Source organism: Emydura macquarii, unplaced genomic scaffold (genome assembly GCF_026122565.2).
Source record: "Emydura macquarii macquarii isolate MOO-44397 ecotype Brisbane River unplaced genomic scaffold, CSIRO-AGI_Emac_v2 contig_1477, whole genome shotgun sequence".
NCBI classification, from domain to species: domain Eukaryota; kingdom Metazoa; phylum Chordata; order Testudines; family Chelidae; genus Emydura; species Emydura macquarii.
In genome coordinates this window covers 18,967,185-19,039,273 of record NW_027131614.1, presented here as the reverse complement: position 1 = coordinate 19,039,273, position 72,089 = coordinate 18,967,185, and the positions used below count along the sequence as shown (strand labels likewise).

Below are 72,089 nucleotides of genomic sequence, written 5' to 3'. Positions count from 1 at the left end.
GAATTGTATACCATAAGAAGAAAAAGGATTATTGGAAGGTATAAGCATCTAACATATGCCTGACATTGAAATATTAAAAATAATTGCATAAAAGGGGAAAATTCCAATTAATAGCCTGGATGAATACAGAAATGAATACAATATAAAAAGCTTCCCATAAAAGGATCAAATAAATGTATTATATACTGTTGCCATCTACTGGATATAGATGGACATAGCAGAGAAACAAAGCAAAACTGAGAGCCCATTGGCAAGTGTCCAGTAGGAAATATGAGGATTCTCCTCTTCCAATAAACACTGAAACAGGGTATAAAACCTGAGGCCATCATGTGGAACCTCACTGTTTGCAGAACCCACCAAAGAAGCTGCAGAACCCAGAAGTGCTACCAGATACATGGACCAGTCATGTGGACAAATTGTCCCATGGGCTACCAGGAGTCAGAGGAAGTGGTGAGACTTCATTTCAGAGATTGTCTCTCTCTTTGTGTTCTTTGATATAAGTATTGAATGTTACCTTCTTGAGTCTACACTCTTCCTAGTAAGCCCTCAAGGAACTGGGATTCTAACTAAGACATGCTCTTAGCATGTTTCTCCTTCTTTAATCCAAATAACTAAGAGAACCTCAAACAAACAAACAACTGTTAAGCAACTGCTTTTGATGCAATAATCTAGTCTACTGCAAACCAAGCATTGGATATATCAGGACCACATTAAGATCAAGTAATTCTCCAACATGTAATGTTGCTCTTTAAGTGTGATAAATGTATTAGAGATACTAAAGAATTGGTAACTGATGATTATATACTAATATGATTCTTGGTGGCTTAATACACTTAATGATTAGTTAAGAATAACTAAAAATATACTTCTCTGATTTGAGAAGTACTGTCCAACGTAAGAGTTGACCTGAGAAGAACCTAGCATAAAAATTAGTAAGCTAATGACCTCTGGACTCAATAAAAAGGGGTTATTATTAAATTCAAGTAAGATATTAGCCATTATTATCAAATTGGAAAAATCTAGCTTGTTAGCTTTCAGCTTTAAGAACTAACCCATATCTCAGCAAATTAATAAATGTGACCCCATTCACATTTACATAACCTACATTAACAGTATTAACAAATGTAATGTCCTTTCAAGAATTAACTATTATCCAGATGTCATATTACAAGTTCATCTGGAATAAAGCAAACCCAATATTTAACTTGTTTCCAGTGGAGGAAAGGGAGCATTTATTTCCTACCTACTCAGAAGCAATCTTTGCTTTTCTATAAGGCACCATATTCAATCTAGGTTGTGTTTCCTTCTCACTGAAAACAAACACATAACGTCTCCAGATTAGAGTATCTATATATAATAGTAAAATACATGCCTTACTGTTTTATCTACACCAACAGTCCTTACTCATTGTGATTTTAGAAGTAATTCAACCAATCACCACCCTTACTCTAAAGCTAATTTGCATGCAATAGTTTAATTGGTTGTAAGAGCTAGTGCTATGAGGGAGACTGCACAGCTGGATTACTTGGCCCAACTGCTATAGTTCTTTAGAGGTTGATTCACTACCATACAACTCAACACAACTTCCCCCAGCACAACACCCATATACAAAGCAACAGAACCCAAACACATATAGCTCCTCTCCACAGCAAACCTCCTTATTTGCCACACACACAAATCAACACAAATCTCCCAGCACAACATACACACTTGCTCACCTTTACTCTTACCTACCATAAAATTTTAAACTTGAGGGGCAAAGCTGTGATCCATCTTAGACTCTGGAATTCACTCAGCTCAGTCCAAAATAGCTTGAAACTGTTGACTGTTAGTGCATATCGCAAGATCCGTTTCTCAGATCTTTGAGATAAAAAGCAAAGGAGATGCTGTTTGAGGTATTAGTTTGCTGAAGATTATTGGATGATAGCTGGTTCTGAAAGTGGAGGAGGCTGATTGGATATTTTATTGTATAATTTTGTAGGTGATTTTAAGGGATGGTGGTGGAGACAGAGCTTTTTGGGTGGGTATTTTTTGTATGGTTTATAAATGGAAACAAACAGCAGCTAATAACACTGGAGAGGTGCAGGCAAAATAAGTTCTCCTGAATACAATGGCCCCTGACCTTCTGGATGCAAACTCGGGTTGCTAGCCCAACCCCCTCCTGTGCCACTGGGACCACACTGCTATATTTAGGCACTAGCTCCTGCAGAGCTGAGCTGAGAATTACACCTCCCAGCTGCTGTGTCGACATACCCTTAAAGGACCAGCATGCTGTATTACAAGAATAACTCGGTATGTGTTTAATTGTGAGATTCCAAAAATTCACTATGTCATACACATTATCAGATTACATGTGTGCAGATTACATGTGAAGTTTGTGGTTGTTGAGAGGAACCCAAAGGAATGTGAAGAGCGCAGGGCAAAATTTGAAAAATTAACTTTTTAAAATGTTCCTTCTGCAAAAATTAATAAACATGATTCAGCATGAGAAATTTCAAGGGAATTAGTATCTTGTTGGGGAAGTGTCTTTTGGGTTTTTAGCTCAAGATCATCCTGGGAAACTAACTTTAATCTTAATTAGGGAGCAGCTACCACTCCATAAAAATGTATATCCTCTTTCTTGTTCTAGTATTTTTTAAATTTAATGATATACTCCCCCTCTTTCAAAACTTCTGATAATGCATTATTAAAAACCTTACACAATCTTGGCAATCAATATTGTCCGTAGTGACTCCATAGATAAGATGGTGTTGAAATATGCTGGACTAAAATCCCTCTGTATCACATACTAATAATTTAGTGTAATCTCCAAATTCAGCACAATAACTCTTCACAGGAAGAGTGATTTTCTGTGTAATTTCTTTAAAATATGTTTTACTAAATTGAAATTATTAAAATGACATAGAAAACGTAATCACGCTATGAACAGTATTGTGCTAAATCTGAAGATTTAATTAAATCCTTATCACTAGAATGTGAAATAAATGTATTTAATTTGACTTTAAATGCAAATTTTAATGCAACTTAATGATGGAGTCACTACCGATGTCTCCGAAGTAACTGGAAAGAAAAAATGAACCTTGATTGCCTAAAGTGTGGCATATTTTAGATTCCTTTCATAATTAATTTTAAGAAATCCAGACAAAGGAAATACGTATCATTATGTGAAAATACTGGAGAAAGAGATAGGCTATTAGTTTCTTATGAAGGAGTAGTAGCCACTCCATAATTAGGAGTGAAGCTAGCTTCCTGTTGTGGGCTAAGGAAAAGAGTTTCTAATCTAACTACATCCTGACTGTCCAGCAGCCTGAGGAGAGAGTGACCTCTACTGGCAGGCTGGAAGCAAAACGGTTTATAATAATTACACATAAAAATATATTAAAAGAACATCTTTAAGGTTGCAGAATCAAGCACACTATACTGCACACTAGTCAAACCCTGCTTTGAAGATAGAATTATTAATTTTCTCATGGGATTTTGTATACTACTAATCACAAAACAGTGACTTTATTTTCACCATACCCCCTATTATCCCCATTTTACAGATGGAAATCGAGGCACAGAGAGATTAAGGTTAAAAGTTTACCTTAATTTCAAGACCCCAATTTGAGACACCTAGGACCTAATTTTTCAGAGTACTTAGCATTATCTAGCACTGCATATGCTCAAAACACATCTTACACTGAATTGCAACTCTGACTGCTCAGCAATTCTGCAAATCAGGCTACGGAGCTCAAGTCAAGATTCTAGAAAATGAGGAACACACACTTAGTGACACAAGCAACCTTAATTCTGATACATCTTGATTTGAGTGCTTGACTTTGCACCTTTAGAAGTGTCCTTTTAACAATGTTTTGCATGCGCCAAAGACTTAGGCTCTCTGTAGCACCGGGGGTCATGTACTTGGGTTCTCATCATCCAGGTTGGGGCAGTTTGCATCACTAGCCTGAGGACAGAAACTCGGGCTTCTGGCTAACTTCCTCTGCAGTCTGCCCTTTCCGAGATTCCACGAAAACAAAAAGAAAGACAAGGGGAAAAAAAAAGGAACAAATAACCTGCCTCAAATAAGCCATTGGCCTCTCTGTGTGGTTCCAACATTTAGAATCAACATGCTTAAAAGAGGTACAGGAGGTCTTACTAGACAGCAGAAAGCCATCCACATGCCACACCTACCTGCTAAAAAGGTCCAGGTTCCAGGTTTGGTATGCATCCTGGCAAATCTCTTCAGTCTTGGCATCTCTCCTTCATATTCTGGATTACACCCTGACTCTTAAAAGGTGGAGGATCCCAAGTCTTGAAAGAGGAGACGCGGTGCGACCAGAAGGGAGATCGATGGGCATGTCATGAGCTGTGTCAGCTAAGGATACCAGGTTTGCCTTGGCCACATGGGAGTGATGAGGATTACATGGGCTCTGCCCCTTTTTATCTTTAATAGGAGCTTTTGCAGGAGAGGAAACGGAGGGAAGGCATAGAGGAATTCGTTGTCCCAGGGGAGGAGAAAAGCATGTTGAATCCTGCTCTGGAACAGTATTTCTTGCAATTCCTGTTTTGGTGAGTGTCAAACAGGTCTAGTGGTGTTCCCCAGCATGCAAACACATTCTGAAGTATTGCCAGAAGCATCTCCCACTCGAGGTCATGTGAGAGTTTGCGGCTTAAACTGTCCACTACTGAGTTCTGCATGCTTGGGAGGTAAACTGCAGCTAGGGTGATATTGTGAGCGAGGCACCAGTTCCATAGCTTCATTGCTTCCGAGCACAGAGAGAGCAACCTGTGCCCCTAGCCCCACCCACTAGCTGATATAATACTTGTAAGTGATGTTGTCCATAAGGATCTTTACGTGAAACCCTGTTATGTGCGGTAGGAAATGAGCACAGACATTCCTGACTAATCTCAATTTGAGGAGATTGATATGTAGGAATATCGCTGAAGGTGATAATTTTCCTTGTATTTTCAGGTTGTTTAGATGTGCCCCATCCCACAAGGGATGCGTTGGTAGTGAGAAGTGCCAAAGGCGGCATCTGAAGAAAAGGAGTCCCTTTGTCAATGTTGGCCGGGTTTCTCCAGCAGTTCAGGGAGTCTTTGACCTGGGAGGGCCATGACAAAAGTTTTTGTAGATTGTCTCTGTTCGGCTTGTAACACCATGCCAAACCATACCTGCAGGCACTGCATATGAAGCCTGGCATGTGGGATCACTGTAGTGTTGACTGCCATATGCCCCAGAATTTGGAGACAGACTCTGGCTGACACTTGGGGGCCACATTGAGCCATGTCTGTAAGCGATACCAAGGCTAGGAACCTGTCCTGAGGAAGGAAGGCCTTGGTCTTTAGTGCATCCAGTTCGGCACCTATGAACTCCAGACACTGGACTGGTGTAAGGGTCGACTTCTGGGAAATGATTTGCAGGCCTAACTCCGTGAACAAGCATATTGTGTCCTGGGTGGCTCGATGAGCCTCTTGTAGTTACCTGGCCATAAGGAGGCAATCATCTAGGTCGGAATAGATCATAATCCCTTGATAGCGTAGGTGAGTGGCTACTACCAAGAGAACTTTGGAGAACACTTTCGGGGCTGATGATAGTCTGAAGGGTAGGATTCTGTACTGGTAATGACCATTTCCTAAGGTGAACCTTAGGAAGCATCTATGAGCCCGTAATATTGAGTTGTGAAAAAAGGTGTCCTGTAGGTCGAGGGCCGAAAACCACTGACCTGGTTAACCATCTTGAATTTCTGAGCTTTAATAAACTTGTTGAGAGCTCTGAAGTCTAGGATGGGTCTCCAACCTCCTTTCCTTTTGGGTATTAGGAAATAGCCAGAGAAGAACCCTTTGCCTCAAAGATGTTGAGGTATTGGTTTTATGGCCCCTAACTGCAGCAGGCAATTGATCTCCTGCCTCAGCAGACTCTCGTGCGAAGGGTCCCTGAAGAGGGACTGGGAAGGGTGTTGTGGAAGGGGAAGGTAGGTGAAGTGGATGGAGTAACTCAGATTGATGATTTCCAAAACCTATTGGTATGTGGCTACGTGCTCCCAGGCACTGCAGAATGCTACCAAGCAGTGGCCAAATGGGGTAGATGGCAGGTGGCAGTGGTTTCATAGCACCTCAACCTGCCCATCAAGAGTGTTTCTGGGTGGGTGGTTGGGTAGAGGGCTGGGCCCCAAAGGCTTGCGTCTAGAGAATTTATTTCTCTTTCTATGTGGCTCATAACTGCGCTGAGGCGTAATTGAGATAAGTTGGTCTCTGCTGGTACTGACCACTAAATCGTCTCTTTTGTCCCAGAGTATAGATGCCCAGAGACCTGAGAGTTGCCCTGGAATCTTTCAAAGAATGGAGCGAAGCATCAGCCTTCTCCACAAAGAGACTCACACCTTTGAAGGGAAGGTCTTCAACTGTGGTCTGCACCTCCTTTGGGAATCCTGAGAGATGGAGTCATGACACTTGCCTCATCACTGCAGCCATGGAGATGGTCCTGGCAGCTGTAACAGCTGCATCAAGGGCTGATTATAGGGCCATCCCTGCCACCAACTGTCCCTCTTGGAGGGTGGATTTAAAGATCCTTATGGACAACATAACTGGGGAATTTCCCCAGAAAGTTATTGTAGACAAGGCTTTGGTGGGGAAATACAGAACTATAAGGAGAACAGAACAATGTTCTTGGCTGGTAAATGAAAGGAACTAATTTTCATATGGTTGTTTGTAAAGCATTTACCATAGAACCAGGCCAGCTGTCATACCTGCTTGTCTCAAGCCACTCCTCAAAGACTGAAGATCAAATGTTTTTAACAAGATAAGCTACATTACAGTAAATTCACTAGTGCACTATTAACATTCTCAGAGTGATCTGTTAGGCAGTAACTTCTTTTTTTCTTAATTATCACTATCGGTATCACTGATAATTAATTAACAATGTAATAATGCTATGCACTGTGTCAAATAGATAATTTTTAATTTGTTACTCTGTCTGAACAGTCTTATTTTACTAGTGAAGCACCTGTTTATCATAAGTCTACAAATGCACTTTAACAAGTTGGTTTCCTTAAAACTGCTTCCTACTGCATTGTGGAATATAGTTAATTCAAGTAATCCAGCACTTTTACCCCCTGATCCTCTTGGATGGCTATTGTGGCTGAACTGTCTTTTTTAATCTTTATATTAAGTATTTAGTGTGCTCAGTTACTCTAATTTCTACTTCCCCAGAAAGCAGCAGAAACCAGTATCCTCATAAAAGAAACAACCAGGACCTGATTAAAGAAACACTATACACTGTTGTAAATGAGGTGTCTACAGACTTAAAACTATACATGACAAAGAGTAGAGGTAGTTCTCTAAGTGCTTAAATGCCTACATGTAAAATCTCCCAGAGCAATTCCAGACATGACGATGTGGTCAGCTTCCCTGTGCATTGTCTTGGTTTTGAGAATCAATGTAAATCCACAAACAGTGCCTTCTCCCCCTATGGTCAACTTATCCACACCCTAACATGCCTAGTTTAAACTATCTGAAACAAGAGACCAGCTAGTCCACAGCCTACCTTTTCCTACATGGCAAGGCTGAATGTTGCTAGAATTCACAAGGCTAGCAAATTGTAGAAATTCCTTTAAACAAATATTACTTGATCTATCTTCAAACTACTAAATGCGAAACTGAACATATTCCATTCCAGAAGGCCTGATCCAAATTCCAGTGAAATTGCTTTGAGTCTTACCATTGGCTTGAATGGGGTTGGATCAGGCCCTGTATAAAAACTTTTGTCCTTTTGTATTTTATTTCTCGTGTGGATGGATTCAAATGGAGAATCATATTTTAACAGTGACTTTGAGCATTGAATCAGTATAACATGCTTTCTTCTTTGCTTTTCAGGCTTAGTATTCTAAAACGTACCATTCTGTATTTTGCCATAATTCACTGCCACTTGTTCACATTTTAAAGTCCTACGCCATATATGTAGGCAAATCCCTTTGTCCCTCCTCTAAATCCTGCATTCTTCGTCCATTGTAATCTGATCAATTGACCTTTAACAATGTCAGCAGAAACATCAGTAACTTAAACTAAAAAAAAGAAAACTAAAATCAGTATCCCTGTTTCTTACAAGTAAGGCAGCTAGACAGAGATGCATTTCTATAACTGTAACAGTCCATATATACTGAGACTTCTATCTGTGCTGCATATGTTAAAGTTCAGTTATTGATCATGTGTTTCTAACTGCATTTGTTTAACATACATGGATATGTACACTTATAAGCCCTAACAATGCTGTGTGTATGTGTAGGCATATTTATATCAAAAGCAAAGCCAATCTTACAGTGGCTAAAAACTGAATGATTTCTCAGGGCTACTAATTGCTAGATATAATGAAATGCTGTAGCTAGAGTCAACCACTTTTAGGTTTCCATTGGAATTTACCACCTATTCTGTGTTATTTCCCTATTTTCCAGGAGGTGGAGACAAAACAGAATAGGTTTGGCATGACCGCTCTCCTTATAATGTTGTTTTTCAACACAGAAAAATGCAGATCAGATTACCCATGACCCCCAAATGCTCTATCAAACCAAATACACCAAAGTTAAACAACTGACTCTGTGAAATGTGTACAATCAAATAATGACATTTTTTCCCCACTGCAAATGCATCACTCTCTGGAAAATCATCCCGCCACGTCCCTGACCGGGGCCATGAAGATCTTTGACGGCAGTGGATTCCCAACAATTCCTCTGCCTAGGTGTGGAGAGGATTAATGGACCCAACATAAGGTGTCTACAACTTTTGCATGCTGTGGGAGCTGAGCCCTGAGCAGAGACTTGAACAAAAGAGATGGAGGCTGGGATTAAAGGAAGATGGTTTGGGGTGTGGTGTATCTCCCCTGCCTGTAAGGGTACATCTGCATGGCAAACAAACAAACAAAAAGACCCCCTGTGGCAGCGAGTTTCAGAGCCTGGGTCAACTGACTTGAGCTCATGGGGTTTGTGCTCTGGGTCTAAAAATAGTAGTGTAGACCTTTAGGCTCAGGCTGGAGCTCAGGGTCAGAGACCCTCCACTCGCAGGGTTTCAGAGCCCAAGCTCCAGTCTGATCCCAAACATTTACACCACTATTTTTAGCCCCAAAGTACAAGTCTGAGTCAGTTGACCCTTAATAGGAGCATTAGTAGGAGCATTGCCAGCAGATCGAGGGAAATGATTATTCCTCTCTATTCGGCATTTGTGAGGCTGCATTTGGAGTATTGTGTCCAGTTTTGGGTCCCCCACTACAGGAAGGATGCGGACAAATTGGGCAGAGTCCAGTGGAAGGCAACAAAAATGATTAGGGGGCTGGAGCACATGACTTATGAGGACAGATTGAGGGAACTGGGCTTGTTTAATCTGTAGAAGAGAAGTGTGAGGGGAGATGTGATAGCAGCCTTCAACTACCTAAAGGGGCGTTCCAGGCAGGATGGAGCTAGGCTGTTATCAATGGTAGTAGATGACAGAACAAAGAGCAATGGTCTCAAGTTGCAGTGGGGGAGATCTAGGTTGGATATTAGGAAAAACTTTTTCACTAGGAAGATGGTGAAGCACTGGAATCTAAGGCGGTGGTGGAATCTCCTTCCTTAGAGGTTTTTAAGGTGCGGCTTGACAAAGCCCTGGCTGGGACGATTTATTTGGGATTGGTCCTGCTTTGACCAGGTGGTTGGATTAGATCCCAAATGAGGTCCCTTCCAACTCTAATATTCTATGATCCTGGCTGTGAGACTCACTCCTTCTCTTCTCCCTGACTTGGGGAAGCAGAGCTCTTTCTATCTGTGGCTCTCCCTCTTGTTTCAATCTTCTTTAACTGTTGAACGAGGGTGAGACAGGACATGAGCAGAGCTAGAGTATGTATCTACCTAAAGAAGGGGCAGGGCAACTCTCAAAGCTATAGCAAAGGGTGTGAAGCAGCTCTGCTCCTTCCCCCATTGAAATCTCCAGCACAGGACTGGTTGCACAGGCTAGATGCTGGAGTCAGGATTTGGCCCTCAGGAAGCAAACTAATCTACCAAAATCCCAGTACTTCAGCTGGTTATGGTCTTCACTTGTCTTCTCCAACTGCAAAAACACTTTTAAAGGATTCATTTGTAGTAAGCCTTTGGGAAGCACTGGGCTAGATAAGTCAGTGTTTTGCTTTGAGCATACATTCAGGATAAGCGTTGCCACACAGACTGAGTTATCTGTATCTTAAGGCACATCTGCGAGTAGATTGTTTCTCCTCCTTTCTTTTCTATTTGCACAAGGATCTAATCTAACACAATCACTGAATACAGGGTTTTCACTGACCCCATCATTCTGACTACTGCTATGACAGCATTTTACCTCCAGGACTTTGGACATTAGAAACCAGTACAGGAGAATGCTTTCCCCTGAAAGCTGCCTCTTTCCTCTGCATCACACAATTATCATTGGCCTGGAGAGCAAGATCTCTTGGATGGGATGTTCAAATGATTGATTCCTTTATTCATTTCCCAAGGGCTCGGACCGAAAGCACATCCATACTCTATTAATATAAAGCACTGTACTGTAGCCCGGAGGCACTACAGGAGGGCTCAGTGCCACTCAGGGCTGGAAGAGCAAGCAGCCACTTTTGTGCTCTCGCAGTTCTGGAATTGCCTGCACTGGCCTGGTTCCCTGGAGTATTTCAGAATAGCCTCATTTCTAAAAGGGGACATTTACCCTAACCACCTTCGTAAAGTTCTTTGGGCTGCTCAGATGAAAGTATCTAAACAGTACAAAAAACCTGAAAGGCTGACGGGGGAGAGGCTAGATGGACTTAAAAAGTAATGGAGAAATACCAAGTACAGGTGAGCAATCCTGCAGGTTGGTTTAGAAAGTGTACTTTAAATATATGAAGAGAATTCTTGTGTTTTATGACAGAGAATAGAAAAGGAATAGAACTGTACAATTCCGTGACCACTAATTGTAAGCAGAGCTTTTCCAGGAATATTCTGTTTCTTGCGACTTCTAGTTTGTTCCCAAGTGCACTGTCAGCTTTTACTTTTAATGTCAGTGAATACTAATTTTTGGTGAGGGCACGTTTGGATGCTTCTCTTCTCTCAGCTGTGGCAACTCTTCTCCTTGTCAGCTCAGACCTATGGGCAGAATGGAGCACAAACAATTATTACATAGCATTTATTTGAATGACAGTAGTGCCTAGGTGCCCAAGTCATGGATGAGAGCCCCCATTGTTTGAGATTATGCACATACACATTTAATGAAAAGAATCCCTGCCCCACGGGCCTTGCAGTCTCAGGCCAAGGGTTTCAGAAGTGATTGATATCCAATCTGAGACACCTTAGGGCATGATTTTCAGAGGGTGGGTATTCCGCAATTTCTATACATGAGGGCCATTTTGAAAAGCTTAGCCAAAGTATAATACAAGAGACAACAAATGGATACAAACTAGGAGGTGATTATGATTAGCACAATAGGCAATGGTCATAATACTAGTGAAACTAGTACTTTTCAGCTTTGCATTTCCCACAAATTAAACCAAAACAACGAACCCCCCTCACTTTCTCAAAAGTGAGTAATAGGTAATATAAGCTAACCAGAAATATCATTTGCTCATTTTTAAACCAGTTGGGTGCTATGTTTTTTTTTCATAATTAGCCATTGGAGAAATATTATTACTCAGAAGTGAGCCATGCTGTTCACATCCATGGTTTCCTCCATATCTAAGTGTGGAAGGTCAATGAACCGCTTTCCATTGAGTATGCCTCCTTTGTTGATTAGGATATTAACATCTCCGATTTCTTGTCTAACCTGAAGGAAAAACAAAGCTGTTGTGGGATTTACATGCCGCCTTCTGTGTTGATGGAAGCAGTACATTCTACCTACATTATTGTTATTTATATAGTTGTAATACTCAAATTGTACAAGGTACTTTCTAAATATAGAGACACAGTGGGGGCTAGCTGCACCTTTGTCTCCTCTCAGGTGTCAGGCCTTGTGCCTTTACTTCTCCTGGGATGGAATTCTGCTATTCTCCTACTTTTCAATTGGGCCTTGTGCTAGGTGTACCTCTGTCAAAGTTCCCACAGCGTGTGTGAACCAAACTAGCTCAGGTGCAAACACACAGAGGCTAGTTGCAGTCGCCGGGAGGTGGAGGGAAAGGGGGACAAATCCGTTGCCTCCCCTTACTGTGGAAACTGGAATGTTGCCATCAGGGATCTTGCTTCCTGATCCACACAGTGGTGGGGCAGAGAGAGAGAGAGAGAGAGAGAGGAAAGGTTTCCTCACATACACAGAGTGCAGAGGAGAAAATAGACACCCTGAGAAGGCATGTTCTAAAGGGTGTGTGTGAGAGAATCCTTTTCTCACTTGACACTGTGTAACCAGAGCTCAGGAGTTTCTGTTCGGGTCTGACCAGCTTTTCAGGGAGAAGGCCTGCTCTGCGCACTCAAACAATTCCATGGCATATATGCTACACCACCCCAGTGGGAGGGAACTCTCAATGTACAGCCTTGGTGGCTGGCACATTCTGGAAGGCGGGCTCCCTACTCTTCTCCATCCCTAGAAAATGAATGGGAGGAGGAAGTGGCAAGTTCAGATCCAAGCTTCCCTCCTTATTCCCTTCGAAGCTAGGCCTGAATAACTTTATGGATCTGGGCCATAGTGATTTGCTTCTTGTATGGATCAGCAGCAAATGGCTATGCTGGTTCGTGGATTGGTGGGGGGAGCAGAGTTAGAGGTGGAGGGTAGCAAAGGATCCACACGCTCCCATTCACCTGTTAGGGGTAGGAAGTAGAGCTGGGGAAAAAAAATTGCCAAAACTATTTTTGGCCAAAAAATGCAAATTGGGGTCAACTGAAACATTTTGTAAATTTGAGTCAATTTCAGTAAATGTTTTCAATCAAAAGAAAAAAAAAAATGGAAATGTTGAAACATCCAAACCAAAATGTTTCGATTTTTCTGACTAAATTCACAAGGGACGGACCATCGGTGTCTAAATTCAACATTTATGGTCTGTTCACAAGCAGAGGACAAGGTGATCTCTCTATTATACATTATAGTCTAGTGAGTAGGATACTTAGCTGTAGAGAACCAAGTTTGGATTCCTGCTCTGGAGCAGGGACTTGAACCTACAACGTCCCCTCCTCAGGTGAGTGTCCTAATCAAAAGGTTGTTATGAGGTTGTATTGCTCCCAACTTAAAGGCACAGTGATCCCAAACATTGATCATGTAAGCTCATCAACCACGTATAACCATCCTTGAGATCATAAGTAGTTTTGAGGATGGGAGAGAGGAAAAAGAGGACCTTCTGGCCCCGAAAATTTTTACTTCCATTACCTACCCAATCTAATCCTTTGGAATTCGCAAGGTGCATTACTGGGATTGGTTAATATCTTCTGAAGAATCATATATTGGCCACCAGCAGAAGCAGAAAATGGAACAGAACATGAGAATCTATATTTCCAGTAATCCAATCTGCATTTCAATGTATTCTCCAGAGGGTTAGGTTTTCACATGGATTTAGTTAGATTAGTATTTGCGTAGCAGCCCAGGGTGCTTTTCAGGTTATTTGAAACTGGACAATATGTCAGGATTTTAAATCTTTGATGTGAGATTTAATAGACTGACTATTAATGAGTTGCCTCAGCACTCCAAAAGGGAGCTGCATCTAACGTAAGTGATTTCAAAGGAGACCTAGGCAGAAAACATATTCTGCCATCTGTGCAAACAGAAACAATGAGAGTCCTGTAGCACTTTAAAGACTAACAAATTTAATTTCTGCAGGCATAAGCTTTTGTGGTCTTTAACCCACTTCGTCAGACGTAAGGAATAGAAATCAGATAGGACATATATATACACACACACACACATCCAAGGGTAAGGAACAACAATGGAGAAGGTAGATATAAGCAAAGTCCATTCAGTTAGAGTAGTTGAGGTCTATTCACAACCATTGATTAGGAGGTGAGAATGTGTGAACAGTGACAATTATTTCTTGTAATGAGATAACCATTCCAAGTCCCTATTTAGACCCAGTTTGATTGTGTCAAGTTTGCAGATGAATTCCAACTCAGCAGTTTCTCTTTGAAGTCTGTTTTTGAAGTTTTTTTTTTGTAGTAATGTTGGCAACTTTCAAGTCAGCTACAGAGTGTCTTGGGAGATTGAAGTGCTCGCCAACTGGTTTATGGATGTTACCATTTTTTATGTCTTATTCGTGTCCATTTATTCTTTTGCGTAGTGACAGTCCGGTCTGGCTAATGTACATGGCAGAGGGGCATTGCTGGCACATATTACATTAGTAGATGTGCAGGTGAATGAGCTCCTTATGGTGTAGCTGATGTGGTTAGGACCTGTGATGGTGTCACTAGAGTCGATGTGCAGGCAGAGCTGGCAACGGGGTTTGTTGCAGAGATAGGTCCCTGGGTTAGTGCTCTTCTTGTATTGTTTACAGTTGCTGGTGAGTATTTGCTTCAGGTTGGGGGGCTGTCTGTAAGCAAGGATAGGTCTGCCTCCCACAGCTTGAGCGAGTGAGGGATCATCTGCTAGGATAGGTTGTAGATCCTTAATGATGTGTTGGAGAGATTTTAGCTGGGGGCTGTAGGTGATGGCCAGTGGTGTTCTGTTGTTTTCTTTGTTTGGTTTGTCCTATAGTAGGTGACTTCTGGGTACCCGTCTGGCTTTGTCAATTTGTTTCTTCACCTCTCCAGGTGGGTATTGTAGTTTTAAGAATGTTTTATGGAGATCCTGTAGGAGTTTGTCTCTGTCTGAGGGATTGGAGAAAATCCGGTTGTATCTTAAGGCTTGGCTGTAGATAATGGATCGTGTAATGTGTCCAGGGTGGAAGCTGGAGGCATGAAGATATGTATTGCGGTCAGTTGGTTTTTGGAATAGGGTGGTACTAATGTGACCATCCTTTATTTGTATTGTAGTGTCCAGGAAGTGGATTTCTTGTGTGGACTGGTCCAGGCTGAGGTTGATGGAGGGGTGGAAATTATTGAAATCCTGGTGGAATTCTTTGAGAGACTCTTTCCCGTGGGTCCAGATGATGAAAATGTCATCAATGTAGCGTAGGTAAAGGAGAGGTGTTTGGGGACGAGTTTTGAGGAAGCGTTGTTCTAGGTCAGCCATAAATATGTTGGCATACTGTGGGGCCATGTGGGTGCCCATAGCTGTGCCACTGACTTGAAGGTATAGATTGGCTCCAAATCTGAAGTAATTGTGGGTCAGGACAAAGTCACAAAGTTCAGCTATCAGGTGTGACATATCATCAGGGAAAATGTTCCTGATGGCTTATAGTCCATCTTTGTATGGAATGTTGGTGTAGAGAGCTTCTACATCCATAGTGGCTAGGATGGTGTTTTCTGGGAGATCACCAATGGATTGTAGTTTTCTCAGGAAGTCAGTGGTATCATGAAGATAGCTAGGAGTGCTGGTGGCATAGGGCCTGAAGAGAGAGTCCATATAGCCTGACAGTCCTGCTGTGCAAACAGAGTCTATTATGCATGTATGAGAACACGTTTCTATCTGCTGGTCTGAGATGCATCTTTTGACAATGGATGCTAAAGAGTGAGTGACCCATGCATCATGGCACGTATACGGAGGATTTGTTACAAATGTGATTTGCTGGGTGTGGTGGCAGCACAAGTAACTGCTTCTAGATTATTATTTTAGTTACACAAGAAAATAGAATTCCAGGGTGGGGTGGTAGGTGATAACTAGAGGTGTGTTGTCAGCTGGGGTTTATGGAACCCATATGGGGCATCATCAAACAATTACAACCAATAGTTGATGGAGACCACATCCTGAAAAGAATCTTTTTGAACCCCCTCTTCTGGCCTTCAAACAACCCCCTCACCTCGCCAAGCTCCTCATCACAAGCAAACTCCCCATGGATCAGGACACACCAACTAAAAGTGGCACCAGATACTGCCAGAACAACAGATGTAAAACCTGCACACGTCTCCACTGCTACGATGATCAATAGCCCTCAACTCACCTGTCAGGAACCAAGGGTCCTACACATGCTTATCACAACGAGTGGTGTGCCTCATCCAGTGCATGAAATGCCCCAACAACAGCTATGTGGGTGTAACCTGATAATCATTGCACTCTCGAATGAACTCACACAGGAAAAGGGTAAAAAACAAAAACACCACATCACCTGTGGGCAAACACTTTACACAGAGCAATCACTTCGTAGCTGATCTTTCACTCCTCGTCCTCAAAGGAAACCTGCAAAACACCTTCACAAAGCAGGGGTGGGAACATAAATTCGTAGCTCTGCAAGAAACCATGGAGTCAACAGGGACACTGTTTTTTTGTGGCTCATTACAACAATTCATTACACACCACACTGCTTGCTACCCATAATTGTGCATTTCAAACCTTATTCATAACAATCTAACCCTCAGTTGCGCACTTCGTTTTCAAGTGTCCGCCTACAACATGCATAACGCCTTATGCTTAACAATCTATCCCAGCTTGTATTTTGCTGAGACACACTGATTTCCTTCCCCAGACCTGAAAAAGAGTTCTGAGGAGCTCATAAGCTTGTGCCTTCTACCACCAGAAGTTGATCCAGTACTCACCTAGCTTGTCTATCCCATTATCATCAGTATATAACTATAAACTATAACGATATTTTTTCTCTAAGCTGCTGCAGACATTGTTGTCATAATATACTACAGAAGATGAAGCCATTAAACCATATTAAATTCAGCTGCATTAAAGAGAATAGAACCATTTTTAAATTAACTTTGTTTCAAGTAATTTCAAATTCCAAGACAGAAATCCTAAAAGTTATGCTTTATTAGTTTTAAATGTGGTTTCATTTATTTATATTTTTCTGACAAACCTAAAAAAGCATCTCTCCTCTGCTGTGGGTGCCTTGGATAGATCTCTGAAAACACAGTCAGTACAAAGCTATAAATCCAGCAGCCTAAATTTATCCACATAGCCAAGATAAATCCACCAAAAGTTAAGATTAAGAGGCTATAATGCACTACTGGCACATCATAGCTGGCTATGGGAAGATCATCCCAGCATAGAGGATCCTGGTGACATAAAGCCAGTGTAATACTTCTATTTCACTTTCCTCCTCACTGCCAGTGCAGAGGGTCTTACTTATAAATGTTATGTCCCATTTATTCTCGAGCAGCCCTTGGGGCTGTTAGCACCAAATGCACTTAGTAAGGCTTCTGTACATGATGATCTGGGATCTGAAGCACAGCTAGCCCTGGACCTAGAGGGGGATTGTAAAGGCCACTGTAGGCTGGTGGCACAGTCCAGCCAGCAGCATCACGACCCTTCCTTGGGCCCAGGCTCCGAGGAAGGCCACAGCACCTTTCGCCAAAGGGAATAAGCTCCCTTTTATGAGTCTGTAGCCCTGGCCCCCAGGTGGGGCGGGCTTCCCTGGCAATCTATAGCCTGTTGGCCCTCATGTAGGGCAGGGCTGGTAAGGAGTCTGCAGCTCCCTGGCCTTCCAACAGGCGGGGTGGGCAAGTAGTCTATTGCCTCCAGCCCTCAGACAGGGCGTGGCAGGCAACGGAGTCTTTAGTCCCCGGATAGCAAGCGGGAATGGAAAGTTCCAAGGTCCTATGGTCACTGGCCCTCAAACAGGGTGGGGTGGTGGTGAGTAGTCTGGTGCCCCTGGCCCCCAGGCAGGGCGGGGTAGATGAGCAGTCTGTTGCCCCCAGTCCACAAGTAGGCAGGTAAGGTATAGTCTACAACCTCCGGCTCTCGAGTTGGGCAGGGCTGGCAAAGGAGTCAATAGCCACCGGCCCTCAAGCAGCAGGGCATGTAAGCAGGTTGCAGCCCCCAGCCCTCAATCCAGGCAGAGCTGATGCAGCAATCAATAGCCCCCGGCCCTCAAGCAGTCGGGGCAGATATAGTGGTCTATAGACCCCGGCCTTACAGTCAGGTGGGGCTGGCAAAGCTCGGGGTCCTCTGGCCAGCAGTGTAGAGGACGCCAAGCACTCCCGGGGTGTTTAGGGAAGGGGGAGGGGGACGCAGGCCCACCCAACTCCACTGTGTCCCAGCCCAGGGCCCTATCAGTGGCAAAGTGTTTTGCCACTGAGTCAGCGGGGATCCAGCCGCAACATGCTGACTGACTCAGTCACACTCATCTACTCTCTGGTCCGCTGTCCCTGCGTTACTTCCTCCTACCCAATCCCAGGGTACCTGCATTCAAGTATCTCCCTCCAGGTCACTGGGGTAGACAGCAAGCAGGAGTCCTGCGAGTCCCTCACTGTCAACTGGTGGCAGGTCTGGAAACTCCTCCGGGTCGTCCACTGAGGGTATTTCCTCCACTTCACAGGGCCCCAGGGGTTCCTCTAGTCCAAGGGGTTCAGTCCACTCTGGCGGGTCCTCCACGTCAGACAGCTCCTCCAGGTCAGGGCCAGTCTCAGGGGGTTTCTCCCACCTAGTGGGCTCAGGTAGCTGCTCCCAGGTTCCCGCGGCCCTCTCCAGTCATTAGGGTCCAGCAGCCCTCTCCAGTCACTCGGGCCCAGCAATTCGGGCAGGCTTTGGAGGCTCTGGTTGGTGGGGTGGCTGCGCCAAACAGCCGCAGGGCCTGGATCCGGCCTAGATGGCAGCCTCTGGGAAGACGTCTGCCCCCAGTGGCAGCTTCCCCCTCACTGAGCTGCTGGGCCTGCCTTTTATACTTCCCTCCCTGGCCCTGGCTATGCCCCTCTGCTTCTGGGTGGCTTGGCCTGCAGGGCCTGGTTCTGTCCAGTGGGGGCGTTGTGACCCTTCCTCTGGCCCAGGCTCCGAGGAAGGCCACAGCGCCTTGTTACAGCTACCTTTGCACCAACCCTTTCTCAGGTGGGCTGTGCACTCCCCAGCTGAAGTTGAGGATGTGGGTCTATGTTTGTCTTGTTTAAAAATAATTTAATAGTTTAACTCTTACCACACATATACAGATAGCCAGTGGGAAGAAGAAATATCCAGGTCATTCTTTCCCTTTGTTATAAAACAGAACTGCTCAAAATGGAAGGCATGAGAAACTGGGGACAAAATCCTCTTTCAACTATGAGAAACAGGAGTAGATCGTCCCACCTAGTCAGTCAGGAATGAGGATCCCCCACACACTCCATAAAGAATTGGTCACAGTGTAACCAGACAGATTATTTTACACTAAGTAAGTAAGTAAGTAAGTAAGGACTGTCACTCACATTCGAGTATGACTACTAAGGACTTGAGGATCAAAGCAATTATGGGTTTTCTCCTGATACTCTTCTCCCTTTTAAATTGGTGCAGCGTATTAATCCTCCCTTTCCCTTCATGTTCTCCCTGCCTACTTACCTCAAGCCCTCATGAAGATTTTAGCATCATCTTTCACAGTGAAAATTGATGTTTACATCTTTCAGGTTTGTTGAAATGGTAAATCTGAGTATTTCCAGCTCTACATTTTGCCTTTTTCAGATTATGTGATCCTGAAGGCCTTGAGCTGAGAGGACTCGAAACAATTCTGTCTGCTAGACTCTGATCCTTGTAAGTACATCTTTAATCTCATAGTATATTTTTCTGGTGTATCATTATGTACATTTCATTTTAAAAATTAAAATATAGAAATAAAAAGGGTCTGATGTGATCAGTATTTAACTTTGTAATTAAAGTCAGCTAACTCTACAACCCACCGGAGTGCAGTGCTGTTCAGCTTAGCAGAGATGAACACGTAGGTTAATGGGTTGTTAATTCTGTAAACGGTGAAATATTGTGCATAGGAGAGGCAACCACAAAATGGGTCAGTTTTGGCCCATTTCAAAACTAGAAACTCTAGCTTTCCCAGAATGAAGGTGATAATTTTTCTCTGCTGATGTTAGTGCTTTTGACCCATAACTGAGGACACTCAGTTACCTTTCTGACATTGGCATAGGACTGCACTTGGTCCCTTATTGAAAAATTTACATGAAGGATAAAGGGTAAGTCAAATTCAGGATAGGTTATTATTGGTGGCTGTACCAGGTAGTTTAAAACTCTTTGATGTTGCTCATTCCTGATAACTGGCTGTTTGGAAGCAGATTCCTTCCTTTGCCCTTTGGCTTTCCTCTTTTTCTGGGTCCACTTTTGGTCGTGTTGTGTGTCAGATTCCAATGAAATCAGTGTCGAAAGAGAGAAGACAGGAGTACCAAGAATCAAGCACTAAGCCAGCAAAGAGAAGAACAGCCTCTTACAATGGTTTTGCTATTTGAGAAAAGTCTTGAATGTACCTTAGATAATAGGTAGGAAGCCTAGCAGCTCGCAAAATTCCCCTCTGGTGCTTGATGTTTTCTCTGGAAGAGCACGAACAGCCATGGTGTCAGAGAGATCCATTTTACAACTGTCAGCAGACACCACCATTCCCAAGTGACATAGCTCTCTTTTAAAGAGATCTTTAAAGCTTGCAGTTTAATTCCATATTTCTGTAACTGTTGCAACACTCTCCTTACATTCTGCACATGTTCTTCAAAGGTACCACGGTACACAAGGACATCTACCAGATATAGAATACACACCTCATCCCTCAATTCTGCAAGGCACTTTTCTATATACCGTTGGAAGGCAGCAGGTGCATTTGTTAACCAAACGGGAGTCCAAACCATTCATATAGACTCCATGGAGTTATGAAGCTGAGAAGTGATGGCTTTGTTCAGCCATGAAACATTGAGGGTAGGCTCTCCTTTGATCTAAGGCAGAGAACCAAGATTTACTACCTAATCCATTCAGAATATCTTGGATTCAAGGGATGGCTAGTCTGTCCGGCCTGTTTTTTCTAGTCAATTCCTGATAGTCTTTGCATAGTCTTTGACTACCTTCCCTTTTCTGCACACTTATCACTGGTGATGAATAGGATGACTTCGATTTTGTGAGAGATCTTGCAGATAGCTCTTCACCTCTTTATACAGAGGATGAGTCTCTGAGATGTAAGTCTTCTGTACAGGTTGCTGGTCATATAATTTGGTATGCATCTGCAGGCTCAGGATCTGTCACAGGTCTCCATCTCTGGAGAGAGTTTTGGATTCCTCTTTCAGCATCTGCTGGGACATTTTCCTTGGTATCTCTGACAAACGGTTCAGGTTCATCACTGCTGCTTGAGGCAGATCTAAATCATCCTGTGTCTAGAGGCTGTTCTCCTCTTTGCTGGATTGTGCTTGATTCTTGGTTCTCCTGTCTCTCTCTTTAGACACCGATGCCATCTCTGAAAGGATTTTCTATGCAAAGAACCCACTGAAGTTTCTGATTTAATCTGCTATACATTTCCCGGCACAATTTGTCCCTTCAAAATGATGTCATTTTTGATGGGTTACTCATAGGAAATACGTATCTGGAAAGATGATCTTTTAGGTATTTCGACTAATGTTTCTTTTATGTCTAAATCCTCAGACCATTGAACAGCAGCATCTGGCTCACACATTGCTGTTAAGCTTTCAATATCCAAGCCCATATGAGATAGTTACATGTTATGTTAGTAGTTTTTCCTTTGGATAATTACACCCCTTCTCCCCACTTTAAGCATGCACATGTTGTCTGTATTGGAGTTTCTTATGACATTCACAAGAACACCACTTTTGCCATACCAACATGAGGAAATACTCATTACGTATTGTTAATAAAACTCGGTTCTGGTGCCTCATCAGGTGAATTGCAGCGATGACGTCCGATTGTCCCCTCAATAACATTGTAGCCAATGATCAAGTTCTCTAATTTGCCAGCACAGAAACAGTCAAGATGTCATCATCTTTGCTTATTTGAAACTGGACTTCAATCCACCCTTTGTAGGGCATTTCGGTTCTAATATCAAGCCCACCTTCTAGTTCTAGTAACTCTTCAAGCTTTCTATGGTGTGACCTTATCTTCCACCCACTAACTCGAGGCTATGCACACCTGTGTGCCAGTGTCCAATAAGGCTTGAGCTTTTAGTTTAGTGAGGAAACACTGAATGGCACATCTCTTTTCATCTTAGACCTTGTCTACACTACAGGTTACTCCAGTATAACTTGCGTTGCTCCGGGGTGTGAATAATCCAGATCCCTAAGCGACGTAAATTATACTGACTAAGGCTGCTCCTGCCAACATAGCTACCGCTGTTTATGGAGGCAGGCGTGATTAAGCAGATGGGAGAGCTCTCTCCTGTCAGCTTAGAGCATCTCTACCACAAGCGCTACCCTTGCCTAGTTGCACCGCTGTAAGTGCTGTAGTGTAGATGCAGCCTTAGCTACTTTGGTTTGCTGCTTGGGTATTAGCTGGCAAACTTAGGCTGCTTCTGATAAATCAGATGCAATGTCAGTGTTGTCTCTGCTCTCTTGTGATTTTCCTGCCTAGGAATATTCTTTACTCCCACTTCTGAAACACTGATCACAAGTGCCAGATGGCCTGCATCTGCCAGATGGCCTGCAGTGAGCACATTCTCTTCTCTGGGGTGGCATGTCTGCTTATACCGTTAACAGTGCTTTTGTCATGTGCCTGGACAGTTTGTTTTAAGATGTTAATTTTGGCTTTCACACCCTGGCTTTTATTTCCCTGCCTTCATTCATCCATGAATGATATTTGAGACTTCTTTTTCCTTGGGAAGAGGTGTAGCTTCACCCTCCTGACCTATGCTCTATGTAGAGCAATTGGACAGAATTACACACTATTGCCTTAGCGTCTGCTTCATTCCTCAACTTCTGTTGTTTCTCTCCCTGGTCCTTTAGGGCACGTCTACAGTACAAAGTTGAATTGACATAGGTGGGCATAAGCTGCCTTAACTATGGAGCTATACACATTGCAATGCTCCTCATCTGCTACACCGGACTGAATAAACCAGCTGCACAAAAGGCATGGAACTTTTGTGACGCAGTTAGAGTGACCGTCTCAGAGTAGACTCTGCATTGCTTACATCACTCTAAGTGGCTTCCAACAGGTGTCCCACAATGCCCACCGTGAGCACTCTGATCTCCGGTTTCAACTCTGCTGCCTTGCAGCCAGCTACAGGGGTGAACTCCCCTCTCCCTTTAAAGCCCTGGGAAGTTTTGAAATTGCTCTTCCTGTTTGCTCAGCATGGAGCGCAATTGCCCAGCTGACCATGCTGGCTCCATGCAGAAAGGCGCTCCTGCCTGGAGTATACGGGAAGTGGTGGGTCTCCTGAGTTTGGGAGGAGACTCGGCTGTGCAGTCACAGCTCCACTCCAGCCACAGGAACTTTGGTATCTACGACCAGATTGCTCAGGGCATGGTGGAGAAAGGCTTTGACAGAGAAACACTGCAGTGCTGCATAAAAATCAAGGAGCTGAGGCAGGCGCATCAGAAGACAAGGGAGGCAAATAGCTGCTCTGTTGCACAGCTGCAGACATGCCACTTCTAAAAGGAGCTGCACACCATCCTCGCGGTGCCCCCGCCTCCACTACTAGGAGCCCTGTGGATACTTTGGTGGGGCTGGAGTCACTGGCCACTGGAGTGAACCTACAGGGCATGTGCTGAATGAGGAAGTGGAGGCAGGAATGAGGAAATGGAGGGGACTGGGGAAGCAACAGGGACATCCATTGGCGTGGCAAGCCAGGATCTCTTTTTGACTCCAGAGCAGCCTAGCTGGACTCAGCAGTCCAGCTCTGGTGAGCCTGACGTAGGGCAGGGACCCTCTGATAAGTACTCATTCTGCTTCAATACTGCAGGGACACATTTACTCATGTACTGCTTTTTTATACACGCTATAAGTGGTAGTGAAATAGAAAATGTTTCTACAGTGGTTATCTGCTTCTCATGCTCCTGCACAGCTTGGCAGAGGGGGCCCTGTGGAAAAGTTTGTTTATTCACACCATGCTGTCCCAGGAATCCTCCATAGAGATCTCTAGGAAACTTCTCCAGAGGTGATCTGCAATCCTCTGCCCAAGGTTTCTTGGGAGAGCTGCTTTGTTTCTTCCCCCGAAACAAACTTGCCATGCCACATGGCTGTTACTTCAGCAGGCACCATAGCAGCACACAGGGTAGCAACATTTGGTCCTGGTCTGCAGCCACATGCATACAGGAGTTGGACCCTTGCAGCCTCAGTTAACCTTAGGAGTGAGCTATTAGCTGCAATCACCCGTGCCTGTGAACATGGTGCCAGTATTCAGTACAGTAGCCTTAGACACTGGTACTGATACTCCATGACTATCCCCCCATTATCCTAACTCACCCCCTTCCTCCCAGGCCATACTCACCATGGCTGGGGCTACCACCACACTGTGTGAGTGCCACGGCAAAGTGAGAAAGATGTGCTTGTTGTTACTTGGGTGGATTGAAGGTGTAAGTGCACTGACAGTAACGCCTCTGTCTATTATTTCTTTAGCAATTGCACATGTGCCCTTGATGGTCTTCCACACCCCAGAGGAGTGCCTCACCTCAGCTAAGGAAAAGAAACTGGAGGAGTAAAGCAGACATGTTCAAGGAGGTGCTGCAGTTATCATTAGTTGGGTTTGGCCCTGCTTTGAGCAGGGGGTTGGACTAGATGACTTCCTGAGGTCCCTTCCAACTCTAATCTATGATTCTGTGGTGCTTCGCATGGAGATCATGGACAGAGGCACTCAGTGAAAAATTGCGCACAGAGTCAGGATAGGAAACTGGGGCAGGAACATGATAATGCTGCTCAGGGAGCAAACAGACGTGTTGCTGTCTTGGATTGAACTTCACGCTGAACACCTCTGTGCCTGCCTCCCCGACCCTCCTCACACTCCACTTAGGCCCCTGAGAAAATGAAGAATGTTGCAGGGCGCAGTAGTACCTCAGGCACTCCACCCTGTGGGACAATTCACATTCTGAGAACTGCACCTACACCCAGCTCTGAGACCCTCATTGGCAAAATGGCTTTGTGAATTTCCTGTTCCTTCCCCTTTAAAGTTACTTTCCCCCGGTATTATGAAGTTTAGGTTACCAATACGTAAATGTAGTTGCATGGATGTGAAATAAAATGGAATTGATGGAATGTGAATGAGTCTTTATTATTCTCCAACATATGGTGACTACTGCTAACATTCAGAGACCGTATCAGTAGGTCCATGTGCAGTGTTACAATAGTGCATACACAGTAATCATTACAAGGTTCATATCACAGGGCAAAGAAACGCAAAACAAAAACCTGGCTAAATACATTACAGCAACACACATTACTATGGCCCATTGTTAAAATGCTCCTTCAAAGCCTCTCCGATCCAGAGAGCTCCCTGTTGATCCCCTCTTACAGCCCTGGTATCTGGCTGCTCAAAAGCAGCAGACAGCCGCTCCAGCTTCATGCTCCACCCCAGAGAAACTTCTCCCCTTTTGATTCACATACATTATGAAGGGCACAGCAGGCAGCTATAGCCATGGGGATATTTTCCTCACTGAGGTCTAACCTGCTCAGAAGACAGTGCCAGCGACCCTTCAAATGGGCAACGGCACATTCAGTCATTCTGCACCTGCTGTACCTGTTGTTGAAGCTCTCCTTGCTTTTGTCAAGGTGGCCAGTAAGTCTTCATGAGCCACTGGAGCAAGGGGTGGGCTGGATCTCCCAGATCACTACTGGCATTTCCACGTCCCCAATGATAATCTTCTGGTCTGGAAAGAAAGTCTCTGCTTGCAGCTTTCTGAACAGTCCTGTGTTCCTAAAGATGCGTGTGTCATGCACTTTCCCTGACTAGCCTGTGTTGATGTGGGTGAAATGACCCCAGTGGAGGCTCCATGCTTCTGTCAGAGATGGCGACAGCAAAAGTGCTATGCAAAAATTATGGGATATGGATAGCATTATGGGATGGATGAAGTTGCATGCTAAGAACTTGATTCCCCAACTCCCAGAGATCCTTGGCTGAAGTCATTTCTATTGCAAAAACCTTTCAAGAAGGCATTACATTGGATGGGGTCACATGCCACACTGGGTTCCCTCCCCTGGTGCACCACACGTGGCATCAACACAAGCATCCCTATACCCTGCTTAGCAGATCTTCAATCCTCAGGGCACAGGTAAATCTAACCCTGACATTCCCTTATGAGTGTTACACCATTATTAAAAACTGCATGAAAATTTCAAAGAGCAAAAGGTAACCTAAGAGATGATAGACCATTGGTTTTGCAGCAAATATCAATCAAAATGCTGACCAATAGCAGGGATAGCACTCCCACTAATGGTATGTCTATACTGTGGCTCAGAGTATTCTTCCCAGCTCAACAGACATGCTAACTCCGCTTGAGCTGCATGCTAAAAATAGCAGTGTAAGTGGGGGTAGTATGGACGGTGGCTTGGGCTTGCCACCAAGTATACACATCAATGGGTACAGGTGGGTTGGTACTGAAGCAGCTATCTTGAGCTGCCCCCTGTATTAGCCCAGGGTACCCTGCTATTTGAAGCAAGCTAGCTCAAACAAAGTGAATGTGTGTCTCTCTCTGTGAGCTGTGAAGCACACTCCCCGTTGCAGTGTAGACATACCCTGAGTAAATCATGTTTAAGAAGAGCGCATTCGCAATCACTCAGTACCAAAAGGGTTGGCAACAGGGGTACACTTCCATTCTGTGTCCCCAGAAGTCAAATGCATGCATCTCATAAAACAATATTAGTTTCTTCTCTCTGTGTTTGCTGCCCAGCTGCCAAAGTCCAAACAGAACAGGCATGCAAAACTTGGCTCCTCAATTAGCCACATTGACACAAGCACTCACATAACTATCACATCAGAGTTTTACAATCCTGCCCCTCAGGGCAAAACTGGTCCCTTAATCTAAGGAATCTTCATACAGAACTGACACAGAAGAAAGCTTGCATCTCTCTCCCACAGAATCTGATCCAATAAAAGATATGACCTCCCCCGCCTTGTCTCTCTAATATCCCGGGTCCAACATGGCTACAACACCACCACTGCATACAGAAGATACATGTCCACTCCCCCGCATTAGGCTGTGGCCATGCAATGAAGGGAATCACACATCTTCACCACGAAGTGATAGCGCTGTATCAAAAGACTATTTCACAACTGAATGCTGGCATGCTGCCAGGATTCCCTACCCAAGGCAATAAATCTGTCCTCATCAAAATTTCTATGTCCTGTGGCACATCCCAATGATAACAGATTTCAGTTTAAACAGTGAATCAACAGAAGAAAGGCAAGACATAATGAAGCATGTCAAATGAAAAGCATTGCCAATGTCTGCAGACACTACACAGTCCAACTAGGAAGATCTTCACAAGCCATTATCTTGTGCTCAGTTGCCTGCTAAAAATCAAAAGAGGCACCAAGTATATATTCACATGGACAGAGCTAACACACCCAATAGATCTGTAACAAGTACAGTGTTCAGTAATGGAATAGGTGCTTTCATGAAGGCAGAAAACTGGCTTACACGATATCTTCAAAGATCTCAAACTCAAAAAAAGAGTCCTACAAAAAGTGGAAGCTAATTCAAATGACAAAGAATGAATATAATCAAATAACACAAGTATGTAGGGACAAAGTTAGATTAAATTAGACCAAAAATAAGAATAAACTAGCTAGAGACAAAGGAGTAACAAGAAAACATTCTACAAATACATTAGAAGCAAGAGGAAGTCCAAGGACAGGGTAGGCCTGTTACTCAATGGGGGGAGGGGGAAACCAAACAAACCCCAATTTTCACCAAAAAGGTTAGTAACAATTGGACATCTAACTGAATGAATGCCAGTGAAAATCTGGCAGGATCAGAGGCTAAAATAGGGAAAGAACACATTAAAAAATACTTAGAAAAGTTAGATGTTTTCAAGTCACCAGGGCCTACTGAAATGCGTCCTAGAATACTCAAGGAACTGACCAAGGAGATACCTGAGCCATTAGCTATTATCTTTGAAGAGTCATGGAAGATGGGAGAGATTCCAGAGGACTGGATAAGGGCAAATATACCGACAATATATAAAAAGTGAAATAAGAACAACCTGGGGAATTACAGACCAATCAGCTTAACTCCAGTACCCAGAAAGATAATGGAGCAAATAATCAAGTAATCAATTTGCAAACACTTACCCTTTGAAAATAAGAAGGTGATAAATAACAGTCAGCATGGATTTGTCAAGAACAAATCATGTCAAATCAACCTGATAGCTTTCTTTGACAGAGTAACAAGCCTTGTGGATGGGGAGGGAGTGATAGATGTGGTATATCTTGACTTTAGTAAGGCTTTTGATATGGTCTTGCTTGACCTTTTCATAAACAAATCAGGGAAAAACAGCCTAGATGACGCTACTAGAAGGTAGGTTGGAAACTGGTTGGAAGAACTGGAACATAACTGGTTGGAAAAGTGTTCTCAGAGTGTAGTTATCAGTGGTTCACAGTCAAGCTGGAAAGACATATCAAGTGCGGTCCCACAGGGATCAGTTCTGGGTCTAGTTCGGTTCAATACCTTCATCAATGAGTTAGATAATGGCATAGAGAGTACACTTATATAGCTTGCAGACTAGACAAGATGGGAAGAGTTGCAAGTGCTTTGGAGGTTAGGATTAAAATTCAAAATGATCTGGATAAACTGGAGAAATAATCTGAAGTAAATACAATGAAATTCAATAAGGAAGAAAAAAAATCAGCTGCGCACATACAAAATGGGAAATGATGCCCTAGGAAAGAGTACTGCAGAAAGGGATCTGGGGATGGTAGTGGTACACAAGCTAAATGATTCAACAGTGTAATACTGTTGCAAAAAGGCAAACATCGTTCTGGGATGTTTCAGCAGGAGTGTTGTAAGCAAGACATGAGAAGTAATTCCTTCCTCTCTACTCCATACTGATTATGCCTCAGCTGGAATAATGTGTCCAGTTCTAGGCACCACATTTCAGAAAAGATGTGGACAAATTGGAGAAAATCCAGAGAACAGCAACAAAAGTGATTAAAGGTTTAGAAAACATTACTTTGAGGGAAGATCGAAAAATTGAGTGTGTTGAGTCTGGAGAAGAGAAAACTGAGGGTGGGGGACATAACTTTTTTAAGTACATAAAAGGAGGAGGGAAAAGAATTGTTCTCATTAATCTCTGAGGCTAGAACAAGAAGCAATGGGCTTAAATTGTAGCAAGAGCAGTTTAGATTGGACATTAAGAAAAACTTCCTAATTGTCAATGTAGTTAAGTACTGGAATAAATTGCCTGGATTTTCTGTCACTGGAGATTTTTAAGAGTAGGTTGGACAGACACCTGTCGGGGTGGTCTAGATAATGCTTAGTCTTGCCTGGAGTGCAGGGGGCTGGACTAGAAGATCTCTTGAAGTCCCTTCCAGTCCTACGATTCCATGAAAACTATGTATAATCTAAGATGAAGGGTGGCTTTCAATTGGCTGCTAAATCAGCCAGAAATACACTACTCATACTGACAGTGAATACATTTCCTCTACCATTCCATAGAGCATAAACACCATATGATATCTTGGGGGAACATCTAACAAGCAGGCCAATAAGCAGCCAAACAAATGTGTGTATGTAGTGACTGGAGATGGGTAGAGACAGCTCCCTAGGGCTCTGCCTTCATTTTTATAAATGGTATAATTTAGATTTGACCAGAATAAGACTCTGTATTGATGTTGGGGATATTTTCCTAGAAATGTTTGAAGTAACCAGAGTAATTCCTGCATCTTTGAAGATTAAAACATTTCAAAAGACAGATTTTGCACAGAATATCTGATGCATTATTGGTCGGTCTTTCCTCCAGAGGGAAGGGGAGATGGTGGCTTTCTTGTTGTATCAGATCTCTTTCTCCTTGCAGTAGAAGGGAAGCATGTTTTTCTGTAGAGGTTGTAGACAGTTGTCCAGCTAGAAATAGCCTCTCTCTCCAGTCAGGTGCTGCTGCTCCATCCACTAATACTCCAGAAACATCCTAAACATCAGTTCTCATGGTTATCCCACTTCAGATTTCCTAGCCTGCTCTAGCCAAAGAGCCTCACCTTCCTCACTAAAGAGCAGTGTGCTCCCAAGCAAAATAGAGAAAGGAGAGCTAAGGCCTCCACATTTCCAGTTACTGACGAGGCTGACATTGCTCCCTTACCCCCCATTCCTTAGTGCTGGTTCCCAGTTCTTTCTCCAAAGGCCCATTTTCTTTTAAAACTCCAGTGTGAATTTACATTTTTAGAAATGTCACCAAAATAAATGAAACTGGACTATATACCACTCTATTGATGTTTTTAGCAATACACTTTTCAGACATTCAAGCAAAACTCCAACCCCTCTGACTGTGTATATTCACCAGAGGATATGTAAATGACAAAATACCTCTTGGGTCACCCCACGTCAATGTCTCTGCAACCATAGACCATTCTGAAGTAGCTGGGACATGCCAGTGTTTGAAAAAAAACTTTAATTCATCATATGCGGTCACAATTTAAACCCCCGCCCCCTTTCATTTTACAAATGCTCATCAAATATTAAATTGGGTTTGACTGGCTATAAATTACAAACTACCTCTCAGATTACCTTGAGTGACGTGTCCCATAGACCTTTCTAAAGTAGCTGGAACATGCTGTTCTCTAACCCAAAACTTTCTCTCTCTACAAAACTGTGCCATGTCACCACCTGTAATGGGTTCAGACAGGGGCCCCTCTTCTCAGGTCCTCTTCTCCCGAAAACCACTCTCAGACTTCAGCTTCATGCTCCCACTAGTGCTCTTTATGTACATATCGTTACCCACCACCATCCAGCAAGATACGGTTGGCCTACCAGCCCCAGGGGCCTCACTGCTTCAGCCTCTGTTCTAGGGAAACACCCTGCTGCTACAACTTCTCCCTTCTCTAGCTGTTTATCCCCCCCGGCACGTCCTTCCAGGGAGTCTTTATTGTGCCTGGCTAATGAGCCCGGCAACTGCTCCTCATCAGCCCACTCTGTGCAGGTTTCCTTAGCCAGTTCTGATTCCTCTTAATTAGGGCTCCAGTAGTAGGGTCTGAATCAGCCTGCTTTCTCCGAGCCCCCTGTCACACCACCCCCTACCACTACAGTTTTGCAAATGCTCCTTGCATAAGCAACTGGCTTTGAGTGGCTGTAAGTGACTCACCTTTCACATCATTCTGCAAATGAGACCTCTCCACAGCCCTTAGACTATGCTGAAGACCCCTAAACATGCCATTCCCTCAGCTGAAGCTTCACGAAGTGCTGGTGTGCAGGGCCCCCACATGAGGGGGGAAAAGGGTACATTTCACCGGGAACGGAGGCCCTGGGGGGCCCGGCCCAGGCAGCAAACCCCCATTACCATGAGGAAAAAATTGAGGCTAAACTGTAGATCATGCCTGAGGATATTTATAGAAATTTATTTCCCTGTATCTATGTATCTATTGTCCAGATCTTGTGAAATTTGTGGAGTTAATCTGAAGTAGTGGTAGAGCAGTCTCAAGCAACATTCTGAATAGTGAGTTGCTGGGCCTCCTGGCCCAGCCCAGGCCCTTCTCTAGAATAGAGAGTGTGTGCTTGTGCAGTTAAACTAGGATTTGTAGTTTGAGACTGAGAGACAGAGATTTGTGCTCCCCTCTGTGACATGGTCTATCATATCAAGATGAAGAACTACCAGGCCCAGAGTTCCTTGTGCATAGGCAGGAGGGAGGGACAGCTGATGGGAGGGGCAAAGCAAAGCATCATAAGACAGTGGGAGCCAGTGCTGCTGCTTCTTCTGGTAGGATTTGCAGGCCCAAAATATATGTGAGTAAGTGTAATTCACTCACAGTCACACACAACACCCCATACTGCCATGTCTGGTGGTGGCTATAAATACAAATCAGGCAGCCAGAAACATAAGGAGGTAAAAGAAAGGGAACTAAAAGAAGCTAAAGGACACCAATTTATCCTCTAGTTTTTCAAATCAGACAAGGCCTTTCTGCAGTCAGGCAATATACTAACTAGGGAAGGAGATAAAATCAAGATGAAAATGATTTCAATATAGAGATTGTGTCTGTGGCATTGGCAATTGATGACAAAGAAAAGCTGCCAGAACATGCATTAGATTGGAGTCACATGTTTTAAGATAGTTAGGTAGTATCACCATTAGCACCACTACATTCAGAAGGTTTACAAGAAGCAGGAGACAGTAGTGCTACACTATCTGATTCTTGTCTTTTCAAAGATCCAGGCTTGTGGCTTGAAAACAGAACAATTTTTTGACGGATAGAATCTGTTATATCTGGTGTCCTGACTTTTGAAGAAATGCGGAAGCTAACAAAGTCAATGCCAAAAGATGTTGATGGGCATAATGTTCCTGAATTTCTTCTCAAATGTAAGACTTCCAACAGAGAGAAAAAGATACCAAGAGACTTGCTTGTTTGGAGTGCTACCAACGAAGCACTGTATTGTTTTCCATGTCGGCTGTTTCCTGAAGGGAGGCTTAACCAAAGCAGTATGCTGGCAAAAAAAATAAAGGGCATTCACCAATTGTGAAAAAAATTGCATAAACTATATACTAAACTTCCTGAACATGAAAAGAGCATTGAACATAAAACTTGCTACTGCCAGTAGAAGCAATTACAGCAGTCACTGTCAGTTACCTTATTTCTTGCTTCATGAGGTTTAACATTCCAAGGAGATAATAATCTGATAGGTGACCCACACAATGGTGACTTTCTTGGAACTCTTGAGATTATAGCCCATTATGACAGCATCACTTGTGACCATTTGGCTAAAATCAAATAGAAGCAAACAGAGGGCAGAACAATGAAAGGACAGGCTCATTATCTCTCCTGGGAGAGTCAGAATGAGTTTATTGAATTATGTGGTAAGAAGGCCATCCTTGCAGAGAGAGGAAAGGACATTTATTATTCTATCATAGGTGATGCTACTCCTGATGCCTCTCACCGTGAACAACTTGTGTTGATATTGCGATTTGTAGTGCACAAAGACAGTGATACATTTAACATTCAAGAAAGGTTTCTTGAGTTTATCAACTTTAATTTTTTAAAAAAGGAGAACAGATAGCTGAAATGCTAATTGGTAGCTTGAAGCGTCACAACATTCCTCTGGATGACTGTAGAGGTCAAGGATTTGATAATGTCTGACATATTAGAGCCAATAAAAGGTGTTCAGGCCTGCATTATGTCCAAAAATGAACTTGTTGTGTATTCTCCTTGTGGTTCCCATTCACTAAATCTTGTAGGTGTCAATGCTGCTGCAGCCTGTACTGAAACATTAACATTTTTTAGTTGTGTTCAGCAACTTTGTGTTTTTCAGTACTAGCCCAGTGAGGTGGAAGATTATAACAGATAGGATACACTGCTCACTCCACTCTCAGGTCAGACACACACTGGAGTGCACGTGCTGATGCTGTCCATCCACTCACAAAGTGAGTATCTTCCAGGTATTCTGGAATCACTGGATTGTGCTCTTGAATTAAACTTGACACATGAAGCTCAATCACAAGTAGAAGCACTGAAAAGGTACTTCAGCTCATTTTTAATGCCTTTTGATGGCTAGCTTCTGGTACAAAGTTCTTTCAAGTAATGAGGACAGAAACAAGATTTTACAAGCCACAGGAATCTCTCTCTTGAATCAGAGGTATAAAGTTCAGTCTCACAGAGTGGAATTTCTAAACATGTAAATTTACACTGATGCTTTTAAAAAAATCTTCAACTTTGAATAAGGAACTGGGAACAACTTCAGCCTTGTCCTTTACATGAATCCCTTGCCAGTTGTGCTCCTGCTCCGGCATATTGGACTGCATTAGTAGGAGCATTGCCAGCAGATCAAGGGAAGTGATTATTCCCCTCTATTCAGGACTGCTGAGGCCACATTTGGAGTATTGTGTCCAGTTTTGGGTCCCCCCACTACAGAAACGATATGGGTAAATTGGAGAGAGAGTCCAGCAGAAGGCAATGAAAATGATTAGGGGGCTAGGGTACATGACTTATGAGGAAAGGCTGAGGGAATTGGGTTTGTTTAAGGGGGGGGGGGAGTGTTGATAGCAGCCTTCAACTACCTGAAGAGGGTTCCAAAGAGGATGGAGCTAGGCTGTTCTCAGTGGTGGCAGACGGAACAAGGAGCAATTGTCTCAAGTTGCAGTGGGGGAGGTCTATGTTGGATATTAGGAAAAAAATTTTCACTAGGAGGGTGGTGAAGCACTGGAATGGGTTACCTAGGGAGGTGGTGGAATCTCCATCCTTAGAGGTTTTTAAGGCCCAGCTTGACAAAGCCCTGGCTGGGATGGTTTAGTTGGGGTTGGTCCTGCTTTGAGCAGGCGGTTGGACTAGATGACCTCCTGAGCTCCCTTCCAACCCTAATTTTCTATCATTCTGTGATCTGAATCATGAGTTCTACAGGAACAAATCAGTCATTGGAGGAAGCTCCTCCAAACCCTCACCTCAGTGAGTGTGATCTGTCTGGATACCATTACATGGGGGAAAATGACAAACAATCTTCACAGAATTGCTCAAGCTGAACGAAGCTACTACTATGGGGTAGGGAATAAAACTGCATTTTTAGAATTCCACACATTCTTTCTGTTACAGAGCATAGGCAAGGGGCCTGCTAGATGGGTGTCATGATTGCTGATTACAGACATGTAGTGTTCCATGTTTTTAAAACCAATTTTCACTGATAAATTACCTATTTTTTTAATTAAGAGAGTTCAGTTTTTACTGATTTACACCCGTTTATCAATCCACTCAATATTTTTTGAGTACTTATTTTTGTTAAATACTAAAACTTCATGCAGTTGTGGTGTCCAGCTGCTCTAAGATTGAAGCAGTTCCACAGGGTAAAACACAGAATGCACACACAGTGGAGGTCGGAAAAAAGTCAAACAACATTAATACTGCACTATGATTGGTTCACAAGGAGAATTTGCCCACCTATTTCTTTGCATCTGTTTAGTGTGGCACGAATTTAAACAATCAATCCTCCACAGATAACAATATGTAAGGCCCCCCCATCCACCCGCTTACCTCCTTTAGTGCCAATCTCTTTACAGGTTTAGATGGGCAGGCTTGGGTTCTTCTGGATCCCCACATAGCCAGTCCTGCCTTTTCTGAGGCTGGCTCCAGACTACCCGCAAAATGGCTTCTCTCCCCTGCCAAGGCCCCCAGGAGAGGGCATCTCATTCCCTATTGGGCAATCTAGCTCTTCTTCCTGGGCTTTGCCTTGTCAATCATTTGACTCCACTCCTTCCTCTAAGCAGGCATGCCTGCAATACTTCCCCAAACCAAACAGGGGCCCCTGTTGTTCTACATAGGCTGTCTTCTCTCTCCTGGGTTGCCTAGCAGTCTGACTCTGACCTTGGCTCCCCCTTCCTACCAGGGAAGGAAGCGTGTCTCTCTGTCACGGGCTCCACCAGGGAACGGCCTGATCCTGGGATACCATTGAGCCTCCTGGGCTCCCTCTCACCTTATGATGTGGATGCCCAGCCACAAACCTCTAACAGTTACTGTGCTTACACAGATATTTACTGGCCACGACACACCCAGCTAGGGGACAGGAATGCTCTCCCTGAGCCACTCCCACACCAACCCTGGATCCAGGCACCAGCCAGTTCACCAAGCTTTACACTCCAGGCAAATACCATCTTGCACTGAACAGAGATCTGTACAGTAGAAGCTCATTAATTAGTTTGCTCCCCTTTTGATGTGGGGGGAAGACATACACCTGCCTTTTTGTCTGAGCTGATATATTCTAAACACTTCAACCACTACAGTATTTTAGGTAAAAGTATAAAACAGATTAAATACAGAAAAATTGATTTTTAAGTGATTATAAGTGGTAAGCATAAAGAGACCAGAAACAGCTACCAAAGAAATAAAAATAAAGTTTGCAGTCTAAATTCTCTAATACTGAACAGAATTTGCATTAACAGTATCAAACCATGTCTGATGATACAAGCAGGCTTACAGTTCCTTGTTACACAGGCTAAGTCTGCCTTGAATACCAAACAAGAAAATAAGTGCTTAGAAATTCAAGAAGAGTGAAGATGGGAGTGAAGAGGATGCATTGCACTGCAAGTACTGCAACCTTGAGGTCATTGCTCACGCTGACAGAATAAAGGAGCATGTTGAAAGCAAGCGACACAAGAACCTTGAAGAAGAAAGTGAGCTTTGGGATAAACAGTCAATATCAGGCGCTTTCACCAGGGTTTTAATGAAAGAGAGGACACAGCTTGATTGTGTCAATGAATTTGCACGTGCTCTTTGTTTCACTGAACAACCACTGTTAATAGCAGAGGGGGCCTATTGGTGACAATGCTGTCAAGCAGCAAAAACCCTTCCTAATGCAGACAAACTTGTGTATAAGTATCTGAAAGAAAATGACAATGCTTTAGTATCTAAACTGATGGAACAAGTTGATAGAAATGTGGTGTCTAGTCTGATTTTTTTATGAGACTTCTGATGTTTTGGACCATGCAATTCTTGGCCTTTTGTTTTTATATTTTGATTTCAAAGACAATAAAACCTGCATTGTTTTGTGCTGATGTGACATTCATCCCCTTTGCTAACATCCAATTTGTCAATACAGCAATAACTGACATGTTTGAGATGTATTAACTAACTTGGGAAACTGTGGCCACAATTAACACAGATTCTGCTTCCTTTGTGGCTAAATTTGCATGGGAGATTAAACTCAACTAGAAACTGAAGCTGCTATATATTACCTGTCCTGCTCATCTGATTCACATTGCACTATCAGCAGCTACTGCTACAGAAGAAATGAAAGATGTGAAATCTTGCATCATTGGATTTGGGGCTGTTTTCAAGCATGCGAAGGCTTTGTTTTACACAGTGTGAGGCAAGTTCAGAGCCACATCGGTGGATGACCTTGTACAGTATTTTAGTGCCTATCATGTCACACTAGCACAGTCCATGTGTTATCTCCTAGATCATCCTCAGTTTGTTGGTTCTAAAGCAGAAACTCTAAAGAGAGACAGGCAAATAACCAGAATGACCACCAGATTCTGTGCACCAAGGTAATGTTCATTGTTGAAAACTTGGAATCACTCTGACACACAGAAAATGCTGGAGCTTTCTCTGAATACTGCCAACATGTTTGCCAATACAAATGTTTACTGGATCCTGACAACCAAAATCTCAAGTGAACTGAGCACAAAAGCTGCGGGAGAAACATATGGTGAGGAAACCCAGCTATTTCTGGAAATCCTTCCCACCTTGGAACACAAGAAAACCAAAACACATTCAAAACCTTCAACACAAACACTCAACAAGAAATGGGAGATGACTGTGGCCCATAATCTGAACCCCGAAGGTGTTTGGTCCTGAAGATTCTTTTTAAAAATGTCATCCAAGTGTTGCACACCTTCCTCAAGGTGAATTGTGCAGCAGACTATGACTGTTATGCCAGAGTGTTTCAACCATTTGCCACTAAATATGAAATTTCAAATTTGAAAGGGAAATTTACTACTTACATAAATTTGTGAAAACTGGATGTGCTGGCTTTTTGGAACAGTCAAGACACACTTTGCAGCTAGCTCAGAGAGAGACAAAATATTCTTTGTTTCTCTTCCCCACCCCCAGCTTTTAAATTTTTCCTCATTATTTATTTATTTTTATAAATAAAAACTGAAAATATGGAACACTACTGACATGCTATAGTGATCAGCAGTAATGAAAGCAAAGGACATAGCATAGCATTACACAATGTTCAACAGTGTTTATTGCTATTCACTCACCTGTTCAGGTGATCTGTTGCCCTTGTTCTTGTCTTGCACTTTTTAGTAATTGCACAGTATATTGTGCCATGGAGCCAGTGACCATGAAAACACTCCAGTTTGTTCAGAATGCAACAACTTTCCTATTCAGCAACACAGACTGAGAAAAGCACAACCTCATCTCCTCTCCATTAGCTCTGTGAGGAAATCAGTTCTTCATAGCTCTAAGCAGTCTTCTGTCTCACAACCACTATGATCTACACAATCATTCCTAGATGCATTAATTGTCCCACCCCCTCGTTGAAGCATTATCCTTTCAACTGTTTAAATAGAAAAACTTGCTGTCCAGAGCTGTTGAGAATAAAGATTTTCATCTTATTATTTTTAATGGTGGTAGTGATGCTATTGTGAAAATATTACACTAGGCTCTCTACAATGCTTATTGTTTGAAACGTTCATTTAAACTGTTTGGTACCTCTTGCCTTACAAGAAGATTATACAAAAAAAGTTAATGTAACGTTGTTTGAGATTATACTAAAAAATTCAGCAATTAAAAAAAAATAAAGATTCCCACAACATAAATTCTGCCTTTTTATGCTTATTAAAAAAACAAAAAACCCATTGGGCTGTGTCATCAGCATACACAAGGGATCAATACCCTACACCTTTGATCTATGTTTCCCTAACTTTTGAAAGTTAAATTCCCCCTTCAGGCAAATGAAACCTATTATGCCCTTTGCAGCTGCATCCTGTATTATTAAAGGCCAACCAATTTTAGTTTTATTTATCTTCTGCATAACCCTCCTGAACTAGCCCTTCATGTCCATTCCCCCACTTTAGAAACGCTGGGGTAGATCTTCACCTTATGTTACTTCCTCTTTTTTCATATTTTAATAAACACTGAAATCTTTAGCAACGTTGACATTTAAAGTATCATTAGTAACATTTGAATTAGCACCCATTGAAATAAAAGGAGCAGTTCGCACTTCAGAGTTATTGTTTCAAGGTCTCTGCAAACCTGGACAGACATCTTTCCTTTGGCTGCACTCCAGATTTCAAAAGTTTTCTTTTCAGTATAATAGTTAGAGACTTACTTTTGTTTTAAATGAAAGCACGGACTCTGAAGAACATTCGAAAGGTCTGTATGAACCACTCACTAGTGCTTTATTGTCTTCCTTGGACATGCCCACATTTTGGGGAAATACTGTGTGACACAGGCCGTCTCCCTGCCTTGGCGCTTCCTGCTGGCTATCTGGGGAATCAGCTCTCAGCCAGGCAGACATCCCCTCTCCGTGGTGTCTCGCACTCAGTCCTGTCTCTACCAGACCCTCCTTCTTGTGACTCGGCTCTCCGGTCAATTCACAATCCATAACCCCCTCCCGCTTCTGGGGGATTCTGCAGTCCATTGTAGCCACTTCCTGCTGTGGCCACTGCAGTCCTGCCACTAGTCCTATTGCAATTGGGGGTGCAGAGGGGACCCAGGCCCACCCACTATTCTGGGTCCCAGCATAGGGACCCTATGTGTGTGGCAACCTTTCACGGCTGCCTTCTACTGCGTCTCCCACACAACATCGCTGTAGATTTCCCTGGGACACTTCCCCACAGCCCAAGTACCTTCTTCCCCCTTGCTTCAGGGCCTTTGGCTTCACTGAGTCCCAGCAGCCAGCCAGTGCTCTGTCCAGGGTGCTGACAGTCCTCCCCCTTCAAGCTCCTGGAAGGCACTATCCTTCCTCCGCACTGCAGCTCCCTTACATACTGGCCTCCTGGGCCCTGATTAGCTGCCATGCAGCTCCTTCCTATTGGCTGCCTCTCACGCTGCCTCTCCAAGGGCCCTCTTGACCCTTTCCTGGCCAGTAAGGGACAGGTGGCCCATCACACACTGCCTTAACTACACAGACATAACATTGCGAATTACTGTCTGTGCATAGTATCAGAATGGAAGTGAAAGACTAATGAACTCAAACAAGAAAACAAAGTTAAGATTGCTATGAGAAACGTCACTCTTGTTTTCTCTAAGTTTGTGCAATTCAAAGCTCACCATCTATTTTGTGTTCCTTTGTAAGGAAACATTAAAAAAACCTTTCAAGCACCCAGTGGTATGTCTACACTGCAGTTAGACACCCATGGCTAGACTGTGTCAGCTGACTCGGGCTTGTTTAATTGCGGTGTAGAAGTTTGGGCCCAGGCTGCAGCCTGAGCTCTGGGACCCTCCCACTTTACAGGGTCCTAGAACCCAGGCTCCAGCATGAGCTTGAACATCTACACCACAGTCAAACAGCCCTGTAGCCTGAGCCATGGAAGCCCACATCAACTGTCATGGGCCAGCCATAGGTTTTTAATTGCAGCGTAGAAATACCCTTAGTGTTGTATTCAATCAGGCTTTGATTTTTTGAATGTAATATTCAAATCAGCTGTCACAGCATCTCAATTTAATCATGATTTTTAGGATGCTACATTAATAAAAATCCTAAACATTAACTGCAGGGAGTCACTTGACACAAAACTATTGGCTGCGACAAATGTGACGATTTCAGCACTTTCACTTCTGCTTCTAACATCTCCCTCTGAGGTATGAGTGGGTGGTACAGAGTGGGACATTCCTATCCAGAGAGATGAGATGTAATTGTTCATTAGAACAGATTGTATAGGAAACTTCCAGAATATAGGAATGTATAGGAAGCAATCAGAATAGCATCTTTGTGTACTGAAGGATTTATAGACACAGATATTTTTATATATATATAATAAGTTAGGACAAGGTTGTCATTTGTCCTTACTCATCCATACAGGGAAGTAAGAGGAAATGAGGCCCTTCACCCCACCTTATGAGTGCAGGTGCTGGTGGTGAGTGAACGTTTTGAGGCCACTACTCTAACCCATGAGAAATTGGTGAGAGAAGCAGAGCAAGTGGGATAGGGGCAGAGCTTTGGGTTTTCTTCCTCAACATGTCAACCAATAGAGCTGACTCAGTACAAGGGGGTAGAGTAGGCTGCACCCTGCAAAAAGCTACAATAGCTTATTTTCCCCTTGAAGCGATGAATAGCTAAAATATGTTATTTGCATTTACTGTGTGATGAGACAGCTCCAATCCTGACGCAGGCTGTGGTCCTTCTACATACAAGTTTACACCTGTAACTAGTAGGGAGAAAAAAACCCAAACCAACCAAAGTATGTACCAAAAACATGAATATGTTCACTTTTTCACTGTGTTTCACTGAAAGATAATAGAACAGTCACTGACTACTTGAAGCTCACTTCCATTGCCACAAATCTTCAATATTTGATCGGTGAATAGCTGTAGCAACTAAGGAGAATATCCTCAGAAAATAAAATTGTTATTTACTTTAACAACAACATTTCATAGAGTCTTAATTCTTGTGAAAGTTGCCAAATAGCACTGAAAATTGAATGGTAAATACTTCATTAGTCTGCAGAACTAACAAAGGAAAGGCAGTGGCAATGTAACTTTTTCTATTCAGTCCTGATTATAATATACAATATTGTCATAGAGAGACTACCTTTAACGAGATTAGGTCAATCTTTCTATGCCCCATTAAATCTGCAGTCTCTTAACTATGAGTGCCCATAAAGGTATGAGCTGTGTTAATGCGTGACCTGGATACCCATTTCCTGTGAAACGGAGACAAATCATCAAATTAACTTTTATTTGCTTTAATGAATTACGTACATTTGTTGAGTGGAGAATATGCCTGTATTCACAGAAAGAAGAAAGAACAGTTAAGGCTAAAAATAACTGATTAACAGACAGCTATGAAAACAACTATGACATCTTTAAACAATTAATATAGAAGAAAACTGAGCTAATGAAGAAATAAACCTGAAGAAATAACCCATCATGTCCATTAATTGTTACACATGAATTTTGATTAGCTGGTATCGGACATCTTCAGAGCAGTGTGGTTTTGGTCTTTTCTCTTCCGATCTCTGACCCCGTCTAGATTGTTGAAAATACCAGCATACTCTACAGCAAGGAATAGCACTTTCTTAGGTACAATGCTGAGGAGACAAACAGCATTTCTAGTTAGTCTTGAAAGTTAAAAAATACCATCCACCCCACTAACGCTAACTAACAAGGTAATAATAAATTAATACATAGAAACATAAAACAAGTATCTGTCAGAGTTGGCCTAGGTATACTTGGTCCTGCCTCAGCATGGGTGGATGGTATAGATGACCTCTCAAGGTCCGCCTGTGAGATAATACTTCACATCTCCAACATTAGTCTTCACAGCATGTTTAACATTCCAAGTTTACAAATGAGGAAACAGAAACAGAGAGATTAAACCATTTGATCAAGAGCACAGAGCTATTTAGTGTGAAAAAACGTTTTAGAACTTGGTAGTTCCTGACTCCTAGCCCCAAGTGCTTTCCTAAAAATCACACCATCTTATAATTCATGGAAATTCTTAAAATAAATATATACATATGTAGAAGTTATCTGAAAAGTGTATTGGAGGCAGTAGTTGAGACCACCCTTTCTTCATAGTTCTGTATATAACTAGTCTGAAAATTGATAGTTCAGCGTTATATCTTACTGCACATTTTTATTTGCTCTGCATGCTGCTTAGATATCAGATATTTGGTGGCCCTGGGAAGGGTGAGGGGTGAGGGGAGGAGGAGGGGAAAAGGTTAGGAGGAAGAAGTGCTGGAAGAGAAGTCCCATTCTTACTTTTTCAAAGAAGAAAGGCAATTGGTCAGAGGCATGAACACATAAAATTTCTCCTCTCGGATTGCATCCACAATCTTCCTGCCTGCATACTCTACATCCAAAATAGGAAGTAAAAGTGGCCTCCTGGTAAAAGAGGACAGGTAGCTATTACAAATTGTAAAACTTTACACTTGGAATCATTTATTTCAAAACTGGTAATTTACCTTCTTCCTCCTCCTTCAAATGCTCTTTTCAAATGGAAAGCTTTTGCTTCTTGCAAAAAGTAAAGATTCTCCAATCTTAGGCCAAGTTTACATTTAAAATTTGACCTAGTTACCTCGCTCAGGAATGGAAAAGATTCACACACCTGAGCAACATAGTTTAGCTGACTTAACCCCCACTGTAGGTGCTGCTACATTGACCTTCCATAAATCTTGCATTGACCTAGTTATTGTTTTGCAGAGAGGTGTAGTAACTACAGTGATGAAAAACCCCTTTCCATTGCTGTAGGAATATCTACAGCAGCACAGCTGCAGAACCATAGCCATGTTGCTGTAGCACCTGTAGTGTAGATCTATTCTTAGGGTTCCCCTGTAAGTAAAACAATTAGTAAAATCTGTTGATAACTGTGAAATTTTAACTAATAAATAGCACTCATACAAGGCCTGTTCCAGAGCCCACTGAAGTCAATTGGAGTCTTACCCATAGACATTTATGTGTTAGATATTTACCAAATAATGTTTTTTTGTGGCTAAGTTGTCAGATCTCTGTATGCGCAAATGCACCCGCAAACTATGTGCAATTTTCTGTGATTACATATAAAAATGCAGGAGCAAGTTATGCACTCACATGCACACAAAGGGGTCACAAAATCTGGCCCATACATCAGACTGGTGGCCCTTTATAGTCTGATTTTCATTTAGTCTTGTGAGTTGTGTGCTCTTTCAGTTTCATGTTACAAAGTGTTGGGGTCTGCACAAACTCGTTATTTTATATATATATATGTTGTACCTAAAAGCTAAAGCTACGTAAAGCTAAAGTTTAGTTCTGGTGAGCTGTGCAAGTGGCAGAGCCCGAAAGACTAAGTTCTAGCTCTAGAATTACTTCCTCAGCACCACTTCTGACAACAAGGCTTTTTGCCTGCCTGCGTGAAGGCAGTTTGTAATGCCAACAGGTGTCCATTATAGGCTGATTCAAGACCAAATTTTCATTTCAAGTAGGCCACCGCATTGGTGTTGGTCCCTGTACATCTGGGGATGGAATTTGAAATACCTATAAGGCAAGGCGCTCTGTCTTGCTACCAATCCAAGCTGGCCATCCTTGTTTCAGTGCTCACAGTGCATAGTGTCCACACACAGCACTCCTTGAAAGCATTTCATGGTCTGTGAATTGTTGTACCTATCCCACAGCGTCTGGTATTATTAGACTGTCTACTTTATGGATCCTACACCAGCATAGCTATGTCGGCACAGACCCCTAGCACAGACACAGCCAACACCGACAGAAGGAGTTTTTCTGTCGGTGTAGGAACACAAGCTCCTTGAATAACATTAGCTACATTCATAGACTCGTAGGACTGGAAGGGACTTCACAAAGTCATCTAGTCCAGTCCCCTGCACTTATGGCAGGACCAAGCATTATCATTGACAGAAGCACTCTTATGTCACCATTGCTGCATCTACACTGGGGGGGTTTGTCAGCGTAGCTACCTTGCTAGTGGTGTCTTTTTCACACCCCTCACTAACATAGCTATGCCAGTTCAAGTTTTAACTGCAGATGAAGGTTTAGTGTTCTGCATTTCTCAGGCAGATGCAGGAGTGAATTAAGCTAAAATGAACTAAGGACACTTTACTACTTAATGAGAGTGTCTACACAGGGGTATAATGCACTTTAACGAATGCATTTTAAATTCACACCTATAGTTAATTCAGTTGAACTTCTTGACAAGTTGAACTTCTTGACAAGCTCTTGATTCATCAACACACCAGTATGCCTAATTTTCCCGTCTGAAACAAATGCCCAGATGAGGCATTATCCAAAGCCAATTTAAGTCAATGAGCTTTAGATCAGGCCCTTAATCCTCAACCTCAGCAATGTCCCTCTTCTTTATAGGTAAAGCAGTGGGACCATGTGCTCAGAAATGCATTTCTATAGTATGTCAGAGTCCACAGCTAGTAAGACTTCTATGCTGTCTGTGTTCGTGTCAGCTACTGGTCATGTGTGCTTAATAATAGTATATTTATTATTTCAATACACATGGCTTTGTGCACTTAAAAGCTATAACAAATGGTATCGAAAAGCAAAGTCAACCCCAAAATGGCTGGGGACTGAAAGAATGATTTATACTGTTTACTAATGATATATTGCAAAGGATGAATATAAACAAATAACAAAAGATTGTAGGGACAAAATTAGAAAGACCAAAGCACAAAATGAGACTAAACTAGCAAGAGACGTAAAGGGTAGCAAGAAAATATTCTATAAATACATTAGAAGCAAGAGGAAGACCAAGGAAAGGATAGACCTGTTACTCAGTGAGGGGGGAAAAACAATAATAGAAAATGTGGAAATGGCAGAAGTACTAAATGATTTTTTTTATTCAGTTTTCACCTAAAAGGTTAGTAGTGATTGGACACCTAACTTAATGAATGCCAGTGATCTGGTAGGATCAGAGGCTAAAATAGGGAAAGAACAAGTTAAAAAATACTTAGAAAAGTTAGATGTCTTCAAGTCACCAGGGCCTGCTGAAATCCATCCTCGAATACTCAAGGAGCTGACTGAGGAGATATCTGAGCCATTAACAATTATCTTTGAAAGGTAATGGAAGATGGGAGAGATTCCAGAGGACAGAGAAAGGGAAAATATAGTGTCAATCTACAAAGAGGGAAATAAGGACAACATGGGGAATTACAGATCAGTCAGCTTAACTTCAGTACCCAGAAAGATAATGGAGCAAATAACCAATAAATCAATTTGCAAACACCTAGAAGATAAGAAGGTGATAAGTAAGAGCATGAATTTGTGAAGAAAAAAATCATGTCAAATCAATCTGATAGCTTTCTCTGACAGGGTGACAAGCCTTGTAGATAGTGGGGAAGTGGTGGATGTGATATATCTTGACTTTAGTAATGCTTTTCATACTGTCTTGCATGACCATCTCATAAACAAACTAGGGAAATACAACCTAGATGGATCTACTAGAAGGTGGGTGCATAACTGGTTGGAAAACCATTCCCAGGGAGTAGTTATCAGTGGTTCACAGTCAAGTTGGAAGGGCATATCGGGTGGGATCCCACAGGGATCAGTTCTAGCTCCGGTTCTGTTCAATATCTTCATTGATGATTTAAGATAATGGCATAGAGACTACACTTACAAAGTTTGCAGATGATACCAAGCTGACAGGGGTTTCAAGTGCTCTGGAGGATAGGATTAAAATTCAAAATGGTCTGGACAAACCAGAAAAACGGCCTGAAGTAAATAGGATGAAATTCAAGTAGGACAAATGCAAAGTACTCCACTTAGGAAGGAACAATCAGTTGCACACATACAAAATGGGACATGACTGCCTACGAAGAAATACTGCAGAAAGGGATCTGGGGGTCATAGTGGATCACAAGCTAAATATGAGTCAGTGTCACACTGTTGCAAGAAAAGCAAACAATATTTTGGGATGTATCATCAGGAGTGTTGTAAGCAAGACACAAGAAGTAATTCTTCCACTCTACTCTGTGCTGATTATGCCTCACCTGGAGTACTGTGTCCAGTTCTGGGCGCCACATTTCAGGAAAGATGTGGACAAATTGGAGAAAGTCCAGTGAAGAGCAACAAAAATGATTAAAGGTCTAGAAAACATGACCTATGAGGGAAGATTGAAAAATTGGGTTTGTTTAGTCTGGAGAAGAGAAGGAGATATGATAACAGTTTTCAAGTACATAAAAGGAGGAGGGAGAAAAATTGCTCTTGTTAATCTCTGAGGACAGGACAAGAAGCAATGGGTTTAAATTGCAGCAAGGGCGGTTTAGGTTGGACATTAGGAAAAACTTCCTAACTGTCAGGGTAGTTAAACACTGGAATAAATTGCCTATGGAGGTTGTGGAATCTCAATCTCCAGAGATTTTTAAGAGTAGGTTAGACAAACATCTGTCAAGGATGGTCTGGATAATGCTTGGTCCTGCCATAACTGCAGGGGACTGGACTAGATGATCTCACGAGGTCCCTTCCAGTCCTTTGATTCTATTATTCTATATTTTCATGGACACTGTGACAGACACAATTTTCTGCAATATCCTGAATTAACGTCATTGAATTAAGTTAAACCGTGTTGAATTAGGTTAATACCTTTGGGGTTCATTATATTAAAAATACAATTGTGTATGTGTTATTGTAGCACTGTATGTATTTCCATAGGAAGAGTAAATAGGAGAACAGCAGAGGGTGATTAGGCAAATTCAGTGAGATAATAAAATTTTCAGAGAAGCCACCCCCTGGAGAGGCTCACATATACTAGTTTAAACTGGATTACCCAGAGATCAACAGACAAAGAAAAGGTTTTTTGATAAATAGCCTGGTTTTAAACTGATCCAACAAATGGGTAGAACCCCATGTCCAAGGAGGGCCCCAATTCTTAGGGTAAAGTTGGAAGAACTGAGCAAACTGAGGCCCCATAAGACTGTGTGCTTGTTCTGAACTCAAGCTGTGATGAACTTGTGACCACAAAGGAAATCCTGTGGATGGGGTTTGAAGGATTAGAGGGTTCTTTGGTAAGCTTATTAACATGTGTGTAGGTTCTTTTATTGTTTTTAATGAGTTTTCTTTGTAGTGTTTTTTTACCTTAAGAAATAAAGTAGGCTGGCAGAGGAAGTGTTGTGTGTTACCTTATTATTGTAGCAATTATACCTGTTAACCGCCTCTGAAGAGAAAGCAAGCAGGTGTCTGTGGGCAACCTGTCTGTGATGGGAATAACACAGTGAATGAAGGGAACTGTGTTGCCTGGAAATATCCTGGTCAGAAGGGAGAGAGATGGGTCTCCACCCAAGAAATACAATGGCCTGAGAGTGGGTGCCCCTGGCTGGACCACTGCAGGGAAATTGGACCACCAACAGTGCAGTTGCCCTGAACTGTGACAAATGCTAGATCTAGAGTCAATTATTTTTAGTATTCCATATGCAATTACTTAGTAAGCAAAATATAAGGAGTATTACTTACGAGACACGAACACCCACAGATAATTCTGTATTTACGAAAGAAGGACAGACTATGGTGGTTTTAATGCCTTTCTTGCCTGCAGCCTGCAACTCAAAAGCTAATGACTCCAGAAAGCCAATTATTGCAAATTTACTTGCACTATAATCTGTAAAGCGAAGAAAAAAGGAATATTCAAAACACAGCAGCAGCATCATGGCAGGTGTTACTGCTTGAATGTAAATTTTTAGAATAAAATATTTAAACTTTGATAACTATGAGTTATGTTATGCTGCTTTCTGTTTTGTGATGAATATCTTAGGGCACAGTTGTGCAACCCTTACTTATGTCGGTGAGCATTTATTGATGTGAGTTCAATGGAACTATTCACGCAAGACATAGCTCACTAGTGTGAGCAAGGTTTGCACAACTGGACCATTAGTTTGCACAGCGTAAAACCTATAAGCTGACAACATACTCTGACAAGAGTAGTTGGGAAGTTGAAACCTTTCAGTTTTTTACTGGAGATCATGTATAACATCGGTGAGTGGAAAGAACATCCTGGATAGTTACGTGCATCCTACACCTGCATCCAGTACTACCCCAAGAAGCTTACACTGGAACGGAAACAATTTCCTGTGCTGAACTCTAAAGGCGCTACCTCCTCAATGCTGGCTTTGATATAGATGATTCCTTTCCGACCCTTCATCCCATAAACCACTTTTTCTCTTTCAAGTTCTCATTATTGTATTCTCCCCCTACCTCACACATTACTCCCTCAGAATCTCCTTTGGGGTCTCTTCATTCCCAACTCTTTCATATCCAAATTCCTTTCTCTTCCCTGGATACACTCTTGGCAAACTCATCTGCTCCCATGGCGCCCATTATCATTTGCCTCTGGTAACAAGAACTCCCAAATCTAACTCTCTCTCTTCTTGCAACTCTAGCTGCCTTCGACATCTTCTCTTGGATATCCTGCTGCATCTCAAACTTGATCTCTTCAAAACAGAAATTCTCATCTTTCCTACTAATCCCTCCCATGTCACCTTCCTCTGTCTCCATTGGCAACTCCATTATCCTTCCATTGCCCAGACTTGTAATGTGGGTGACATGAAGGTTCCACAAACATCCTTCATTCAGGCTTTTCCAAACTTTTGGTGTTTTACTTTGCAACTTCAACAACCTTCTTTTAAACAGTTTTTTTTTAAGAATAAAAAGGAGAAAAACTATATTATACACAACTGTAATATTCCCTTCCCCCCCACTTGTGCTAGAAGACTAACTTTAATAAATGACAGCAGGAGTAGTCTTATTCTTTGAAACAGTGCATTACATGCGCATGAGTAACCCCATATTATAGACAGAAAGAATCTGCCAAATCTAACTATTCAGATATGCTGATAGGCAGTGTAATTAAGTGGCTAAGAGTTGGGTCTGCCATGTTAAACACCTGATTACATTCTTAGATTCTCAATGGAGTATGTTGCCTTGCCTAATAGAAGTTGGGAAAAACACAGAATTATTAACACCAATCAGTAGAAGAAGTGAGACATGCGCCTAATATCCTGGTTGTTAGCACAATTCACCTTCCCTTAGGCCAAAGGGTATTTTGAGAGGAAAAATGAGGAGCTGGAATGCAGAGGTGAGAGGCTGGAGAGCATACATCAAGCGGATGGTTTGTTCAGGAATTTTAATAGCAAGTTCTACTGAGAAAAACACAAAAGGAAAATGGGGAATTTAAACAGCTTATCACTCATCAAATCAGAATGGATTTTCCTGAGGATCATAAAAGGTGCCTCCAATATACCAGGATCATCCCTTTACTAAATGTAAAGTTCTAGCTGCAAACCATGGAGGAGACAGAGCTTTTTGCAAAAAGTCAGAAAAAAAAGATCATGGGAAATATTAGGCAATGTTCCTGCAGGAACTGCTGCTGCTTCCCCCGATGGTAATTGAATTATCGGTTTGCTATGGTGCGTATTGCTCTTTCCAGTCCGCGAAGTCTGCAGTGGGCTTGTTTATGCTACACAGGTATCATCATCATTCTCTCCTTCAATCTGCTCATAATTTGTACAAATACTTGCAGGCTTTTCATGAGTTTATACTATCTTTGCATCATAGATTAGTACAACTTTCCTTTAAAAACCTGGATGAGATTTCAGAAGTAAAATGGCTAACTCTGAGCATACATTTTAATTCATTCAGAATAGCTCTATAGTCCACTAACCTGTCAGTTTATTGGCACCAAGAAGTCCAGTCCCACTTGAGATACTAACCAAGTGTCCACGGTTACAGGCGATCATAGCTGGAAGGAAGGCTTTGCATGTCTATTAAACACATAGGAAACCACCGTTACAATTAGGTGTCTCTCTTCATTCTATAATCAGGTTTTACAACTTCAGTTACTTTACATAGTTTCATTTTTAAAACAGGAAACTTTTAAAATGATGACTTTTCACTGAGTGAGCTTTTTCCTTTCTCTTGGAGATTTGTCAGCGCAGAGATTATTTTTATTTTATCTGCTTAATGTTTTCTCCTGGTTTGACTTTGTAAGACTCACTGAGGAGTTTCAAATGAGGTTTCTTCAATTATATTGATCCACTAGGGGGAGCTTGAAGCCAACTTGTCAGGCAGACTGAGGTAATGGGTTGGTGGTTGCAGGCAGAGAAGCCCGGTTAGGTAAGCAGCAATTCTCCAAAAAGAGCCATATTTTTGGAGTTTAATGTATCCACCCTACACACCGCTACTTTATACATAATTTGAAAGCTTATTTTATTTCCTGTGGCAAGGCACCTCCCTCACCTCAGCGGGCTCAGCCTTTCTCCCTTTGGCTGTGGGGGTCTGGTGTAAATCAGTCCCACTTTGGCATGTTTTTAATTCTTCACGTTGGTTTACAAAGTACTTACAAGGTTGGCCTCAGGATAGGCCAGAATAGCTCTCTTAAACAAAGCAAAAAAACCAAATTCACAACGCAAAAAAATCTTTTCCTGCCTCTCTCCTGGGCATTGACTTACTACCCTGGCTTCTCGTTGCCAATCCTTCCCCAAACAGAAGTTAATTTGGGTCTTTCCCCTATGGGGGATGAGGGAAAAGCAGCCTTCCACCCAGGAGAAGCCTTCCTCACTGCTGCCACTAGTTCTCTTGCAGCTTGTTTCTCATCTCTCCTCCCCCTCTCACACCGGAAGAGGGGTTTTTAAAAAGGTCACCCATGGCCCTTAATTGGATTCAGGCATCTCTGGCTAACCTGTGGTAACCTCTTTTCAGTTCACAGGGGAAACAGCCTTCACTATTCTAGAACTGATATACCTGCCTCCCACCACTTTTTGTATAGTTGCCAGAGCTGACTTTGTCACAATACATTTAGATGAGGAATGATGTGAAGCTGCCAAGGAGCACAGTAAGCCTGTAGGCCAGGTGAAACAATGCTACCCAGAATAAGAAAGTGTCATTTTTTGCCTAGTTCCAGAAACACTGCAACATGACTATGACTATAGTTTTTACCGTTTAAGTTCAAACACCTTATTGTGGTGTTTATTGGTCATACCTATTAAATGACAATTTATTAAAAGACTGGTTTTCATGGACAAGTTTTTTTTTTTTCATAAGTGATGAAGCTGTTTAGCATGTGGCAAAAATGGTGAATATCAACATTTTGTGATATGTTAACATGAAATGTTTTCACATCACATATTCTTAATTGTCAAAGTATCTCACATGTGATTATAAAGTTTTCTATATATTCAGTTGAAATTTGCTGACCAGATCATTCTCACATGGAAGGCTGTGCACTAGTACCCGTAGACTGTGTACCTATAATTTGTACTGCACAGTGGATAGATATAGATGTACATGAATTCTTAATGCAATGCTTCTCCATTTGTAAGCTTTTGTACATACAATGTAGCTTCTAGTTTGCCTGATAGAAGGTTTTAATTTGCAATCGGCTATGAATGTCATACTAGCTTTTGAAATATTCTAGCAACAAGCCTTTTAATTGACTTATCCACAGGTCAGTATTAGTGTTAGAGATGACAATATACAGCTTCATATTATGAATATGCAAAAGCTATGAGAGAAAGAAATGGCATAATGAGAAGTAGCGAAGACAAAGTCCACAAACAAGTCCTTGCTCTGCACTGAAGAGGGGTGAAGAGCATGTTACAGCTTTACCAACCATGTCCTTGATAATATCACAAAACTCATTTGATCCTGAATCACATCCAGAGGTCCTTATCAACATATCTACTGGGCTGCATGTAACATCAGATGTATAAAATTCTCTACTGAAAACAGAAGATGTTGATGAAGAACAAATGCAGAGATTTGTCAGAGGTGTACTTGATTCTGATGGGAGAAGTAGCTTCTTCAGCCCGGTCAAGAAATCTGGCATCAAAACATTTTCTGACATGACCAAGAAAACCAAATTTAAATCTGGCAAGGGAGTGACTATCACAGCAGCTATCAGTCTAGAAATTGTTTTCTGCAGTGCCCCGTCCTTAGCAAAATGCAGAGATGATGTTTCAACAGCAACTCAAACAGACCTGTGTCTATGTCCCTCTTGCATGCTGATGGACCACTGAGAAGAACATACAAAGTTGAATTAGGACCTCAGCTGGGAGCTCAAGCTGAAAGAATCCATGACCTCAGAACATGCAACAAAGAAACTACATCAGAGATGCTATGGATGTCATACAAATGATGGCTGGAAACAAATTCCACACATTTGATGAACTGGCTGCTGAATTCTTAAGGCAGATACTAAAAGGATCTGAAAAAGCTAATTCTGCAATCAAAGTCTTTGACCAATATGACAACAATAACTCTGTGATAAATGCAGAAAGATAGCACCAGACAGGATCTAAGGTTGGAAGCAAGAAATATCAGGTAATTGGTGGATGCCCTTTACCTCCATAGAAAAAGTTTCTAAACATGGCATCCAACAAGCAGTCACTTGTAAAATTCCTCTGTAAATATATGATTCAAAATGCACCTCACGGGTGTAGGAAGACACCCAACAAACACTCCTTCTTGCTGGAGGCTAGCCCAAGATTTGTACAGTACTCAACAGGAAACAGACATAAGGATACTTCTGCATGCTGTATGCGCCAATATGACTTTTGGATCTCTTAGGGTCAAAGGAACCATAGTAATTACGTTACCTGATACAGATGTTTTGGTCCTTTCTATTCACTACTTTCCAAAAATGGAACACACAGATAGCAGCATGTGATGGAAAAAGGCCCCATGATCAGCACATCTGACAAGTCTAACTTCATACCTGCACAAGCAATTTGTGATGCACACACTCCTGACTTCTGCAACATAATTCCTGCTCTACATGCATTAATAGGATGTGACTGTGTCATTCCTACCTGGTATTGTAAAAAAAAATCTGTGATTAATGCTGTCAAAACAAAGGAAACTTACTTCTTCATAGATCTTGCCAAATAGGGAGAGAGTGATGGACAAGCCACAATTTCTGCATTAAGGAATTTGGTAGCAGTGCTGTATGATCAGAGTGAGAAAGGATAGGAGATGGACAGAGACCTGAATTGCTTGCATCTCATGGTAGCCATCAAAAAATACAAGTCACCAGCCAAACTAGCACCATGTGAGGACAGTTTTGAAGAGCATCTCAAAAGAGCATCATGGCAAAACAAAGATTTGGATGTGTCTGAACACAGGTAAACCAGGTATTGGATCATCCTTGCAACGTGGATGGAAAAATGTGGATGATTAACTACTTTCTGTATTCTTCAAGGACACAAAGGCATCTGAGCTTCTACAAGGCCTTATTTGTGCCTGTACTAGTAAGGGTTGGTGCACAATCAACTATCTCTGTAGTCAGAAAATCTTTCCTGCACAGAACTGTGTACTTGCCAAGGTAATGAAGACTGTGGTAACCCACACACTCTTGACAGATCATGATGATGACAACAACTAGAAATGTCAGCAACACTATTAGATTTCAATTATATCCATACAAAATTATTAGATTTTGTTTTACTCTTTAGATTGTTGTTGTGATGCTTTGAGGCCACAAAGAAATCCAATTTTAGGTCTTGAAATAACACAGAGTCATTAAATTAAGAGAAACAAATGCAAATATTTCAAAGTGGTCATTTTAATGTGACAAGGCTTATTGCAGTCCAGCACAAAGGGGTGTAGAAAAAGAGGCACAGAGTAAGGAGATTTGCCTGGTGTGAGGAGAAGGGGACCCATGATGGTCTAGTGCAATGATACTCAATAGGCAGCCTACAGGCCATATGTGGCCTGCCAAGACTTCCTGTGTGACCCGCCAGCTCATGTTAAAAAATGTTTATAATTAAATTCACGAACAGAGATACGCTGCCTATCATTTGCCTCTGACATCCTTCGTAAGTAACTTACTAGATCTTAAGTTCTCATGACAGCATCAGCTACAATTGAGCTAGGACACTATGCATTTTTTCATTAGTGATGGAAAAGGAGCCAAAAATTAATGAGAGTGGGAGTAAATGTCACAAAGTCAACAGCAAAAACTGAGTTTTTAACCCACACTAGACAGCAGATTTTCTTTTTATTTTATGCCACCTCATTTAAATGCAAAACCTTTGCATTTAATATGCCAAACAGTGTATCTGTCTGTAAGGCTGTCAACATGAAGCACCACTTTGAATCAAAGCATAGTAACTTCAATGTGGCCTATCCTCTTGCCTGCATTGCAGGACATGACAAAATTGAAAATCTGAAGTCTTTGCATCACACTTCAAATGTCATTCTCACAACAGCCGTGACTGTACAGAAAAAAGCAACAGCTGCTTCTTTTTTGGATAATGTTGGCACTAGCTAAAAGGAAAAAGCCTTTCCTGGATGCCAAGCTTGTGAAGAAGTGCACGTTGGAAATGCTGGAGGAGACTTTTGCTGGAGATAAAAACAAAGACCACATTGTGAACCAGGGGAAGCAATTTCCCATTTGATTCCATGGCAGCGCGAAGATCGGAGGTAATTTACGAGGATTTTTTGTCAGTATTGCTTTCCGATTTAAAAAACACCAAATACCGGTCTCTTGCAGTGGACATATCAAGCAATTTACGTGACACTGCCCAGTTATCACTGTTCGTATGATGGTGATATTTTCAAAGACGAATTTTTGTGCTTAATACTGTTAGAAACCTACACCACAGGAGAGACCATTTTTGAAAAGGTAAAAGGCTTTTTTTTTTTTTTTTAAATGGCTTAGGTCTGCAGAAAGTAAACTTGCTTGTTACAGACAGAGATCCCTCCATGACAGGGAAAGAGAAGAGTTTCGCAGTAATACACCCGTCATTAAACACACTTCACTACATCATTCCTCAGACTGTCCTTTGTGGTAAGTTGTCTGGGGACTTGGAAAAAAAATGGGTATTGTGATGAGATTAGTGAACTACATATGCTCAATTTCTAGCTTGCAACGTCATTTTTTTAAAGCTCTTTTACAAGACATTTCAGCCAAATACAGTGACTTATTGCAGCACAACAACATTCGCTGGTTAAGTAGAGGGTACATGTTAGAGAGGTTTGGTGTGCTTCAAAAAGTAATAATAGAATTTCTTTCAAACCACAAAACTAACAAGGCTTGAGAGTTCCTGGAATTTATTAATGATATTGGTAGCTTTTCTGTGCAATATTACTTGTCACTTGAATTCCCTCAACTTGCAGTTCCAAGGCTGTGCAAGCAGTGCCAGGATCTGTTTGAAAAAGTGTGTGCCTTTCAGAGGAATCTTGAAATCTTTCAGACAGATTTAACAAGAAAGATGTTGCACTTTCCCACATTGAATGTTGTTGCTACAGATGAAACTTCGATGAAAATGATGCACGAATTCCTAAACAATACGATTGAAAATTTTAAAATGAGATTTAAGAATTTTAAAATTCCAAAGGATTTGCTTTTGTTTGTTTGTGATCCTTCTTTTTTTCCATCTCTGCTGATGGACCTTTCCCTTCTGAAACAAAGAACATTCTTGATTCAATTGATGACGGTGCCTTTCAATTAGAAATTGTAAGGCTCCAGAGCTCAGAGGTCTTGAAGTAAAATTCAGAGAAGTGGGACTTTGTGATGTCTGGACTCAATATGCTGACCAGTTTTAGATTAGCCAGAATCTAGCCACATATATTTTAATGATATTTGGATCAATGTACCTCGGTGAATCTGGGTTTTCTACCATGAACATTATTTAAAAAACCAACACTGCAATCGCCTGACAGATGAGGATGCTCACCAGTGCATGTACCTGGCCCTGACCTCCTGCTAACCACTCTTCACAAAGCTTGTCAGAGATCTTCGATGTCACCTCTCCCATTAGAGATTGTCACAAACATGGGTAATAATGCTGATTTATAAACTTCTGGAAGATAGAAACACTAATGCTTATGTTGCAATCAAGGTCTTCATAGCTTTTGCATATTCATAATATGAAGCTGTGTATTGTCATCTCTAACACTAATACTGACCTGTGGATAAGTCAATTAAAAAGGTTTGTTTCTAGAATATTTCAAAAGCTAATATGACATTCATAGTCAATTAAAAATTAAAACCTATCAGGCAGACTAGAAGCTACATTGTATGTACAAAAGCTTATAAATGGAGAAGCACTGCATTAAGAATTCATGTACATTTATATCTACCCACTATGCAGTACAAACTACGGGTACACACCCTAATTGGGAATAAGATAGTTAATTAAATCTTACTTGCAAGCAAATTAAATAAGGAGAATGGGAAGTTAGAAAAGTAATGGAAAAATATGCAGCTTGACTATTACTTTATTATTAGTCGTTTTTATTACAGTAGCACCTGTAGGTCTCAGTCAAAACCAAGGCCCATTGTGCTAGGCCCTGTTTGAACACTGTGAGAGACAGTCCCTGCCACAAAGAACTTGAGACTAGATTTTCAAAGGTGTTTAGATGTCTAAAGATGCAAATAGATGACTACTGGAATTTTCAAAAGAGTCTAAGTGCCCATCAGGAGCATGTCTATCTTGCTTAGGTATTTTTGAAAATCGCACTAGGCACCTATCATGCCTATATCTTTGAAATTCTGTCTTTTATAATCTAAATAGATAAGATGCTACAGAAAGAAAGTATTACTATCCCTATTTTATAATTGGAAACTAAGGTACAAAGAAATTAAGTAACTTCCCATTGTAGATATAATAGGGTGTTATTGTAAGTAATTAAAATATAGGATGGGCTCAATGATTTTTACCTCTACATTGGTTACTTTGCAATGACGTTGTGAGAAATAAACCAGTTTGGTGTATCTTTTATAAATTTATTAAAAGACTAAGCAAGCAGTTATAGAACAAATATGAGTTTAAGCGACATATGTCACTAGCTAGTTTAAGTTCAAGTTTTGCTAACCTAGTTTATAGTGGTAGAATACAACCATCAAATTAAGGTTATAATATAATCAGTAATTCAATGGTTCAATTTATCTAGTTTGCCAATGAACAAGTTATGGAAAACAATTCTGTTAAGGTTTTACAGGAAGGTTAAGGGGAGAAGCTATTCCCTTTTATTTAAGCCAGTTGGCTAAGGGTCTGTTAAAGGTAGAGGCTATTTTTTGCCTTGATTTTGAGGAATCAGCTATTAAAATGGTTTCCTGGTAACTTCCTCCTCTGGTTGCTTTCTCCTGCTAAGCTTCATGTTCACAGAAATCATATCAAGCTTTTGTTTATTTAGTCTATTTCCCGTCTCCACTTGAACTCAATAGCTGCATGTTTCTGGCAGTCTTACACAGAAATAGGAAGTTTTCTAGAGACCCATATCTAAACCTGTGTCATTCTAAAGATGCTATAAGCCAGGGATCTCTTAATGTTTAGATAACACTGACAGGTTTAATGTCTACTTAGGGGAGCAGTTGCGACACATACACACACATATGTGCACACATACACATTAATGGGCATTGGAACAATTGTAGTGTCCTTGAGTTGCTCTACAAAAGGACTTTCATATGTTCTTCTCAAAGTCTAGCTCACATGATTGGCCTTAGTTTGGAACTATGTTGATATTTATTGCTAACTTTATTGATAAGATGGATCTTGGAGTTCTTTCACATGTGGTGAGGCAAGTTTGGTCTCATCTTTCTCTCAACTGTAGACTTCAGGCTTGGCTTAGCTGGTTGTCAGAGTCTTTCACCCCCCCTTCTTTGGATGTCCAGTCTAGGGAACAAAGCACGATATAACTTTGGGTGTTGTGTTGATATAAGAGAGGCTTCATCTTCTTTCTGTATGATTACCATCTTTTGTAGGGATCAGTGAATTTTCTACTCAGCCCAGGGGACACACTTGTCCAATTAGGGGTTCCAGAATGTTGGCTATAGTTCAGTGTGGACCAATGACTTTGCACCTTGATCTTGAAGTCATATGGAAAACACCAGTTTAGCATGTATGTGTCTTGCACCGATATGTTGATAATTGCAAACAGATCTTCTTGAAAACAAGATGGTGCCATGTAATAAGGAACTGGCAGACAAACTTCCGCTTAGGTCCAAGAGATAAGTGTCCTTCTTGTTTAAATATAATGAATGGCTAGTGAGCATTCACACATCCATTCATTCGCACACATCTTTGTGACAGTGAGTTAATTATGACAGTTCGAACGTAACTCTGAGAGGTGAGGCAGAGCCTAGGGCACATGAATGACCATACCCTAATAATCTGTTGCCTACAAGCCAGAAAGCTGCTTCAAACAGCTCTTAGGAATGCTAACTTTCATTAAACATTGAACATTAAACCATTATTAAATATGTCACACAAGACAGCTGTCAAAGAGCCAGGAATTTAACCCAGATTGCCAGGAGTCTCAGTCCAGTGTCTTAGCCCCAAGCTCATCATCCCTGTTCACAGTTAAGCCACTTACGTTTTCAGTTTTGTTTGTTTTTTTAAATTGTGATGACTGCAGCTAGAAGACTGGAGAAATTTATGGGGTCGGTTGTGGCTAATGATTTCCTGTCCACAAAAGTCAAGTCACTTATGGCTAAATTTTCAATTTTGTTGTGTAATTATGAGTGTCTCAGTTTTTGGGTGCTCAGCTTGGGCCTGATTTCTGGAAAACTCCAAAACGCCAGCTGAAGTCAATGGAAGTTGTGAGTGTTCAGCAACTCAGAAAATCAGGCACCAGGGGCCAGATTTTCAAAAGGATCTTAATACCCACAAATGGGGCAGGTTTTAAAAACAGATCAACTCCCACTTAAACATTAAAATAAATGGCCAGATTATTCCATAAATAAATAAAATGAAATCAAATCACTCAGCACAATGGATGAAAATCGAGCAATAAATGTCACAGTGGGAATTACTGGCTGCTGAGCTGTTATGCAAATCGCATCCAGAGTTCTAAAAATATGCACCAGAGTTAGATACTTCTCAAAAGTTGACACTTCATCACTTTGCCTTTGGCTGACACCACAAATCTCTAAAAGAGACAATTCTCTATTAACCTTTGAAAAAGGGTTTTCAGATGCTTAGAATAAAGGATCTGTACAAATACAGGCTGTTGAGGACAGATGGTATAAGAAAAAAAAATTAGAATTCTACTTGAAATCTATGTAAAGCAATGGAGAAGTATCAGTTCCAGATGTGCAGTCCTGCAGATTGGTGTAGGAAGCGTAATTTAAATATGTAACATGAATTCTTGTGTTTTATGAAGGATGAGAACAGGAAAAGAGACAGAAAAATAGAATTCTATCATCACTAACTGCAGCCACAGCTATTATAGAGAGATTCTGTTTCTTGATTTAGCGATATAAAGTCTTTGGATTTACACCAAAGAGCACTGTCAGGTTTTGTTTTCAACATCAGTGCACGTTCGTTTTTGGTGAGGATAGTTTGGGTGCCTGCTTGTAGTCAATTCATACCTCATAGTGGAGCAGAGCTTGCAAGCAAGTACTTTTTCAGCCTTGCATTTGCCACAAGTTGAACCAAAACCAAAACCACGCCTCCATTTCTAAAGGGAGTTTCTGAACACTAGGACAACTTAAGTTAAACACATTTTGTTCATTTCTGAGCAAACTGGGTGTTAGTGCACTTTCACAGTTATCCATGCAAGAAAATATATTACCCAGAACTGTGCCATGATGTTCACCCTTAAAGTTTTCTCCATATCAGCATCTGGAAGGTCAAGAAACGTTTTCACATTTGCAATGCCTGCATCATTGACTAGGATATTAACATCCCCAACTTCTTTTCTAACCTGAAAGGAAGAAGGGAAAACCAAGCTATTATAGGATATTCATGCTATTTGTGCTTTATGTTTATAAAAACATATAGTGATCTGTTATTTGTACTGCGTGAATATTTGTCATTATTATTTATTACTAATACTGTGGAAACAGACAACATTTGCTAGGTGTTTTACAAACACAAAGACAGTCCCTTGTCCTGAAGAGTTTACACTCTTAGGCTACGTTTACACTGTGGTGGCAAATTTGCCGCCGCCAGATCGATCTTTCAGCATCGATTGAGCGGTCAGTATAGACCCAGTCAATAGATGAGGGAGTCAACTGAATAAGTCTACCCCCTCAACTAGCGTAGCGCTGAGCCGATGGGAACGCTATTCCCATCGGCTCAGTGCAATGTGAACAGCGCACAGAAGCAGTCGATGGGAGTTATGCAAACTACTCTGTGTGGTTTGCGTAACTCCCGTCGACTGCCGCTGAATTTCCGGGTAAGTGTAAACAAGCCCTTAGAGGACTACTTTCAGATTCATGCATGACTTTTCAATTAGTGTACATGCCTAAAAAGGAGTAAGTGGAATTGACAATATTTTACCACCAACTTCTCACACTTACAGAGTTTTTTCATACTCAAGAAACTAATTTCTGCCAGTAGTTTAAGGATGTGTCTACCAGTGTAGCCGTGTACACTAAATGGATGTGATTTCTAAAGTGTTGTACACTAACTGGCCCACGTAAACCTTATTGGCATGAACAAAGCACTACATTAATGTGCAGTAGGGAATGTATAGTTTGTGTCAGTATGGGTCAGTTAGTGCACAGCATATCAGTGCACTATAGAAATCACATCCCTTTAGAATGCATTGCTGCGCCATGTAAACAAGCCCTAACTCTGTCCTTTTAAGAATGCTCCATGCTCATAGGAACACAGAAAATTCGAGTTGCTTGATCCCCTTATTTTTAGCTCGTATAGTCAATGTGTTGGAAACTTCATATGGACCTGGGATAGTTTCAATATATTTTACCTTACCTGATAATGTGTACTGTGTGCATATGATCATCCTTATATTCCATTTAAAAAACAACAACAACAAAACAAACAATGTCACTGCTACAGCTGGATGACATTTTTCAGATGAGTAGCTTACTCATCAAAAAGTGCAATTTTAGGTTGACCCAAACTTTGCGAATTTGTGTCAAGTTCCACTTTGTTCCTTGGGTCTAAACAGCCCTAAAAGTTGTCTAATAAGATACACCATTCATTAAAGTGTGTTCTATGTTTAAATGTCCTGAGAAGCTTGAAATTGTATTCTGTAATTTCTGGTAAACAAGTTATCAAACTTCTGCTTATGAAGACTGTTCTATTAAAGTCTGTACTATAATATCTCTTTGAGGGCATGGAGGGAGGAAAGGGTTAGCCACTTCATAATAATTGAATTCTAAAAAGAAAGCTTTACAGTTGGCTTTGAGGATGTGGTTCAGACAGATAAAAAAGTTGGTTTCCGTATTAAGATTCCAACAAACTCCAAGTTATAGATTAAGGTTGATAAAATTCTTTAGTTGGGGTTTATAACCAATAAATAGTTTCTAAGAAGGTGGCTCTCTAGAGTTTCTAAGGATTGATTATCTGTACTTAGTTAAATCTTGTAATTAGTTGATTATTTCATTTCATTCCAATGAGCTTATCGGATATGGATAAGAGCCAGTTTGCAGCATCCTCATCAGCGAAGTGCAGAGCTCTCAGACCATCATGAAACCTGGTCAGAGGGCAGTCATCAGTGATGAATGACGTTGTCTGTCTTTGGCCACAGCCACATGTGGGATCCTCTCGTTGGCCCCAGGTGTGAAGGCTGGCTGCACATGGACACTGGCCTATTCAAAATTGGTTCAGAAGGGCCCATGAGTGGCACAGCAAATCAAAGCCAGGTACACACATGATCTAGTTAGTTTTAAGAGACTGGTTTCTAATGTCAACTGCAGACCATTCTTCATGCCTGTAACAGGCCCTCTGGCTCCTGCCTCTTCTCTGGTCCATATGTTGCTCATAGGCCCTTGTGCTAGTTAAACACCTTGAGTGGTTTATTTATGATGCAGATTCCCACCATCTTCAGACTACATACGACTCTGCTCCAACAATCCTAGGGAGCCCCCAGCTCCTGTAACAAGCAGGGAAGAACAATCTCTTTCTTCCCGCTGTTGTCTGCTCCTCTCCCCTCCCCCTTTTACTTCCTCCTTGTGCCCATTTGTAGCATCTGCCTTAATTTGTAGCCTGATTTTAGCCATCCAGCTCTGCTCCACCCACAAATTAGGCACAACTCTGTTTAACCAGCTCCATTCTGCATTGTTTGACTGGAGCTGCCGTGACCAGAGTGTTGGCTCAGCCCTTCTTGCCTAGCACTCTGTCACAATGCCACATTGACATCACAGAAAAATCTGGGCTAGTAGGCCCACAACAACTGCCTTAACAACAAGCACACTCTTGGGCATTCAAAGAGATCTGTGTATAGTGGTAGGCTTGGGTTTGGTCTGATCTTCTCAGCCATTCTAGATGTAGCATCCTCATGGATGTGATGGAGGAGCGATGTTGTTTAACAAGGGAAGCCACGGTACTGGTCAAATTGTCTCCATTATCATGTGCATGGTTGAAAGTAGTTGTGTGTCAACCAACTTGACATGAGAGGAATGGGGACAGACCAGAGCACAGTACTCTGCTGCAGAGTAACTGAGGGCTAACCCAGATGATTGCAGAGTTTGAGCATTTGTTCTCCATGAAGTGGCAGCCTATAATGAGACTGACTTGTCAATTTGACCTCGATTTGATAGTTATCTATTGGTATAAATTACTGCTCTAGATTACCTGCTGTGTTACACACAGAAACGTTATAACAACATTACAGCACAGTGGGCTGTGAAGTTTAGAGTGCAACTACGACTGTGCTGATTGAAAAAGAAAACTGCTATGTAGTGTGTTATTTTACTTAAGAGCAGCAAAGTTTAGTTTGTAAGTCAAGTCCTGTTTTGTCTTATTTTCCAGCTAGGCTGAATGAAGAATAAGTCCAAACTGTATATCTGGACAACTATGATGAGAATCTATTGTCCTTCTGGCTCTTGGTTGCTTTTTTGAAATCATTAGATCCCAAGGCATCCTTACTGAACTATAATTCACCCATCACACAGACAAATAGAAAAAAAACCCTCTTGTTTTACTGTTACTCAGTATCGTTTGCAAATTTTGAGGCTCAGTACGCGAACATATGAAATCAACTACAACTATATGCTTTACCATGTTCTTGATTTGAAGTAACTAACCTCCTTTAGTGGGAAAACTGACAGTATTTCAGTCTCCACAGTATATTAGATCAAATCCAATTATTTTATTACAAAAAATAGATTATGCTCTATATACAAATTCCTTCATTTTTTTTGTTAATTTGCAATAAATGGACATAAGTGGTAAGTCTTCTATACCAGAAATTACTTCATCTAAAACTCATTTTTTGAAAGAGATATTATCTTATAATCAGAAACATTATTATACTGGAAACAAAAGCAACATAAAATATTACCTGATCTGCCACTCTGTAGACCTCTTCCCTATTACTGCAGTCACACTTGTAGGCATACACTCCTTTGGCTCCATTTTCTTTGGCCAATTTAGTCGTCTCTTTGTTACCTTCTTCATCGATGTCCCAGAAAACCAGGGTAGCTCCAAGACGAGCAAAATTTAAGGCTATCTGCCTTCCAATCCCATTTGCAGCTCCTGTAATAAGCACTATTTCACCAGCAACATTCTTTTTACATGGAGGACAAATGAACAGAATGAAAGCCTCAAAGTAGTAATATCCTAATAAAATCAGGAATTCGAGTGTCTCCAAGATGCTGTTTAACTTGCACATGATTTTTCAGACAGGAAGGATAATTATTCTAATTAAAAAGATAAAACAAAAATGCTACATTGAAACTTCAGAGATAATAGGATTTAAAAAAAAAAAAAAAGAATTAACTTGCACCCTAAGAATCTACTTCGATAGTAGATCACAACTCTCTTCTGCAAAAATGCATTTTAATGCTAGATGTTTTTCTTGTATTTTCCTAGGAAGTCATAGTACAGGCCAGCTGCTAAAGGTAAATTGGATCAGATCCCACAAATCGCCTATTCACTTAGTTCCACCATTTCCGCTTTCCATTGGTTGGAATGTCATTTAATTTTCTTAATATATATCTTATTGGGCTTTTTCTTACACATATTTTGTGTAATTGTTTACATTTCTGCCAAATAGATTGTTTTTGTAGCAGTTTGTTTAAATGGAATGAAAACCACCAAAACACTCAGACTGCATTAATCTTACATGATAGACTGCTAAAACAGGTTTCCTCTCCCAACAGAAAATATGCATGTCAGTTTCAAAGCACAGGAGATAATGATTTGTCCAAACACTACACATTTTCCATTGATATTACTATTTGTATTCTCATAGTACCCAGGATCCCTAGATTTAAAATCACACCCAATGTTCTATATTATGGAAAATGCACCAATGCTCCTGAACAGTATAGAATTATGATCTTAATTTTATAATGCCATTACACCATTCTGTTTCCTTTATATTGTTCTCTATTGTACATATCTATTGTGCCTTTAAATTGTAGGCTCTAAATTCCAGTGACCTGTTATAAGTTTGGCACGTTTCACTTACTGCAAATGCTTTATGTAAAAAGACAGTACTATATAATTAGTCTGTGATAAAACTATCTTGGATTTTTCTAGTTACTTTGAACAAATGGGTGAAATCTCATCCTTTCCAGCATCACTCAAGATGTGATGGAAAATAATGGTTGCCAAAAGGAACAAAGAAGCCATTTGGGAAACATTTGTTTTTTTCATAGCTGACAAGGCCAGAAAGGATCATAATATCATGATCTTTTAATTTCACTTGCATGTGACAAGCCCTATCTCACCCTGTAATTTCTGCAGCAAGCAAATAATGCTTGAGCTATAGAATATATTTTGAAAAATATCCCCAGTCATGATTTAAGTGATAGACAATCTGCCAAGTCCTTAAGTAAATTACTCCAATTGCTAATGACCCATCCTGTAAATACCTCTGAATTATTTTGAATGGGAATTATAAAGTATGAAAAATTCAAGAAAAAAATTACTTGTCTCTGTCCTTTTAAAGCCAATTAAAAAACTTTGTAAGCAAGTTATACCATTTCAATCTCATAAAAAAGTAATAACAATAATTAAAACAAAAATCAACAAGACCTACGCAGTGACCACACCTAAGAGAAGTACAGTATTGATTAAAACAAAAATCAACAAGACCTACGCAGTGACCACACCTAAGAGAAGTACAGTATTGATTAAAACAAAAATCAACAAGACCTACGCAGTGACCACACCTAAGAGAAGTACAGCATTGATTCCCCTTTCCTCTGCTTTTTATTTTTTCCTTGTTGCAGCGACCATTGTGCATGTACAAGTTGCTGTGAATAACTGTCAACCCTCCAAGGGTTTTGAGGATTTTGTTTACAATGTTCTAGACATACACCAAAAATAGGAGTCCAGAGCTAGATTTAGCTGGGACCACCGCCCTCTCATGCCTAAGACTAAAGAGGCTTTTCAGGTTTGGCGTTTCTAAAGACCTGTAACTTAAAGGGGGGGGGGGGGGATCCCCGCTTGTCCCTTTCGCCAGGCAGCGAGACATACACCCGATTCTAAGGCGCAAAGGTACCACTGAAAGGTACGAGTTGCTCGTCAGTTCCCGGCATACTTTTAGCTGTCTCCTGACCAAATCGCAGGTGCAGGCAGGCAACTTCCCACCCAGTCCAAGAGGTCCCACAAGCCACACGTCTGCGGGCGCTTGCCCGTGGGCACCTATTCCATGCCCACCGGGCAACAGTGGAAAGATCAAGTTTTCCTGCCCCCTCCTGTAATTCAGATCGGCTGCGGACAATTGCTCACAGCCGGCCCCTCCGCCCCCGGTGACAGACAGGGGGACTTATTTCCACCCACCCCCGCCCCCCTAGCTGCAGTCTCCCAGGCAGCAGAGCGCCGCTCGCTTGCTCAGCCCTGGGGCTGCTGCTGGCTCCCCCCAGTGCAGAGCGCTAGAGAGCGCTGCTCCCACCCCCAGACAGGAGCCCACTCCAGAAGCGGCTGCGCACATGCGCAGAAGCTGCTATCGCTGCCGCCTGCCTGGCCCTGAGCCGCAGAGGGACACAGCGCTGCCCCGCGCGCTCGGTGGACAAGCCACTCCCCACTCACCGCACGGATGGCTCCCTGTGGCGCGCGGCCTGGAGTGGCGGGCGCCGCGCGCGAGCGGGAGGGTAAATAGCTCCCCGGCCGCGCGCCGCCTCCACGCCACGCGCCGCGGCGCCTTCCCGCCCAGGCCAGCTACTCCCCGCCAGCCAGCTAGCAGCCAACGCCCTCCGTGGGCGCTTGGCCGGTGTTCGTCAGGTTTTGTTACGCGTCTCTGTTTCTGGCACGCAAGATGCCCGATGACGAAACCTGTTACCCCCGCGGTAACGCCGCAGTTTCTGTCCGATGCCCAAAGCCGACAAAAGCTGTGACCCCCGCAGTAACACCAATTCCTGTCCTTTCTGTGTTTCTGTCACACAGGATGCCCGATACCCAAAGCAGACAAAAGCTGTGACCCCCGCAGTACTGCCACAAAACTCTTCCTGCTTCTGATAGATTTTTCACATTTTTTCCTATCTTCTTTTTTAGTTTAGCTATTCTTCAGATTCCTATTTCTCCTTCCCAATTCTATTTTTACACCTCACTGGCCACCATTTAAACTCCTTTCTATTTTCTTCCATAGTATTTAAGTTCTTTTATTTAGTTGTTTTGCTACTATGTGACTTTTTCCTTTTCTTTCTCTGTGTTTTAATTTGTGGTATATATTTACCTTGATCCTTTATTATGGTGTCTTTATAAAAGTTTCCATGCACCATTCACATATTTCACTTTCAGTACTCTACCTGTAATTTTGGGTTCAAGTAACGTCCTCATTTTTGTGTAGTTCCCCTTTCTGCAATGAAATGGTAGCATGGTGGTCAGCTTTGCTGTTTTAATTCCCACACAGGTGTTTCATTTTATGATGTTCTGACCACTATTATCAAGCAGTTCGTCTATATTCACCTCTTGCACCACATCCGTGCTCCACTTCCACTAAAGCAAAGATTTCCTCTCCTCTTGTGTGTTCCAGGACTAGCTGCCCCAAGAAGCTTACATTTAAGGTGCCTGGAAATTTTATCTCTGCATCCAACCCTGAGATGACATACTCACTCAATATGGGCTAGTTGAAATCCACCATTTTTATTCAGTTCCTTATTTTTATAGTCTCTGTAATCTGCCATACCATTTCACTGTCCCTATCACCATCCTGGTCAGGTGTGCGGGAGTATATCCCTACTGCTATATTGCTATTAATGAAGTGTGGAGTTATGATCCAGAGACATTCCATTTTATATTTGGTTCATTTGCAAGTTTTCCTTCATTGGGTGATATGCTTTCTTTCATGTATAGCACTAGTCCCCCCAGCAGGCCGACCTATTGTGTTCTTACAATAATTTTGTTCGCTGGTGTAACTTTATCCCAGTCTTTAGCCTCATTCCACCAAGTTTCTGTTTTGCCTACTATAGCAAGAAAGAGAGGTATTCTAATTTTCAAAACTTTATTATTGTATACAAATATATAATCAAGAACAAAGATTTTTCAAACGTCTTCAAAAACAACGATGTAAACATATGTTATGATACAGAGTTATGAACATCTTTTTTCCTCTAATGACTTGAACAGTAATATGAAACTTTTCTATTTTTCATTTATATGCCAGATGTGTTACTTCAAGAAAACTCAAACATTTATCTAAATACAACAATTATACAATTTAAACTTTTTTTAAACATCTGAACTATGCACACTTGTTGCACTTGTACTCCTTGTGCTCACCATGTGGGTTCTCTTCATTGATTCTGTCGGGAAGGCAGGGGATATGTGCCCACCTCTTACAAGAGTCACACTGGACCTTTGATAAGTAATAATGAGAATATGAAATCACTGACTAGATAATGATAACTGTGATTTATATTGACTGGTACTACTCCATAAATAATATTTATTATATGTAGAATCATTACTCAAGCGATTGCTCTCATCGGTGGTGAAAATGAGTTCTGTACTGCCATTCTTACAAGAATCCTGATCCTTAGGTAGGTTATTGGGTGGGGTCTATGTGCAAGTGTCTAGATATTGGGCCATGACTTTTGTTCTTGTTTTTCAAACAACCATATTGTACTTACATATTTGTTCCAACATGTGTGTGTGTATGTGTGTTTCTCAAACCAATGGTTCCTAACCTAGGGGGCAGGAGCACCTTGGGGGTGCACTAAGGATTCCAGGGGGTCCATGAGGCTTCAGTAATATTGAGGTCATTTAGACATTGAGCTCTGCGCCAGCCAAAGTGGAAGAGCAGCCCCCCCTGAACTCCACACCGGCCAGAGTTCATCAGCCACCCTGAACTCAGCTTCAGCTGCCCCCCACCCCACATGGCTGGGCACCTGGCCTGAGAGAAGCAGCCCTGCGCTGGTGGAGGCCTGCGCCATCCCCAGCCAAACCACCTCCATTACCCTCAGTCCATGAGGGATGGGAAGAAGCGGGGCCACACAGGGCGTGAGGTGGCGGCTGTGCCAGGGTAGCTTTAGCTTCTTACTCAGGTAAGAGTAATTTATCAATATTAATGTCATTATGTAATTTACTGTTGTTACTATTGTCATATGTGCTTATAGGGGTTGTATGTGTTTATTGCTGGTAGTGGAGCACTTGTTTTACCTACTGTTAAATAATGGGGCTTACTCTCGAAAAGGTTAGCAACCACTGAAATGATTTTGTGTTTCTTACCATCATGCAATTGGTTTTGTCTGGGCAAGTGACAAAGTTGCAGTATATGCAGTTGTCCTCCACGCTGTCTGAAAAATCAATACAATGTACTCAAAGGATGATTACGTTGTGACAAAAACTGTCCATATACACATCTTGATGTACTCTAGATTGTGCATCATGTCAGTTAAGCAACAGGTTTTCAAATATATTTGGGGGTCCTGTATAATAACATTTAAACTTTTCAGCCCAGAATAGTTTTCTCGAACTTTCACTGTACTTACTGCTGGTGGCTATAAAGTTCACAAATTACACATTGCTGGTCTGTCAAGAGGAAGAATTCACCCCATCCATATTGTCTAATACTTCAACACATTATTCATACAGTCTCACCATTACAGAAGCATACGGAGACATATCCCACTGAACTATTCAGATAATAAACACTTTTGTGATCTAATTCCACCTTCCCATTATTTTACCATATACTGTGGCCTCAGTACGTATAGGTAACACAGTTATTGCCTGACTCCTTCAGTAAATGAATTGCTATTTGTCTTCGAAAGCTATTCATGGCCTTTTCTGTGGTTTCCACGGTACTGATGTCTTCATGCTCTAAATACGTTTCTGCAAACTATGAACACTTTTATTTAGAAAATACATCAAAATTATACAGCAATACAAATAATAACGAAAACTTTGTGTTCAATACTCTTAGGATGAGCAGTCCACAGTTGTGCCCATCACTTTGTTGTCTTGTGTTCCAATATTTTTGTTTTCCACCCTTTTGTGGATTTCCCAGTTTCTTTGTAGATGAAGGATCTGAATTGGTAGAGAGAACAGTAGCCAGCTATATTAATGTGTCCTGCTTTTTCTTACAATTTGTCTACATGTGTAAAACTTCTTTCCTTCTGTCTTTAGTGAATGCTTGCAACTACTTAATACTGACATAGATACATTTCTTTTCACGTTATCATGTCAGTATCACGATACGTATGACTTATTTCCCTGTATGCCATCTGGCTAACAAAACCTTATCTATCATGCTACATGCCCACCCACCTTCAATGAAGCTATCATGACAATATTACCCCCTAAGTTACTGTACTTGAAAATACTTTCACAATGATACTACATGTGACCTCTGAAAATAAGTATGTGATAATCACCTCCAGTTCCTCAGCGAAGCTCTCTCATATATAGTCTCATGACATAAGGGGTTGATTATCAACAATTCTTTTCTTTCCATCAATGCTATCTGTCAGTGTAAATACAGATACATTTGATCTTTGTAATATGAGTATTTCAACAAATCCATAATGCTTTGTCCAAAAATTAATGCATGATTTTCTCACTTGCACTGTAGCAGTAACACTTTTGAGGAAATCATCTGTTGTATTCCCTCATGGAAAACAGTATAGACCATGTTTGTAACATTTACATTCAGAACATCATAACCCTCTCTGCACAATACCATTTTTAAAAAATCAATCCTCTGAATTTCCCCACCTACAGTGAATTTCAAGTTTAATATATAGCAATGGAACTTATTGCAATCACACAGTATCTGTAACTTGTAGTGCAGTAATTCATCTACTGAAGACTATCCCAAAGTCTAGCAAGGAAAAACATCTTACCATAATGACCCAATGCTTTGCTTCGTTGTAAGGAAGCAACACTATATCCTTCTGTATAATTCCTCTCTGTGTTCATTGCAAAAAGAAAAAGATAAATGGCTTTATATTAGCAATGAGGCAAATGATGCAATGTGGATTACACTCTACCTCGCCATGTCCTTATATGGCTATTATTACTCATTCTGCAACATAACAGAATTTAGGTTTCTTCAGACTACATCCTTCATTTTGAAGAATGAAAAAGTGTTCCCCCTGGTAATCGCAAAACATAGATCCATTATTACTGCATTAAATATTGCATCAAAAGTAATCCAACTTATTTTCAAAAGTTTTGAATCATTGTAATGAATATGCATATAAAAAAGATGTGTATACACTAACAGTAGTCCTGGCATGAGTAGGCTGTTGGTGGGGACGGATAATTACACTACATGGTGAGAAATTGAGGTTGATTTGTTTTTTCAGACTTGAAATCTTTGCTCATTGAACATATCTGGATTGTTGTTGCTCTTTGCAGCACACAGTGGATCACATACATGAGACATAAAGCATAATTATATGGGTTTGGGGAAATATTTTGAATGTATTCTCAGGTGTCATGTAGTTCACTTGTTCTCAACCAAGTAAGAAGCAAATACCCCCTAAATTCTGAAAATTCTAATAAGTACCCCAATACTCAATTTTCCACTGGCTTTTAAATTTACAGACTTATGTTAGCCATGTGTTGGAAGAAGGGCGGAGTATACAAGGCTGTGATATGACAGATGTCAGATGTGTTGTGGGTAGAGTTACCACCTTTACAGCAGGGGTGCACAACTCAAGTATGTACCAGGGCTAGAGGTGATGTTGGCTAAAGGTAGCACGCCAATGCTGGGGAATATACAGCGCCATGCCAAATTCTTGGACACAGAAGCTGGGGGTTGACACATGACCCCTTCACCCTGTTTTTCCCCGGGTACCCCCTGCCTGTGTCTCGGGGGTACACATACCACAGATTGAGAAACTACGATGTAGTTGACAGATATGTTTGTTGCATCGCCTACATAGGTAGTCAATTAGATTTACATCAAGTCTATGTTGAACAGTGATTGTCAGAGGTGTGTGTAGTACATGTGAAAAAATCTTCCTTGCCTTCCAAAGAAAAGTTTGCAGCAAATCGACGCAGAGTAAATCAGAGTTCTTTATTCATTCCTTCAGGTTATGTGTTATTGGTCTTAAATTGCAAAACCTGAGCAATTTTTTCCTCAAATGATTTTCCTGAGTGTTCATAGAAGAAAAAAATGTCACATGTTAAAAATGTTAACAGGTGCATAATTTTGAACATGTATTGTCTATCCATATAATAATCAGACTTCAGGTATTATGAATGACGTAAATTAAAAACATATAATGAAGGTAAGACAACATGTACAATGTTTGGACAATTATAACAGATACATAAGGGAATAATTTTCATAAGCTCAACGTATTTGTGTCATACCAAAGATGGCTGTATTAGATCATTGGAGATGATATTTCATTCTAAATGTTTAGCTCGGCTATAGGATGCCCAGCAACTACAGTCACAGTACATCAGGACAGGAAATAGAACAGCCAAGGCATGTGAATTGAAAAAAAAAATAAAGCAACTGTGTTTGAAAATAATATATAGTATACTACAAAAATAAGAGAAATATATGTAAACTAGAGATGTAAAAATTCGGTTACTGAGCAATCTGTGTAAACTGGCCATCAGAAAGTTTAGACCTGAAATTAGACGCAGATTTCCAAACGTCAGGGGACTGAAGTTCTGGAATAGCCTTCCAAGGGGAGCAGCGGGGGCAAAAAATCGAGCTGCCTTCAAAACTGAGTGTGATGAATTTATGGAGGGGATGGTATGATGGGACAGTGTAGTTTGGAAATTGACTGATCTTTGAGTACTGGTGATAGCTATGCCAATGGGCTAGGAAGGGGTGAGTTCTGAGGTATTACCAAGAATTTTCTCTTGGGTGTCTGGGTGCTGAGTCTTGCCCACATGCTCAGGGTTTAACCAATCGCCATATTTGG

At 41.6% G+C, this 72,089-nt stretch overlaps 1 protein-coding gene across 3 annotated transcripts; it reads right to left on the bottom strand.

The window, feature by feature from the left end:
- Window positions 1–41,122: 41,122 nt before the first annotated feature.
- On the bottom strand, window positions 41,123–65,395 carry SDR16C5 (short chain dehydrogenase/reductase family 16C member 5). Of its 3 annotated transcripts, none has more exons than XM_067553860.1 (7): window positions 65,300–65,395; window positions 63,092–63,449; window positions 59,411–59,542; window positions 49,554–49,653; window positions 47,351–47,495; window positions 42,167–42,289; window positions 41,123–41,493 (listed from the first exon to the last, which is right to left on the bottom strand). In XM_067553860.1, exons 2-7 carry the CDS (start codon window positions 63,419–63,421, stop codon window positions 41,364–41,366), a joined length of 960 nt encoding a protein of 319 aa, XP_067409961.1. In that variant the 5' UTR covers window positions 63,422–63,449; window positions 65,300–65,395; the 3' UTR covers window positions 41,123–41,363. The 3 variants fall into 3 exon arrangements, with proteins under 3 accessions (XP_067409961.1, XP_067409964.1, XP_067409962.1); XM_067553863.1 differs by having other exon boundaries at window positions 41,123–41,458; XM_067553861.1 differs by having other exon boundaries at window positions 42,167–42,286.
- Window positions 65,396–72,089: the final 6,694 nt, after the last annotated feature.

Bases quoted from the DNA above. Each gene is read 5' to 3' on its own strand.
- SDR16C5 (XM_067553860.1), bottom strand. From the start codon at position 63,421: ATGTGCAAGTTAAACAGCATCTTGGAGACACTCGAATTCCTGATTTTA. The intron at 59,543-63,091 runs GTAATATTTTAT...TCTTCCTTTCAG, and splicing joins TCTACAGAGTGGCAGATCAG to GTTAGAAAAGAAGTTGGGGA. The intron at 42,290-47,350 runs GTAAGTAATACT...CTCTTTTACCAG, and splicing joins TCTGTGGGTGTTCGTGTCTC to GAGGCCACTTTTACTTCCTA.